We start from the raw sequence: 72,089 nt of genomic DNA on the forward strand, positions 1-72,089 counted from the left end.
AAGGCTCAGGATTTCTCCACAAAGATCATGGGGAATACTAGGGAAGCGACTAAATATATTTGTTTTAAATATACTATATATTGAATCACAGATATAAAACGTATGCTTGTATTTCTCTAGATTTCCCAATATTTCTATTTCTAATCTCTGCCCTCAATTCATTTCACGCCGCCCATGAATTCCATGATCACCACCCAATCCCAGGTATATTCGTCCGTCCCCTTTCAGCCGCAATGTCTCACGACACGTGGGTAAACGTCAGCTGCCCGCCCAAGGTTTTAACCGCCGTAGGTAGGTCGAGCACCTACCCCTCCCACCACTCATTAATCAAACACCACTTGCCGTCATCCCACCCAAAGTTGCTTCTATGCCCTAGCATCAACTCCCTAAGTCTCGACCTCTCCTTCCATTCGACCGTTTCCGGTGAGTTAATAATTTTTTAAACTGTCTTACAGCCTGGGACGCCTCAATTAATTCTAATGGTCGGAAGTCATTTATTTCTTTTTCTTTCGTGAGGTTATGATCATATGCGCTGAGGAGAGAAATGTTCCGAAGTCCTTATAATGGAAATAGGTAAACACATTCCTAGAAGAATATTAACAAAATAAAGCATATAATCGTATTGAATGTATGGACCTAAAAACTCCCTAATAAGTCTAATATGAACTGAAGCATGTTTTAAATATCAGAGTGGAATTGACAACATCATTTTAGTGCCGTGAGGGAGTGGGGGAATTTTAGACCGCAATTAAAAAAGAAATAATTAAGAATCACCTTATAAACTGACACAATTAATACATACTTGTATGCCTGAAAAACTGCTTGCTCTATAACTCAGGAGTCTGTAGCTAAAACGTTTTCAAGAAAATTAATAGCAAGATATGCTCGAGCAACTTTTATAGTGCAAACAGTTCATCACCAAAACGCATGACTCAATGGAACCTTATCTCTAGAATTCTGTTGTACATCAAAACTGCTAACAATGATGGAAAGCAGCCGGAAACAATATGAAACGTAAAAGGTTAATAAATATAGAATAAATGTAGCTGTAGAAAAAATACCAAAAATATTACACTCTCGCGTAAACACGTGGCTGCCGAGTTATCGCGGATTTAACAAGACTCATCAGCATACTTTCATCAAGTATTTTGGTTTCTATCGAAAGTTTTCATCAACCAATTTCCCAATTATGAGGCCACACTAGCAGAGATTTTATCGATAGACGATTCTCACACTCAATTTGGGGACACTAGGTCGAGTGCATCTCCAACAGGGACCTCTGTCCCTTTGACCCCTTTCGTGGGGTCTTCCTTCAGTGCGCGTGTCCTGCGAACTTGAGAGCGACGCTCGATTTAGGAGCGCGTCCCGGCACGCGACCTCGCACGCGGACGGGTCAGGCATTCGATACTTCCGGTCGCTCAGCACTTCCGTGTAGCCATACGACGCCCACTGACGCCCACATTTATCAATAGACTTTGTGAGGCTCACTGTGCAGAATGGGAAGAAACGAAAGCTTCGCAGAAAGATTTATCATTTTATCCCGAGTGAGACTCGCCCACAAGTCAACAAGGAGACAAATTCCATAGACCCTAATGCGAATAAAGGTTCACACCATTATATTTTTCCAATAGAGGAGTCAGCAGATATGATAAATATTGAGGTATAATTCACTGAATAACTTTGTTTTTATAATTTTTCAAAATTTGTTAAGCTCTGGTATCTTGCTACGAGAAGTTCGGGGTATGAAGTATTTTGAAGAGTATCTTGGCACTATGTTTTGCAGCTACTATCTAGGCTGCTCTCTTTTCATTCTAACTTTAACATTTTAAAATTAAATATTTAACCAACTGTAGGCTGTCTCTAAGTTGCCGACTGCGAACTGAATGGGTATTACAAGATGCCTACCCGAAGCATTCTAAAGCTAATGGCTCGAATTGCATCTGCGAAGAAGGTAGGATTTTTCGATAGTGATCAATCAACTAAACGATAGTCCATCGCATGGAAATCTGTTGTAGTGTCACTTATGTATTCTTGAGAATGGATACCTCCTCATAAATTAATAAAAACTCACTCTTGACCACTGTACCGTGGGTGGCGTATGCAAAATTGTGTGTCAAGGTAATTGATAGTAAAAATATCAAATTGAGAATATAATTTTGCAATAGTTTTAACTCAATTAACGAAATTTTTGTTCAAGTTATTATTGTTCAAGGTATTCAGATGAAAAACGGGTTTAAGGGCCTAGAGAAAGGGTGTTCTGCGCCTTTGTGGATTGTAACAGAATCAGTAATATTCATATAAATATTTTAACTTCGCCAAATGCAAATTTTACATTCCGTCAGCAGCTGGGTGGGTGATTCTTGAGTTCTTATGTTTTCAAGAAAATTCCAGAAGGATTATATTCCTAATCTCTTTTGATTATTTGATAAATGCTTTTAATATACTAAAAAATGTTCAAACCCATCAGAATTACCTATCCTCACGTATCAGAGGATGATGGAAAACATTTTTTTTCATAATTTTCAGTTTTCCACCACTTTTTAATCGAGTAAAAAATTACATATCTGCCATGAAAGTAAACCATTAATAGCACGCTCACGCTGATAGAGCGTTGCGCCACTACTCATTTTCTCTACATTGAATTACATATTTAAGGTATCATTGTACCACCTGTTTAAATAACTTCTACTGCTATGAAGAGGAATTAGATTGCATCAGATTACACTTCCTTTAGTTTCCGCATAATGAAGAAGTTCCACGTAATTTATAAGGAGGAGTCCACGTATTTCTAAAAGAAATGCTATAATCGAAGCAAATGTTCATCGTCCAAAATTATGTGAAGCAATTAAGGTGAAGAACCTATGGGATTTTATTATTCACGGTACAATTTTTAAATATTAAGAAAAAATGAGGTCCATCGATGGTGGAAAATGAAACCGTGGAACAAGTCAGGATTAAGTGAGTAACATCTTTGCGTTAGCTCTTGATATCACCACTACTACCGTGGTACTATCGCTTTTGGATATTTAATTTCACCATAACCTCCACCCATGGTGCCATTTTCAGTGGACTGAGAACCGTCAACTCACGGCTCCGATCTGCAGCCTGTAACTTCATGCAATTCCATTATAACTGCCATCCCCTCCTCCCTTTCGGCTCTGGAGCATGTCCCCAAAGTGCATCCATACGACTTCCGGCCACGTTCCCAATCGCCGTTACCCACAACCCCCATAGTGCCAGGCACGCACACACACGCATATAATAACCCACCCACCATCAACCCTCTCACCCCTGTCCCCATCGCCCTTTCTCCCCTTCTAATTCACTGCTCCTCTCCCAAGTCATGCCCCCCCACACTCACTTCAATCTCCCACACACCCTCGTGCGGCATTTGTCCCTACCCAGCCTCCCACAGCTATCCTCGAAACTCCACTCTAACCCTAGCAATTCCGCATCTCCTTATCCTCTCTGGAGTTGAGGTACCAAGTGAGTCGTCCATTTGAACAGCAACGGTGCTTTTCGTCAAACTCCGCCTATCTGGCTACACTTCCTGTTCTCCAAACTCCTCTCACTTCCATGCATTTACTTCACTTCAGATTATTTAATTCAATTCTTCTGATTGATTGAAATAGGCGGTGCCTTTTAAGAAACTTTTCCTCAATTTGCAGGAAAGTCGCAATGAATTTTCACCTCCGGGGGCTCCGCATGGCTTTCAGCATTCTGTGACCGATGCGGGAGAGGGTGAAATAGTATCAACGCGTTTAATCGGTAATTTGAATGGCTCGTATATGTTTCGAAACAAAAATTTCAGAAATTCAAGGAATACCATTGAAATAATTTTGATTGACTGGTACAAAATGACAAAATCTATATTATATTATATTTTATTTTAGCATTGATTGAGAAGTTAGTCATGAGACTTCTTAATCAAGAAAGCTAAGCAATAACCATGTTCTGAATTAACGCCTCTGTGCATTGTAAGACTCCATAATAATATTGAAACTGTTTTGGTGATTATGTTTAATTTAAGAAGCGACAGGAATCGTTAAACATTTAAAATTTTACTTTTTCCTCATTTTCTATTGTTTCTGTCACAGGTATACATCCATTTTTGTAAAAGTGAAATAAACGGGCAATAAATCAAAATTTCAAGAAGGTTAACTATTTGGCTTAAACATTCGCATAAAATTATTGCATAAGTATCATTAGCTGAACATATAATCTTATTTGCAATTAAAAAGAATTTATGATGAAAATAAAATTAACTCTATAAGATGTAACGCGTCTTATTATTTAAGTACTTAGTAATTCTGATATATTCGACGAAATAATGAGCTCCTCTCGTGTCTCCGGCTAAAGATCATGATTAGGTATGGAGAAAAACAGCAGCTCGGAAGAATTCAATATTTTTACATCAGCAAGGTCAAACCACCGCCATTATATGACACTGCATACCGAAAAATAGAAATGATTTCTGTCATGATCCCCTGCTCCAATTTTGGGTTGTAGAGTGTGCACTGCATTCGACTAAAGTAGCCAAGTCATCGCCTTCCTTTCCAATTCTGCGTTTGAAAGTTTCATCTGCTCTACCCGCCAGCCCCAACAACACTAGCCGACCCTTTCGAACGTACCCTCTCGACCGTACCCCAAGGGACACGGTCTCTGGATCCCATTGTCGACAAAACACCCCTTCGACCCCCCTACTGAACCGCCTAGCTTCCAACCATGAACCCATCCCCACTCAACTGCCATTTAACGTTACCCTTCCCAGTCGCATCTCCATTCCAAAATACCCTTCTCCCTTTCACTCGCTAGCCAAGCGGTGTGCTTCAGTGAGTAAGCTGGTGAGTGTGGCTGATTGGAGAAGGAGGTGCGCGTGCGAATGATTTTCGACCCGGGGACCCTAGGGTTTGGTCATATATCCCCAGGGGTCGTGTCCTGAGGCATTGCAGAAGGCTCTCAATCCTGTTTTGGCATGATATAATTATAGATCTGAGATATTAGTTTCATTGGTATTTTTTTACGTAGTCAACTTACTAGTCCATGAAGAATTTTGCTCACGATTCTGATTGTATTTATATGCTATTCTGATAATAGCTATGAAACATAAAATAACTAAATGGCACTAAAACAATTCTTTCTAATGTAATAACAATATCCCATACACGTAATCAAATATAATATAGTACATATCTTTGAACAAATTTAGTTCTCCGCCCACCAAATCATGACTTGAGAAGGAAGAATGTCATCGAAGAAGTGAAAACGAATTGAGGGGTTTCAGATGAGGTGAAATAAATTAGAACGACCTGAATATTAGGTTAAGAAACGGTAGTTTTCATTGTTTCAACAAGTGCCTGAGAGGACTTTATAATTTTCGTGGGGTTTGCGAATCAAAGCCGATAATAATATATATACCTAATACCATATAGCAAAATTTAATACCTATATCAAATATCTAATGTAAAAATAGGAGAACGTCAAAAACCATCTTATAATTCTTGTGAAGAGGATAGCTGTGTACCGAGTCGTCATTTGAACCAAAGTGTTCGATGTAACTTTTTACATTCTCTTCGAATGAAAATCTTTTTCAAAAAAGTTCAATAAAAAGGAATATTTACGATACACACACGAATTGAATGAATTATTGTAGCATCTCTAACCCATAATCCTAGCTAAATTTTCACGCCAAACCTACAGAAGTCGTGTTTTTCAGTTCATATCTGTTTCCATTGACCATCTCTTTTGTGTCTTCACTGCTGCCACTCCGTGGTAGCAGCCCCCTGAGCGAGTCAGGAACGAAGGGGAGACCCAATACTAAGGTGTGGCGACGCGAACACTATAAAATGCAAATGACACTCTTGTGATTTCGTATTCCCATCGTCTCCCTGAACCATGAATCACTTCAATTGGATTTCAAAAGACCTTTTCGATAAACATCGGCCTTTGTGAGATCCAAAAGCAACATGCTCATCTGAATGAGAGGAATGAACTCGCTGGTAGCACACTTGCGGGTCCTTCCCATTGTAGCGAAGCTGGCGGTAAAATGCGTGGTTAGGGAACGTTAATTTGAAATGGTTTGAGGGTAGAATAATCCGATCAGTTAAATTTATTATCCCTGCGGCGTGAGGGTCACTAGGGGAAGCTGCCAATCTTCCTTGGGTAAGCTTCTGTTTTGGGTCCAGGGCTTTGGGTGGCGTGAATGAAATAGAGCAACTGAGCCGTAGGTGTATCATTGGACAGTAAGTGTGACGCCGAGGGAAAAAATTAGCGAGTAGGTGGTAGGATATGAATAAATGTTTTGGAGGTTACAATAATGCATTGAATATATAATCAAAAGTGAACCCACGAAATCGAACTCGACCTGCTCAGTTTCTGAAAAATATACACGCATTTTTCAAACTGTCCAAATGTTTTCGCTCTGCACTATAGCTCAATAGTCCACTTCCTCTCTTTGTAACCAGTTTCTATATAATTTAAACATCGCCCACCAACAACATATCTTTTCCGAACCCATCTGTCACATAACAATTCCTCTGTGTAAGGATCTCACTTCAGCTATTCTTTTTCAAACGTAATCATATATTTTGTAGGATTGTAATCCAAAACATCACCTATCTAAGATATCTGAATTTCTCCCATATGTTGCCTCATTTCTAATTATTGCTTCACAAATCATTACCACACCGTTCCTTAGTCATCTTCCTTTCATCTGAGCACATCCCTTATCTCTAGCGTGTTTCTCCTGTTTGTGGCCCTCGTAATATACGTTATACATTGAGAGGAAATCACGATATTACTTGTCATCAAATTGGGAAAACGTTACAAGAAGTACGCTTTTTAGACTAACGCGAATTCTGAAAACTGTACTTTAAAACGTTGAACGAGATTCTTATGTAAATAAATTGCTAGTTACAGAAAAATTTCGGGGAAAGTACCCCCAAGAGACCAATAGAGAGTAATTTTAGGCGGTACACTTATCAGGGAATCAGGGAGTTAGCATTAGAAAGGACGATAAAAATAGGAGGCTGAACTCAAACGTGAAATTCAGATAATATTTGATGATTCTGTAACACAAGGGGCAGAAGACTATAAGTTTTCAACACAAAATTCCCATAATAAATACAAAGCATACATTTGCCGAAAGAGGTAATGAGTCAAGCGCCAACTTTAGAGTGTGTCAGAAATAATGCCACGAACTTCAAAAAAGATTAGATTTTACTAAAGTTGATATATACTGTATATAACATTCATAACATTCTAGACGAAAATTAGGCAAATAGAAACAAGGTGACCTGCATAATACATTTAACAAGAATAATGCATTTGTGCAGAGACAACGATTAACCAAAGAGAGAAATTAAATCCATATGTAAATACTCTTGTTTTGAGTTAGCATATAAAGAATAAGTTAACGTACATGCTTGACAAAAGAAACCTCAGCCCAAACTCATCCAGGATTTTCAGAAAAGGATTCCACGTATATAACCGCGATTGACTCTATTTCACCTTCCTGAAAAGTATCCTTCTAATGTTTATTTTCATTTTGGTTTTTCATTATATCCTCTAGCGTAAAATATCATTTACTCTTTCACTGAATTCCTTGAAAGGTGACTTGTGACTCGAGCAAATGTCAAGGAAATACCGAAATACACAAAACAATCGAACGCTAAGCCTCTCGGGGGAAAGAATGAGATTTACTTGGCATGCTAAATAAAGTCTGAGGTAACAAGCTCTTAGGGATTGGTCGAAATCTCCAGATTTTGGAACCGATCCAAACATTAGGGATTTCGGCAATGGAAAGGCGAGTCGAGGGAAGGGGGGTAGTAGCGAAAAAGAAATCCTTTTTGAGGGGTCGAGAGGATCACTACGGGAACACGGGGACAAACGAAGCAGAGAGGGTGGGTCAAAAGACTAAAAGGTGGACAGGAAGACTATGGAGTTGGAACTAGGTTTAAAAAATACATAAACAGAATAAGGGCGGAAATGGATGGTCTCCGTAAATTCCACAAATGAAGGTGGAAAAACCGAGAGGAAAACGGCCGGGAGGTATGCGTCGGGTGGGATATGTACGACGACGGCCAAAGGCAAATATATAAATAAAGAATTAGCCGTTAGAAATTCCGGGTTCCTGGATTTAAATGTACAGCGAGTCCGCCGGGTTGCGTGTCTCCCGGGATAATCCAATAAGCATTGGCTGGAGGGAAGAAAGAATGGGAGGATTTGGGCGAAAGGTCAAGCGGGAGGGACAGGGGAAGACATGAAGCGGAATTAAAATGTGGTGCAGGACAACCGTGGAGAAAAACGGACGATAAATATCCACTGGTCTCCCGAGAGAGCGGAAATTGCGCCGTCTAGCGGCACCGCTTCAGCATTCAAAACGCATTTCCAGGCTGAGATTAAAACGACCCACCGTGTCCCGAATGGACAAAGTTCCTATTTGTTTCTCCTTTTCAATTGTCACTGCCTGAATCACACGTGATTCAAGGGAGGAGAACATGTACACTCCATAAACAGTAGTAGAATTTAAAAATATACTTAGAATATGAGTAGAATATATGTACGCACTATAGGTGCATATGCGATAGAATGCGAGCGCTTCAATACTAATATTTGACACCAAAGGAGGTAAATTCTTTCATTATTTGCTACATTATTCGCATTTATTCCATCGGATTGCATTCTGATGTAAGGAACACTGATTCTGATATTAATTGTTAAGCATTAGTGGCTTAATAATTGTGCACTTTTGATTGATTATAAAGTGAAAACTAGTCAAACACTGGTTCTTGGCAGAGTATAGGAATCAGGAGTACGCCAATTTATCAATTTCAAAGTATTTCAAATAAAACTCTAAGAGACTTGAAACAAGGTTTTGCCAACGATGCTGGAGTAGACAATGTTATCCTTTTATTAGCTATTGGATCAAATTTTGTGCTCCTATTCCTAAAGCAGGGCAGTGGTGGCTAATTTTAAACAAAGCTAGTAATTTTGCCGTAAACAGATTAAAAAATGCAGTAATTAAAAATTCAATTGGAGCAAGCCCTAGGGGACTTTCAAAAGATGCTCACAAGGGTGGACCCAGAGGTGAGGTAGTTGGTGAAACTAAGAGAAAGAGACGTGGGGGCGGAGAGGGATGAGGGAACGTGGAATGAGGGTCAGTGGACGGATTGGGATGGAGGACGCATTTGAATTTCTATTAGGGCCAGGATTAAATAAAGAGTCATTCCTCAACCACCCTCTGTTTGCACATCTCTCCCCTCCAAACGCCCCCCTCATTGTGTCTCTCCCTTTATTCCTCTCTTCGCCTTCGCCCTTAACCCCAACTCCCCCTTTGCCTCATCTCTTGCGTGCAGAGCTATAGACCAACGCCCAAGGAGAGATCACCGATAGAGAGGAAAAGTTTTATGTGTGTTACAAAAATTTCCATTTTCTCTGGAGAAGTATTGATCCTACCACCTAAAACTGTAGTTATATTTTATACACTTTTTTACATCAGTGGTCATGCAAATAGGCTCATAGCATATGAATATGATTGGATAATATTAATCTACGAATAAAATATTAATTTTACTTTCCAAACTGAAAAATATGATTACAGAAAGAATTTAAGGAAAACTAGAGAAAATAAGTTTACCGTTTCTTTTCCTTTGCAGACAAGTCTCATAATCTAAGACATATGCCCTACCCAATGCGAGTGAAGTTGCACAGATATTCTTGGTGGTTATTTTTTCACGATTCAATAAAACTGATCCAAAAAATTTGTACATTACCAATTGTGGTAAAACTATTGCATGATAAAGATGAAAACTTTGGCTCAAAGGGAGAGACCTCATGAATGAATGTTTTTTACATAATTTTGAGTTTATTTCATGCACACCTTTTTTATTATTATCACTAACAAAGCGCTAATAAAACGGAGAGTATGTTTTAAATAAACACAAAAGTAAGAAAAAATATATATATACATAGAAATATATATATATATATATATATATATATATATATATATGTATGCATGTAAATATATATATACATATATATATACATATATATATATATACATATACATATATATATATACATATATATATATATATATATATATATATATAACTTAGGAACATTTTTACACAAACTGAATAAGAAAGAATAGAATAAAAATTACCAAGAGTTTGATTTTTGTATCCAAAATTTAACTCATACAAATTGCATTTGAAGAGGTTTTCTATAGATATCATTGTGAATTAGTGCATTTTTCAATATACAATTATGCTTACTTCATCATTTCTATTATCAGAAAAAAACATGCATTCTCATTCTCAGGCTTTTTCTTGTTTTCTTGCATAGCGAACATAGCCGTAAGGAAAAGAGCTCGAAGAAAATTCATTATGAAGAAATGCAGTATCATTTGCCCATGAGGTTCTTCAACAAAATTCTGCGGCCGTTTAAACGAGCATAAAAAATGAGAGGAAGGGAGAGCAGAAAGGGTGGTGCTACTGTAGTGCCAATGGTCTAAAAAAAGAGAGGTGAAGAATACAGGGTAGAGGTCTCCAAGGGGAATAAGGGGCGAATTCAAAAGGAACAGAAGAAGACCGAGACGGGGGATTTAATTGAGCCGTTAGGGAGCGTACAAGGAAAACGCGGAGTCACCGAATTAATTTAATTTGCGTCGGCAGTACCCTTCTCCATCTCCATATCCCCGCGATCCCCTTCCGGTAGTTGGGTGCTATGGGAGGGGCGAATTGGGTGACATGAAAGGGTGGTATTCGAGGGGAGGAGAAGGAGTAAGGCGAGAAAGGCAGGAACGACAGTGCGAAAGGATGGATACAGAAGGTAGTGGCAGTGAGGAGCATGCAGCAAGCAGGGCTACAAAAACCTAAGACTTCAACTCGTGGGACGAGATTTAACAACAGTAATCCTTAGAGAAGAAATATTCTCTTTTAATTTCTTTCAATAATTGTGAAGCCACATAAAACTAGGAAAGTTCATCGGCTAATGGTTTAAAGATAACCAAAGGGAATTGACTGATGGGTCAGAATTCTCCAAGAGGAAGTTCCGTCATTTCACGTTGTGACGAAAGAAAAATAAAGCCCAAAAGCTGAAATATACTTCTACAAAAAAAATATTCTTATTAGAGTCTGTATATCTCACTTAGAAGCTGATAGAGGCAATGGACCGAAAACTATTACTATTTGTAGATAGGAACAAGAGGAAGCAAAATATTATTATGAATTACGAGGGCTAACCTAATGAGCTAAAGCAAAATTAAGTTCAATGAGAGAAGAGAATCGAAGAAGCATGAATTCAATCATTTAATTTAATATCTAGATATAAAGTATAGTGTTTGTTCCACTTTCACATGGAGTCATTCTTGGGAGCTGCTTCAAAATTTTATTCTGTAGTTCCCGATTTCTCCGTTTCACTTGGATTGAAAAAGAATTAAGCTTATATTTTTACAATAGGCAAATTCCTACTGGAAAATGAACTTTAAGTTTTCCCTTCTCATATCATTGAATAGTTCCACCATATCATATGCATTACTTTAACCTATATAACGACTTTTTGTCATGAAGCGACTGACCTCATTATTATATAATACACGTTATTCGCTATGCGTGTGATATGTTCATCTAACTATTTGGATGTGTACTGCAGGGTTAAGATTTTCAATATTCTTATTTCTCAAAGCTTTATGCCATGCCTCTGGGGTAGTGCCTTAAAATGTAAATGGTAATGACTTTTAATGTAAATTTATATTTTATAAATGCATCGATGCTATCAGCTTAATACTTATTTAGCTTAAAATGCATTATTTTGGGGTTAAGTTTTATAATATTTAGTATGTTCTTGATTCATAATTTGCGCAAATATTACTCTTTCATCTGTCCATCAAAAATCAGTTCCCACGGTCGTCATGTGCTCCAAAGAGTAAGTAGGGGTTTTGCTTTCGAGTAGCCACGTAAGACTTCTGGATACCCTGTAGCATGGTCCTTCGATGCAAACCCAGAACACAGCACTCACCCATGAGAACTGCATTCAATTTTGAATACCTCCAGGATTAGATCGATGTTTCTCAGCCTATGTCCCTTATTATCGAATATCACTATTTTTCTAAACTCAATTCAGAGTCGGCCTGCACCACTTCCCTTTGGGTGTTTATTCGGAGATTTTCCAGCATTCGTGGCAGCATACCCATCGAAGGGCTGGTTTTTGCGGAGAGAGATGGTTTGATTGATGGTACAGATCCACTCTAGTGAATGCTATAATACTGTCAACGATTTTAGCCTTTTTTAAGGTGTTCGACAGTTATTGTTGCGAGGAAGATAAAATTTCTCGCATGAGGTTTATACTGCGCCATACATAGTGCCACATGCCTGATAAGGCGTTTAGACAATTGACATTGGACTTTGTGATAAAAGTTGAACACAAAATATCACACGAGAAGCCATTGATACCCCAATGCAAACATTTGAAATGGTAGTATAAGAATTTTATTTCCAACTACAACGCATATAAATCTACCAAAATTAATGGTGTGACTGTTTTAATGACACGATATAACCACGATTCCAGAAAAGCAGTCAAAGGAAGAGTTGGTTGACAAATGATGGACGATGTAAAAAATTAACAATGAAGCGTCACGCCAATTGATCTCCCCATCACTTGCAACCGAGAACCCACATCTGCAATCGGAGATCCTATGGAGATTAGAATAGAAGAATGAAGCATAGACTGAAGTAAAAACAAGCGATCACCAGTTTTCGACTTGGTCTCCATTCCCGTAATCCTCCACTATTTTTCCATTCCATGCACTCCCCTTCCTCCTTCATATCCCAGGTCACCTCCCCTCAACCCCCCGACCGAAACTGCTGATTATTATTTGCATCGCTAATCTGATTCCCAGAGGTTGAAATATCGTGTGGATCATTGTCGTATTGCTGGCGATGGAAAGGAGACGTAGGGAGACGGGTGAGAAGGGGTGGGAAACGGGGGAAATGAGGGGCAGGAATTGGAAAATAATAGTCCCATGGAAGCCCAATGCAGAGAGTGTGCTTGAATGTAAGGGGTTTGCTCACATGGGGTGCGGTGATAAAAATGGCACATGTCTCGCCTATGGATAAAAAGTAAGTCTCAAAGTAGGAGGAGGAGTTATTGATGGAAAGAACCAAATGTGCTCATATCGAAGGGGACGTCCACTCCCGCAGTATTTGTTATTAGTATTGGGTTTATTAATTCTAGGAACAACTTTCTTTATTTCCAATTATGCAATACAGAGAAGAATATTTTTCCAAAAAGAATCGACTCGAAAATTGACGCTTTTTGGTTCCTCGTAAGCACGTTAACACCATATTCCCAGTATAATTGTCTATTTTCTTAGTATGTGTGTTTTCTATAGCGAATGCTGAAGTACTGACAGGAAAAAAATCCAAACATGAAAGTAGCTCCAATTGGACAATGGATACATGTAGACCCGGCAGTAGGCAGGTGACGAAAAACTATTCAGCGGTATTAGGCACGTTAAGTCTGAATCCTGATGACGAATTATGTATTATTAATTGTAAGCATGATTTGTGTTAAAAAAATATATTTTGGATAAAATTTGTATTACTTAAAATACCATAGATATTAGAGAGATATTAGTTGGTAACTGATATAGTTCATAAAAAGTCCCTTCTCTTGGGCGAGTCAAGTTCAAAATGTTTGTTATTCGTGTATATGTTTGTGTGTATATATATATATATATATATATATATATATATATATATATATATATATATATATATATATATATATATATATACAGGTTCGCACCCAAAAGTGGTAGGACTGATTTTCTCTGGCGCGAACGGAGCGGTGGAGGGGGGTCTGCCTGGCAGGGTAAGGTGGAGGGGACTCTTAGCAACAGACCGACACCAACCTCAGTCGCCTGCGGGCTGTCGTTGAGTGAGGACACCGTGTTTAGTGAAGCAAGTTTTTTGTCCGCGTCGAAAAACAAAATGAATCTGAATTTAGAGCAACGTTATTCCGTGAAGTTTTGTGCGAAACTCGGGAAGACGGAAACTGAGACCCTCGATATGATCAAGCAGGCTTATGGGGACACTACCTTAAGCCGTTCCACAGTATTTGAGTGGCACAAGTTGTTTAAAGATGGTAGGGAGCTCGTTGAAGACGACCATCGCTCCGGACGGCCGTCGACGGCAAGAACCGACACGAATGTGGACAGAGTGAGGACACTGCTGAACACAGACCGACGCTTAACCAGTGAAGAAATTGCAGACCAGTTGTATCTGTCTGCATCTAACGTCGAACGCATTATTTCACAGGATTTGGCCATGCGCAAGGTGTGCGTCAAGATGGTGCCGAAAATTCTGAGTGTCGACCAACAGACAACGGCCAAATACGGCGTTGCCACGTTGCCGCACCCGCCCTATTCTCCCGATCTGGCACCGCCGGACTTCTTCTTCTTCCCCCTGATGAAAAGACAGCTCAAGGGACGACGTTTTGACTCGATAAAGGCCGTTCAAGAGGCTTCGACGAGGGTCATCAACGGCATCTCCAAAGAAAATTTCCAGCGGGCGTACGGGGAATGGGAGCAACGTTATACTGAGTGTGTAGCAGCTCAAGGAGCATACTTTGAAGATTATTAAGTCTTGTAAATTCTTGTAAAAAAATCAGTCCTACCACTTTTGGGTGCGAACCTTTATATATATATATATATATATATATATATATATATATATATATATATATATATATATGATTTCCACATTTTTCGGGCTGCGTCCGCGTATGTCGTTTAAATCCACAACAGTTTCGCCAGCTATCCTGCTGGCGTCCTCAGGTCAAGGATAAAAAGAAGCTTGTCCCGTCTTATATAGAGAAAATCCGGCGCCAATACCGGGAAATTTCTTGGCCAATCAGGGAACGTCCTCATATTTGCGCAGAATAATTCTTTTCCACGCACTGTGGAGTGGATATCCATCCTCTCTGTTAAAATTTTCTGGCCTTTTAACGATTTCAATGGCCTCTCTGATTATTCTCTGGAAGTATTTTTCTTCTTTCGCTATTATTTTATTTTGTTGTTTTATTGTTCGACGACGCTAAAATAATAGCGAAAGAAGAAAAATACTTCCAGAGAATAATCAGAGAGGCCATTGAAATCGTTAAAAGGCCAGAAAATTTTAACAGAGAGGATGGATATCCACTCCACAGTGCGTGGAAAAGAATTATTCCGCGCAAATATGAAGACGTTCCCTGATTGGCCAAGAAATTTCCCGGTATTGGCGCCGGATTTTCTCTATATAAGACGGGACAACAAGCTTCTTTTTTATCCTTGACCTGAGGACGCCAGCAGGATAGCTGGCGAAACTGTGGTGGATTGAAACGACATACGCGGACGCAGCCCGAAAAATGTGGAAATCACCTACTCATCGCCGCGGAAACCTGCGAACGAACATATATATGTATATATATATATATATACATATATATACATATATATATATATACATATATATATACATATATATATATACATACATATATATATACATATATATATATATATATATATATATATATATATATATATATATATGAGACGAAATTATTATTTCTGCCCTTTAATCTATATTTACAGCTCAAATATTCACTTGTATCTATCATTTAAAAAGTCACACTCTGAAAGGAAAAATACCTAACTATCAAAATAATCGAACTACGAGTATCTAAATCTATGAAGCAAAACAAAAGCAAAGCATAGTTTATTTTAAGATGGAAGGAGTCACCCCGAAGAGGTTGAATGAACTCCATATGAGTTCAATTAATGATCTAATTTTTACTCAATTAAATGCCAAACAATATGTACAAGAGGACTCAAGATTTTTTTTAACTAGTTCGTGCAGAATATTCAAGTATATACATGTATAATTGGTTCAGAAATTATTTTTCTCCTCACTCGCTTTAGTTTTAAAAGCTAAACTAAAATAATAACAAATTGTCGCCAGAAAACAATATGTTGTCGGCCTGCAGAGGAAAACACATTTGATTCAGTCGGCCATACAATCAGTGCTTTTCAGCATCGGTACTTTTACTTAATATACACAATTTTTTGGATACGTTATTTTAAACTGGCATGGAACAACCTTATTTATTAAATGTCAATTTGTGCGTAAGCGCAAGTTTAACAAAGTAGGGAATTGAGAACTGAAAGGAATTGTAGCGAGGAAGTGAATTTAAGAAACTGGTAGATATAAGGTAAAACAATAGCGAGGAAGAGTAGCTGATAAGCCATGCTCTGCAAGAAGGGACGGCTTGGATGAGGATAGGGAGGACGGGAATTAGGTGACGGAGGCGTTTTTGCTACAAAAGGAAACAAGCATTTAGCGTTACATTGCCGTCAGTTTTAATTGGGATTTACGCGCCGTACGGGGACATAAAGCATGTCTAACTCTCTTCTCTCTCTCTGTCTCCCTCTCTCTTTGGCCTCAAGAGACCCGCCTCTCGAAGTTCTCCAACCCCGTATTCTTCTCGGCATCTCCCGCCCTCGTCCCGGTCGCCCCCGCCCACACCCCCGCCCTGCATCTCCCGACGGTGCAGCTCCGAACCCTTCCTCTCTCCACCCCCACACGGACACACCGCTCCAAACCCACCCCCAGCCCGGGCAACCCCTTCTCCCGTTCCCATCCTCCTTCACTCTCTCTCTTTCCTACTTCCATACTCGTCCTCCCGTCCACCGTCGTGCTCATCCTTTGATTCTCCGCCTCATATCCTTCCTTCCTCCTCTCCAGCCTCATTCTTCACGTCCCCCCTGTCCTTTCTCGCCGAGCCTACTTTGTTTGTCTCCAAACAGATTCCAAACCTGTTTTCGCCACCTACATTCATGGTTAGAGTATATTCAGGTGAGGGCGGGAATGTGGTGAATACTTCTTCCCACTCAATATTCTAGGAGGGTAAATCGGCTGAAAAAAAATCCATCGCCAGACAACATGGGTGGATGCTAATTGAACTTCTCTATTTCGTACAAAAATTAAAAATATGTATTCTACTTCCCCAAAATGGCTTTTGGGGTTCAATCATAGAGGCAAAAACCACTCTCTGTAGAAATCTCGTTGATTCTTTGCATGAAGCATAAAAATGTTCCATAGAATAAAGATACCGTCAGTATATAGAGTTTCAAACTAATATTATTCCGCAAAGAATGTATTTTATTTTCGCGAGTGGATTCCGCATTGGTTCGTCTCGTAGTTTGGGAGTATTTCGTGGTTTGCGGTTAGAGGGGAAATCATATTTCTTCGTTCATCCCGTGTAGCTGTGAGCATCTTCTTCACACCTGAACACGCTCGCCGAGAAGAGCGTTAAGCCACCAAACGATCGCATAGCAAAACTCGGTTAATAGCTGATTGCTTGGTAATCATAATTACCTATTCATTAACCATGACACACATCATCGGATTTTGCATCATAAGGAGTTTTCTGCATTATTAGAAGAAACTTATCCTGATACTACGTCCTCCATTGGAGTTTATAATATTCAATAGAGATATAGGGTAGAGCATCCTAAAACCACAAATATTTGGAATACCACGAATATTCATTGAATTCTTTATGTTTGAAGTAACTTGGACTTGCTTGCCTGTTTAGGAAGAATTAGCATTCAAACAACTTTCGTCACAACAAAATACCCAATTTGCCTCTCCCTTAATTAATAATAACGTGAAAAACTGCGAAAGAAAAATTTTGATTGCCTACATAAATTATGCCTATAATTGTGGCACTAATATCGTACCTTAAATTATTCAAATCATTAAATAAAAGAGCCAAACCATCCCAAACAATTGATTTAAAATATAATAAAAATTTCTTATCTTTTTGATTCAATACATTTCATAAATACTAAATGAATACGCTTAAAATTTTTAAATAAACGGACAAAAATATCATTGGGTAGGTCGTTACCAAATTTGGTTTTCAATATTTCTCTGCATATAAATTCTTCCTTGTCAGAAAAAGGTACAAAAGACTAAAATTACCTTTCTAAGTGTTACGTTCAATATCTGTTCTAGAGACTAGGCTTCAACATCATTAATGAAATTCAAATACAACAGGGCACTTTTTATGCATAATTTATTGCCAAGATGCAATCTAAGTCAGCGAAAGTTAAGTTTTCGAAGTAAGATAATATTCACGGCACACTTACACTTGAGTGAATGTTTTACTCTGAAGTAGAATGTTATGTACCATATGTATACATCTGGAATTAACTTAATCGTGACCCTATCATCTAAATATCACGCGGTAAGATCAATTTACTCATTGAAAAGTAATTTTGAAAAGCAACAAAAGGCAGAAATTTATTTATTTAATGTTTAAGGAAAGAAATCATCGATTGTACAAATTTTTATTCAAGATATTTGTTGAAGATTAAAATTGAGGGGTAACCGGATAAACTACACATAGAAAAGTGATCAAATGACTGCGAAATATCGTGATGGAATTATTGGCGACAATTCAACGAATTATGATCGAAAGACAACCCGTTTCAATTTAAAATTATAATAAAAAATATGTATCAAAAATCAATCCATGGACTACTAACTGTACGCAATAATATAAAAATCAGCAAAATCATGAAAGTAATCTGGTATTTCGTTCTGAACGATATTTAAGCTCTAGTCTTGTCAAAATCAGCCACGACTTTCTTCGAAGGCTCATGGACCACAGTTTACTCGTGGGTTACCTCCCATAAGCGAAATTTCTGCCCTCCTCCCTGCGTCTCGTACTCCTTTTTATCCTCGCGCTATCCTTCATCATCTACAACCTCTCAATCCCCTCTCTCGATCTCATCAATGTCAAGCCAGCTCGCCGCATTCCTGCCCCGAGTCTCGCCACCACAGAAGACGTTCCACCTTCCCTCATCCCCAAATTCACTCCCCTTATCCTCCATTCCCGCGCGTGTGTATACACCAGTGTCCAACCCCTTCCTCTCCCCTCCTCCACTCCTCTCTCAACCCCATCTCCTCTCGCCGTTCTGTGTCCACAGCGAAAGCGCCGACAGGTAATTGGGAGACATTCCTATAGGTCCTTTCAGTTCGGATGCTTAGCAAGCTGTCGGCGATTCCGAAAGGAAACACGCATTAAAAAAAACTGAAACAAAATGTGGTCGAAATTCCCCTCCGAGGTATTTCCCTTTCTCCACACCCCCCTTACTCCACGCCGCTACGTGTTCCTCCTGAACGTCGCTGGGCCGGTCCGTTCTCGCCGGCCATCCCGTACGCCGAACCCTTTCTTCCCCACTCCTCTGCTCACCTGGACTCTAGAATCAACCAACTCCGAATAGAAACAAAAAGAAATGTATATCTCAAGAGTTGAGTCCCCTTACCGTGCTCCCACCACTCCTAACCATTCACCACTCCTACCACAATATAGGAGACCCTTTCCTCCTGACCCCTTCCTCACTCACCTGAAGTCAAACCCGAGGAGAAAAAAGCTGATTTGGAGGGTCTTTGCAACAAACTGGTATGGATTTTTTTTGCCCACTCCTTCCCCCTCCCTATAAGATTACGGCCCACGGTTATTTCTTCTACTTTTCTCTTTTTTTCGTATTCTTCTTCTTACATCATAAAGTGTCCTCCTCTCTGAATCAAAGATCTTGTCGATCGCGTCCAAAAAGAGTCGCTCTCGTTCCACTGATAATAAAAATAAAGTAGAGAAACAGCAACCCACTCAATATTCTCCTTCTAACCCCTCCCTTTCTGAGCATTCAAGCAGAAGTTTTGCTATTTACTTGATCGCGATTACCTTCCCCGATTAATTCCCGCGAAGAAGACGAATTCGGAATGAGCATCTGCTTAGAGCTGAGGAAAGGAGACTAACGGCAAAGTCATCATACGCATTAAACATACTTCAGGACAGTTGAGGAACTTCTCAACGGTGAATTTAATTCGTTCATATCAATAAATATGATAATTCCGTCCCCACCTGTGTCAGTTACTCACCGCCAACACTCAACAGCAAAAAATACTTGCTATCCGAACTGTACAACTGTTTCGAAGATGTTCCACATGAATGACAATTGTTCCACAAATATCTAATCCAAGTCTGAGTTAAAATATTACCATCAGATTAATTCCTCTGAGAGTAAAATCGTCAAAGAAAATTTGTAAAAATGGCAAATTGCTGCAAATTAGAATTTTATTTCGACTATAGGAAGGGGCAAAATGATATCTTAAATCTATCTGTTCTACACTTAATCCCCCAATGTAATTAGTATGATCTCTCCTACCGTAGTACGGTGGGGGTAATAATACATTTTCAACATCACTGCTGAAGGGACCACCTTCCAATTTATGCAAGAGCTTCTATCTGTAATTTAACCTTCGCTCCGTTAATGATTCCCAGCCTAGCTGCTCTAATATTTTGAATACGCTACGAAGTTTATCATAACAACGTTTAACAAATCCAGCTCCCCTACGCTGCTCACGATCCAGTTCGGCAATTAACCCAAATTCTAGAGGATCCCATATACTTACAGCATATTTTAAATAAGGCCTAACCAGCGACAGATAACATTTTTCTTTGACCTTTTCATCACATTTACCAAGTGCTCTTCCAATAAATTGTAATTGTTTGTTAGCCTATCCACATATTCCCCGTATGTGTTTCACCCAGGGGAGATAGCGAGTAAAGGTAGCGCTTAGGTATTTAATTGAGTCTACACATTCCATTTTGGTCTTCCCAATGCAGTTGGCGTTCAGGTGGGGATTCCTCTTTTTCCAAAAATCTATCACTTCGCACTTTTTTAAGTTTAATTTTAATTTCCAAGTGTCGCATGAAGGTTTTCTAACAAAGCTGCTGTGTCCTCAGGATCACGGATATCACGGTAAACTACTGCATTGTCGGCAAATGAACGTATTTTCCAAGTGACAGCGGATTAAATGTGGTTAACATAAAGTAGGAATAAAATAGGTCCTATGACACTTCCCTGGGGAGCACCTGAACTCACTTCTACTGCATTTGAGCTAACTCCACCCATCACTATCCTTTGAACCCGAGCATTCAAAAAGTCTTAAATCCAACCCCGGATATTTTTATCTATGCCATATGCTTCTAGATTTACAAGTATTTTGCTATGAGGTGCTTTGTTGAAGGCTTTCTTAAAATCTAGAAAAATTGCGTCCACTGGAACATTTTTCTCCCCCGAAATAATATCTTGCACAAAAAGCGCAAGTTGTGTCTCGCAGGATCTACCTTTTCGGAAACCGTGCTGATTTTTCATTAAAAACTTCTGATTATCGAGGTGTCTCAAGATTGAACTAGCAACTTCATGTTCCAAACATTTCACCAAATGGATGTGAGGGAAATAGTTCTGAAATTACTCTGTTCCTCCTTGTGTCCGTTTTTGAATATTGGTGTTAAGTTAGCCGTTTTTCAATCTCTGGTAACCTTGTGATCTACCAGCGACTTCTTAAACATTATTTCTAGATAAGGCACAATTTCCGAAGCTAGATGCTTAAATATACGAGCGGGCATTTCATCGGGGCCTGAGGATTTATTAGGGTTCACATTTTTCAGCAAACGTTCTCTTCAATTATATGAGATTTCAATTTTGGCCATCGGTTGACCGGCACGATTTGGTAAGCTATCGGTAGTTCTGTGAGATATTAGTAAAGACGCTTTGAAAGAAGACTTTAATAATTTAGCCTTTTCCAAACTGCTGGTTACTCTTTCGCCTTTATCGTTTTTGACTGAATTGACAGTGTAATTATTTCCTTGAAATTCTCTGACGTATGACCAAATCTGGTACAGAATACACGTGACGAGTTTTACATCTCTGAGTAATCACCCCCGGAAGAGCGAGTTTGGTCCTACATTCAGAAAATTATTTGGACACAAGCATTTAAACATTCTAACATTGAAATCACGCAAATGACTAAAAGGCTGATTTTAGATAAACCGAAACTGATGCATGTTATAAATATAGGAAGGCATTTCTCTGAGGAAAATAAAATTATTTTCGGTTACAGATAGTATAATAAGCAGGGAGAACATTAAATTCCACTATAAAAGTATAGCAATGCAACGATTGCAAATTTTAAGAAGTATTCGCCTTGAATGGGATTCGAAATGGATCCCTTGATGTCCGGCTTTGGCCATTTAAGCTGCGAGGCCACCTATTATACCCCGAAAGTTTAGGAACTTTAAAGGAAGAAGATTTTGTGACGAAAATCCGTACACATAATGTCACAAGCATCCGCAGTCGTGCGCATTGCACCAGAGTCCACGAGGTTAATGGCAACGTTTGAACACGAAGCTGTTTCGCGGATATACGGGTGCATTAGCGGACGACTCCGTTAAAAGTGACTGTTACGGCATCATCCACAGTTTCTTTGAAGACAGTTCAGAATATAAGAGGGATCCTGTCTCGAAGCAGTTACTTTCGATACATTTTTAACTCCTCTATCGGGGAAAAAATAATTTACAAACCTCGTTTTTAGATTGTAGCAAATAAGCAAGCTCTTTAAAAAATATATACGAGAAAGTAGTCATTACGTTATTTTTTACACAATCTATGGGTACAGATCATCCTGATTGGGAAAAATATCAGAACATCGCGCATAGGGAGGCACTGGTGCAACATTAATAATAAGTTTATTCGCGACCCAAGACGCAAAATATTAAGTCATATAGATATTTAAAACTATTTTCAAGACAGAGACATTTTCAATTCTGTATATTAATGCCCAACACATCTGAATTATGAAGGTTCTTCATCGGTCGCTAAAATATTGAATTGTTTGAAGCTGTGTATCTTATAAATAATTGCATGACCTTAAATTAAACCAAGTATATTTGAATTCAATCATGCATAAACCTAGATCAACTAATTAGATTGAAAATGTCAGCTTTTTTAAATTTATAGTAGGTCCGATTCTCACCTTCTCCATAAATGAGGTAATAAAATCAGCGTCCGCCCATCTAACTTAATTATTATCTATACATTAGACTGCAGCATCGGTGTTTTTCAAGACACTCATGAAGCATTCGGTAAAAAATTACGGAGTTGTGCAAATTAAGATACAAGTAGAAAAGATACGTATACAACCGTTAGAAAGAAAAATGTCGAAGGGTCTGATAAGTACAGATTCCGCATTATCTCAAGTATTGTCCGTGAACACAGCGAGTAGAGCATGACATCCTGTCTCGCCTTAGATCATTGAATATCTTCTCTATCATTTCAACTATTAGCATTTAAGTCATTCCAAAAATTCCAAATTAGACATAAGACATATGCCCGATTCTAAATTTTGAAAAACTCAACACTTAAATAACTCATCGAAAATTAGGTAAAATAAGTTTTCCACTTTATTAGTGAAATTTTGGTTATTAAAGTAATCTATACTCATTACCTCATTAGAACTTATAAATTATCATCTAATATAAAATTCTAATGATATTGAGTTTGTCCCTCGCATTCATCAAACGCTTTTCCAAGAAGTGATCCTCAACTCGGGAATGTGCTATGATTATAGATTAAAGTTTAAAACTTTAATGTTGCCAAGCCTATTTATATTCTGGACTAATGGTTTGGTAAAAATAAACATGAATACTCCGAAGTATGTTTAAAGTTATTCAGCTAAGTAAACGATGATTTCAATGGTGCAAAATCCCAGTGTTCATTTATCCGACAGAAAAAAATACGTTCCTAAAAAAATTCATGCCAAAAAGTTTATAATATCTAGTAAGTGGAAATTATAACGAAAATAAGCACATGGACCTAACTAATTGCTCTTTTAATCCCCAGCGCGGGTCTCTTAAGGAGATTGATTGAGGCGGCGGATGTAAGACAAAGGGAGATGGCACGATCAGAAGATGAGGAGGTGGAGTGGGAGCCGGCCGGGAAGTTTAGAAGGACAGAGGAATAAGAAGGTAGAGGGAGCAGTAGGGCGCAAAAGCGATCGGGGTGGAAAGGGTGAAATACCGCGGTTAAGCGGAAGAGGTAAAGACAGATCGCGCCCCTCAAAGCATGTGAAGGCCTCTCTCTCCCGAAGTTGAGGAAGGAGGGATGGTGGGGAGAGGACTGAAAGACAGGAGAGGGGGGTGATGTCGGAGGGAGGAATAGAGGGAGCGAGGGAAAGAACAGCAAAGGTCTTTCATTAAGATCCGCCGACTGTTTGCCTGCGCCGCCCTGCCGATCGCTTTTTGTTTTTCCATCCCCTTCTCCACTTCAATGGCATTCCTATAACCCTTTCATCGCCTGAATTTATTTCCCCCTCTCCGGTTTATCTCTCTCCTTCTCTTCCCTACTTCTGTGCTCCGTCTCTTGCGACTTTTCTTGCGCCTTCTATTCCGCTCTGACCCGCGCGTATTCACGGCAGCAGCGACACAGCCTCCATTCCATCTTGCCTGCCCAAGCCTCTACGCATTGCTTCTACAAATGCCTAACAGTTTTTGTGTTATTTAAGTTGGAATTATTTTACAACTTGTGATTACAATAGAGAATTGAGTGGCATTACTGAACGTTACCACACATTTCCTTGTATTCCCATCGGTTAATAATAAATAATAAAATAAATCACAAGAAATATTTCTCAATTTCATAGGACAACACTTTGGCCAGAGAGAATATGTTTAAATACAATTATAATGAATTTATAACAGGTTGAGTACACCCCCTGGGTATTTGAAAGAACAAAATGAGATATAAGAGGAAGAGGACTACAGATAGAAAATAGAATCATATCGTGGGTAACCAGTCGTGTGCAAATGTATGTCAGAGAGCCCGCCGAATATGTTCACATTATTATTTGGATATTTTTTACAACGTGAGGGAATGATGTCTCTCCTTTGATCACTCAATGGATTTTCTTTCGTAGCCCTTAAGCAAGATCGAATACTTGGTCGAGAATTATATTATAATACACAACAGACACATTCATTTACCTTTATGATCAATGTTTGTAACCATAGCCCATTTTTAATTTTCGATTCCAATTTCAGTCTCATTTATTTCTCAAAAAAATAAGGAGAATGCTTAAACCGCACATAGTAGTAAGCTATACTAAGGTAAGCAATATTTCATTGATAACATTCCAAAACTCTGTTTTACCCTTCCAATCGTCAGCTTGTCTAAACAAAATATTTTAAATTTATTGACTTTTCAGATACTTCTCAATTTTCCATAGGCATACGACCTTTTAAGAGATTACAATGTAATCAGTCATATTTCATCGCATTTTATAAGAATTGCTAAAATAATTTTCCAAATTTTTCAATACCATGGAATAATATCATTATAGAAGATAGTTTTTACCACTTTATAGACTAGTGAAAGGCCAAGCCAGACTATTACTCGCCAACAATGCTATAACAAGAAATATGAGACAGTAACATATGAATACAGTTTTATAAATGTGCATACAAGGGATTAAATTTTAATGTAATTTTGTAATCATGGCCGACACTATGGGTGGGAGCAATAGTAATAATTAATTTGGAATTTCAACAATATGTATTTAACCTCATCTTCAACAAACTTCACTAGATAAATTAGGATATTTTGCAAGAGTACAGAAATTGAAAATAGAAAGATATGAAATATTTCCTTAGCAATTAAAAATTATGCAATATATAATAAAATGGAAATTCGAAGCATATTAGGCAAAAAAATTGGGTTGATAAAAGCAAATTACACCGGAAGTATATGCCATGCATTGTGAATTAAGACTAAATGCGGGAACAACGTAATAAAACGTAATGAAAAACCAAGCTGATAAGTTATGAAGACGCAGAAGACATTAAAGATACTTTTGCTAAAAGTTTATAGGCTTATATTCCACCTTTCCACTTAACGTAAGCTATCATACCTAAATTATTGAATATGCTCAACAATAAAGAGAAAAATAATTAAATAATTTTTGGCTGAAATTAGCTATATTTATTTGTGCAATTACTGTTTTTTCCCATTCACTCCAGATTTCAATATGCCGATCGGCATTCAGCTCTTCAGTGACAAGACAATACTTAAAATAATAGAAATATTACACCACACGGTCGAATTTGATTTTTCGCGGGAGTATAATAAATATGTCCTATATAAAAAATAAGACCGCAGTTTATTAATTTATTTTAATTTTTGGCATTAATTTTGAACTTAATAATAAAAATATCAATTGCTATCATAAAAAGAGCAAGAAAAATATAACTTATGGACATAAAATAATAAGAGAATATTACTATATTGCATTTAAAGGTATTTAAGTGGCGTGGAGAAACTTCACATTGTAGAATGAATAGCAACCGGCATCGGTGGAAAATAAGAGAAACAAAATATATTCAATTTTGATGAAAGTATAAACTTCCAGCTTCGCAGCAAAATAGAGCGTAACGGCAGAGCATTTCAGTGGGAAATCGGTGTCATTCCCTCACAGCGAACGCCGGCATATTCCACTTCCTCCCATTCCTGCCAGCTAATTAACACCCTTTATAAGACGGGGAGAGAGAAAACTCCCTGGAACGGCCTGGCCTTATCAGCGCAGCGAGACTTATAAGGCCTGGCTTAACGTCTGTAGACGGCGTCACCACTGTCAATCAACCCCTGTCCCCTCCTACAGCATCGGCTTACTCGCGGTCCGCCCCACAACTCACCCCCGCAGCATCCGCGCCGCTGCTCCCCTTACCCAATGACCACGTACATGCTCTATCCCACTTCCCCATCTTTTTTTTAACCAGAGACACAAAGCATACAAGACATATACCAGCATATTCAAGAGTATATAATACGATGGTGGTCCCATAAGTACCCGGCCTGACCTAGAGATGGCGGTAGTTGTTTGAAAAACATCATTACATTAGAAATTATGCAATCTATAAAGCATACTATATATTTCCAGTTAAAACACGCCAAGTTGTTTAGTATTTGTTTGGCAGCCATCAATAGTGACCGCTTTCGGTGAATTTGTGAAAATGGAGAAAATTGGTTATCGTTATGTGACACAATGCTTTTATTTGAAAGGCCTCAGCCCAGCCAATATAGAAGCTGAACTGGATTCTGCTCTGGGTGAGTCTGCTCCTTCGTATACAATAGTAAAATATTTGGTAGCAGAGTTTAAACGAGGCCGTACGAGCTGTCAAGACGAGCATCGCATTGGTCGACCAAATGAGGTGACGACTCCAGAAACGGTGAAGAAAATCCACAAAGTGTTACTGGATGATCGTCGACTGAAAGTGCGCGAGCTGGCAGACATAGTAGACATTTCAAAAAGTACGGTACATCGCATTAAACTGAAAATTTGGACATGAGAAAGCTGTGTGCAAGATGGGTGCCATATTTGCTCACACTCGAGCAAAACAATTGTCGTGAAGATGTTTCAATTGAGTGTTAAGCTAAGTTTCACAGCAGCAAAGCAGAATTTTTGCGTCGTTTCATAACCATGGATGAAACATGGGTCTATTACTTCACACCCGAGACGAAAAAACAATCAAAACAATGGATTCAAAAGGGAGAGCCGGCTCCAGAGAAGGTGAAGATCGTTTCATCTGCAGGCAAGGTCATAGAGTCTGTTTTTTGGGATGCGCGTGAGATAATTTTCATTAACTATCCTGAAAAAGTAAAAACTTTCAACAGCGAGTGTTATGCGAACTTATTGCAATGTTTGAGCAATGACGTCAAGCAAAAGCGGGCGCATTTGGCATAGAAGAAAGTGTTGTTTCATCAAGACAATGCACCAGCTCAGAAACCCGTTATTGCAATGGCCAAAATTCATTAATTAAAGTTTGAATTGCTGCCTCATATACCCTATTCGCCAGATTTATCCCCCTCGGATTATTTTCTGCTTGCAAATTTGAAAAAATGGCTCGGTGGTCAAAGATTTTCCGACCGTGAAGAAGCGATGGCGGCAGTTAATAGCTATTTTGAAGAACAAGACAGTTTTTATTAAATTAAGGGTATCGCACTCATTTAACATCGCTCGAAAAAGTGTATAGAGCTGAAAGAAGATTATGTTGAAAAATAAATACATTTTTTTCCAAAATTTTTGTTTTTTCTTTGTTGGGTCGGGTGCTTCTGGGACCGCCTTCGTATACAGGACATGTGACATGAGTAAATAATTTATAAAAATATATGCAGATACGAGTTAACGTATATTATTGATAGTCTACTGTTTATGGTACATTTTCCCTGTTAAATCCTCTCAAATCTGAGGTCATACTTCATTAGTACTAAATTATGATACGAATTCACACCTTCTTTGGGAAAAGTACGAATTAATCACGCTGTTCGGAGATCTGTGCCTAAACATTGTGCAGTTTAAGTGATATGTGATATTAATGAATTTTTGGAAATATTAGTGTACGTCTATTGACGTATTTCAAGTGTTTGTTATGATTAAATCTTGTCTCCAGCAGAACTTTATTGCTTCCTCCTCATGGTAATTAATTTTTCCTAATTTTCAATTCGCAATCTTACTACCATCCCTTCCTTCGCCTACCGTCATGTTCCAAACGCCCATTGTTCTCAAAAGTTTCCTTCCAGGAACACTTGTAATATTTCTTCTAACAGATCGTAAATCCTGTCCAATTCTTCCTTCATATGTTTGTTTGGTGAAATGAAGACATGAATATTGACTAAGATCGTTGGATCAGCTTTTATTCCTACAAAAATGATATTCTATTCCTCGCTTGCTCTATGTTTATAACGCTTCTTCTTACATTTTTGTTCTCTACTATTGCCAGCTCTTCCAGCCTATCTTTCCCTCCACTTTATTTTGCTCTAAATTATCACTCCAAGAATCCCAACTATCTAACCATCTCTCCTCGTACAGCGCTAAAATATTTATATTTCATATCTCCATCATCCACATTATATTTTATAATTGCTCTGTCTATTGTACTAACATCATAAGTAATTATTCTAACTAGTCCCCTCCTCTTCTTTGTCTTCTAAGCTGCTTCTGTCGATTTCGTTCTCCCTTCGTGAGACGACGACGACTGAAACCTAGCCTCTTCCGCAGCTATGCACAATACTCTGCTCACTGGCTGAGTCCCGCAGTTGAAAGGCTAATACTCAAGATTTAATGCCGTCATTGTTTAGTGGGGTTATTAATTGAAGTGGTTGCCCGTTGTCTTTTAAAAAGTGTTTTTAATTTGACACCAACACTCAAATGCCCATCGCTAAGCTGGGGTAAGACTCCTCAATAAGGTAGGGACGCTGTTCGAAATACCTTCCGTTTGGCTCTTACCATTTGAACTAACTGGAGTGGGTAGACTGAAGTAACTCGCAGTATGGAGAAGATAGAGACTGGCAGTGTGATTAAGTTCCTTTATTTGAAAGGTTACAGTACCCAAAAAATCAACACTAAAATGATGGAAGTTTATGGATATGAAGGCCCCTCCGATGGAACTGTAGTGAGGGGAAACAAATTATCAAACTGACCACATACTTTCACAGACGATACAAAAAGTGGAAGACTATACTCACTACAATACTCATAAATATCTACTCATTAGTATTTCCCAATTCACTCTATTGAACGTTTTTTCGAAATCTACGAAACAGGCAAATACCTCCTGGTTGTGCTCTATATTCCTCTCGATTAATAATGCCATTACTGCCATGGCATCACGCGTACCTCTCCCCTTCCTAAACCCAAACTGATCATCCCCTAAGTAATCATTTTCCCTACTCTCTATCCTTTTGTTTAAGATCCTATGAACAACTTTAGCTGCGTGGGATATCAGTGTGTGTATATATATATATATATATATATATATATATATATATATATATATATATATATATATATATATATATATATATATACATATACATATATATATATACACATACATATACGAGGGTCATCCGGAAAGTAGTACCCGTTCGTGAAATAAAGACACAAAAGTAAATATTAACAAACATAAAAAATTTTATTTGAAAGAGGATACTTTAAACTACTTCTCAACATAATCTCCAAGCAAATTAAGGCATTTGTCATAACGTGTGACAAGTTTCTGTATTCCTGCTGCATAGTCCTTCGCCGCCAGCTCATTGAGATACGCGAGGGACCCATCTTGCACAAATTTTTGCATAATGCAGATGGTGTTTAACAATTTCATGAACAATTGTTCGAGAAACATTGGGAAAATGCTCACAGATGTCATCAATTGTGACGCGCCGATCGTTCCTCACGAATTCGTCAACTGAGCTCACCAGTTGGTCTGTAATGACAGACGGTCTCTCCGAACGCTCATCGTCGTGTGTGTTCCCCCTCCCCATGTTGAAGTTGCGACACCACCGCCGAACAGACGACTCGTCCATTACATTGTCTCCATACACCTCCTTTAATTGGCGATGAATATCACATGGGCGAACGTTTCTTGCATTGAGGAATTTAATCACTGCCCTCACTTCACAACTGGCGGCGTTCTCAATTTTTTTAAACATTGTAAACAATCACAGAAACAACACAGGCAATGCTAGCGTCACGCAACTTGGCTCAGAGAAGGCAGACAAGCCACTGAAGCTATCTGACCTCGTCCAGCGGCTACTCGCGTCGTCAGCACTTCATGCGGCACGAACGGGTACTACTTTCCGGATGACCCTCGTATATATACATATATATATACATATACATATATATATATATACACATACATATATATACATATACATATATATATATATATATACTAATATATATATATATACATACATATATATAATATGTGTATATACTAATATATATATACATACATATATATAATATGTGTATATACTAATATATATATACATACATATATATAATATGTGTATATACTCGTATATGTATACAAGTGTAAAAAATATTATTATATATATTTATACTTTTATATACATTCCCAATTGATATAGATATTAAGTAAAGTGATGGAAAAAGTTAAAGATAAACAAAGAATTGGTGGGGAAGGTGGGCCGATGCCCTTCCAATGAAACTATCGGAGAAACTTAATTAACGCTTGAATCCGCGGTGATTTATGCAACCAAGTGCCCCGATCATATATATATATATATATATATACATATATATAATATGTAAGGATCGGGGCATAGGAAGGCACTCTGGCACCCTGTGTGTATATATATATATATATATATATATATATATATATATATATATATATATATATATATATATATATATATATATATATATATATATATATATATATATATATATATATATATATACTACCTTGATCAAAAATTTCCCGGAATTTATTCAGAAAATTAAAAATACAAGTTTATTCATCTAAATCTATATTGTCCCCTTCAAAGTAATCCCCATCGACTGCAACACACTTATGCCAGCGCTTGATCCAATCCTCGAAACATTTTTTATATTCGGTTTTCGGTATGTCCATCAGTGCTTCCTGCGATTTTTCCATTACTTCCTCTCGGCTGCTAAAACGCGTTCCCCGTAATGGTTTTTTAACTCGATTGAACAGAAAGAAGTCACAGGGAGCCAAATCAGGTGAATTCGGTGGCTGTTGGATGGTATTTGTTGCATTTTTCGTCAAAAAAATTACGAATAATGATAGCACTGTGCGACGGTGCGTTATCATGGTGCAAAATCCACGAGTTTTCTGCCCACATTTCTGGTCTCTTTCGGCGAATTGCTTCACGCAAACGTCTCATAACGCCCAAATAATACTCTTTGTTTACTGTCTGGCCTTCTGGCAAAAATTCATGATGCACTACACCGTTGTAATCCATGAAAACCGTCAGCATTGCCTTCTTTTTTGACTGAAAACGACGTGGTTTTTTTGGTCTCGGCTCATTTGGTGAACGCCATTCACTTGCCTGATGTCTGGATTGCGTGTCGTACTCATAAACCCACGTCTCGTCTCCAGTAATGATCCTTTTGATGAATGTGGGATCGGATTCAGCCTCGCAAATCATGTCTTTTGCGACGTCAACACGGTCTCTTTTTTGCATGAAATTGAGGTCTTTTGGAAACACGGTCTTGAGGGCTACACGACGGAAACCCAAATCATTAACCACAATGTCTTGGGCGGATCCATAGGCAATGTTCAAGTCCTCCGCTATTTCTCTGATGGTTAATTTGCGGTTATTGACCAACATTTCTTTTACTTTATCAATTTTTTCACCGACTTTCGATGTCGATGGTCTGCCACTGCGTTCATCATCTTCGATTGACTCACGACCACTTCTGAACCGCTCGTGCCACTGGTAAACGACCGTTTTTTTTAGAGAATCGTTGCCGAAACACTTTTCCAACATTTCCAACGTCCGTGCGCCACTAAATCCGTTTTTTACGCAAAATTTAATACAAGTTCGTTGTTGCAAATTTAAATCCATTTCTGAAATTGTAAAAAATCGCCAACACACACAGAGATAGATGTACTCTTGGCTACGTAACTTTTGCAAATGTCAAGTTATGACACTAAGATTTAAAGGGAATATCAACAACAGATGTACCAATTTAACAAAAAAAACAGAACTCAAATCGGAACGATGGGAGCGGCACACGGTGGTTATTCCGGGAACTTTTTGATCAAGGTAGTATATATATATATATATATATATATACTACCTTACCTATATATATAAAAGCACAGAGTGCCTTGCCCGGGAATCGAACCCGGGCCCCTCCGGTCAGCAGTCCAGCGCTCTACCCCCTGGGCTACCACGACCCGCTAAATGTATATATATGTATATATATATATATATATATATATATATATATATATATATATATATATATATATATATATGTATATAATGTATACATACATACATATATATATATATATATATATATATATATATATTTATATATAATTATATGTATACATATATATGTATATATACATTTTATATATATACAGGTATATACATTTATATACATATATATATATATACACATATCATATTCATATATATATCATATATTTTTATAACATAATGCTTAAAATATATTTGCTATTCATTTTTTGGTTGATTTGTGCTATTTTTAAAGACAACGAGTCTAAGAAGAAATGGTGTCCGCCCAGCTAAGTAAAAGAGTCACGACCTCAAAGACAAAGGAGAGAGGGGGACGCAAAATTGTGAGGAAAGGAGGAGTGACTGAGGATGAGACCGTGGAGAGGGAGAAGGTGGGGTGGCTTCGGAGATGGGTTTTTTGGGTGGAGTAGCCACGCCGCCCGTGAGACGTGTGGGATGATGGGAGGGCGAGGGGAAGAGGCTGAGCCGGTTGGCCGGGCGGGCTAGAGTGAAGGTGGTGTGTGTCGACGCTGGGCGGCTGTGGCGTTGAGGGGGCCGCCGACGAGACCGCGAGGTCGCCGCCGTTGCTCGGAGCAGTGCCTCATTAAGGTCCTGGAGCGCCTCCCCTGCCCACCCCTCTCTCCCTCTCCCCAAGCCCCTCACTTCCTCTCTATAAGACCCGAGCCGCCGCCAAGTGGGCGCGAGAAGAAAAACAGGATCCGAAGGGGTGGGTGGTCCAGAGGGAGAAAGGGACTGACAAGGAGGGATGCTGGGAAAGGTAAGAAGGGCGAGGAGTGAAAGGGAGGGATGGATAGGCAAAAGGCGGCAGAGGCTTTGAGATTAAAAGGCTCTCGGGTATGTATTAGAGGAGAGTGGATCAACTTCGTGGATTGTCTAAATGGTTCTCAGGGTCAATTTGTATTACTCGGAGCAGAGGTACGTATACGTCTTTCTTGCATATGAGTTTATCGTTTATTTTTAAAATCTGCCTATGTATAAGAATGAGATCCAACTGAATATTTTCTCTGTATGGACATCATGAAATTATCTCCTAAAAAAGCCTGTTTACATGCGCTTATGACAGGATTTACAGTTTTAATTCAGTGTATTTATTTCCCAATATAAACTCCAAGGGATTAAGGTTATAGATGTTTCCTGGCCTAAAGGATGCAAAGTTGATCCACAGGGTTTGCAAATATTTTAAGAGAGCCCACAGCCTATGTTCATACTTTTAATTGACTGCTTCAATTACAAACATCTACGCTACCAATGGGATGTTGACTTGAGGCCTTCTTGACTGATTGGTTGAGAGAGACCTTATTTTCATGCCGGGCTAGACCCAAAAATTTGTTATCCCTGCTTTGCTAATCCGCCTATGGTGTGTGCGCACGACTTTAGACCTTTTAATTCTTCCATAACATAAATGGTACGCCCTTATATACTATTTTATGCCTATGAAATAATCTTTACGCCGACGTGTTCTCAAACAATCAAATAAATAACCATGGTACATTTGATTAACACATGATCGTAATGAGCGGATCTGCTGTTTTCTCCACAAACTAACGCTTAAAATGAAATGAATGCCTGTATAAATTTACTAATAGTTTTACTAAGGCAATAAAAGTAATGGTACTGAGAGGGTTCACTGAGGAAAAGCAGAAGTACGTGTTATCATGACCGTTACAGAAGTGGATTGCTAGCGACCTGATACATTTGAGAGAACAAAATAGAATGATTTTCTTTATGCCAAACAGTATGAAGAGTAATATGACAATTGACCGACCTCAAAAATGTTAGGCAAGATGGAGATTGCACATGCAAAAGGAAAACTTTGACTGTCGGGCCAAGAATACAATAATAAAATTGCAGCAACGCCGAACAATTGTAATGCGGTAAAATTTTCCCATCACGCTCTCCCTCCTTCATTGAGATAAACCTCATGATTCCCACCTTCATTCTCTTTCATCACCCTTCTTGCGCCCCCACCGTCTCTCTTCACCTTTCTCTACCCGCAAGCGTCCTCCCTTTTGACTCGCTCTCCAGCCGCGCACACCAACTGGCGGCCCAAGAACACTCCCAAACAACGCCGAACTACGTCCCATCATCGCTTTCTCTCCCCTCCCGCCACTCATACTCGTACTTCGTTCGCCTCCTACATATCTCAGCCTGGTACTCACACTCCACTTTCTCCCTCCTCGGCACCCCATCCCTCCACCTTGAATACTCGCGATATCCCACACTCACTCCCTCGCACTCCATAAAGGGAGACCTGGGCACTGCATGGACCACCCAGAGTCTCGGCGGAGGCAGCGAAGACGGAGAGCTGCCTCAACTGGCGACCCCTCTCGACCCCGTCCTCCCTATTTATTCCCTACCCCTCTCTCTTACTCTCTCTCTCACTCTCATTCTCTCGGGGGAGATATTATACCTTTTCCTTTCGGAAACTCACTACACTGCTTGCAGTCGTCGCCTCTCCCTTCTTTCCATATGCACCTTCGCCATGCGTGGACTGCCACTCTGCCAGTTGATCTCCACCCACTAAACTACCCATTCATTTCACGTTCCCGCATCTTACGACCCCGCCAACTCTCATTTCTTCCGCCCATGCCCTCGTTGAGAGCTGAAAGTGAAACGCCCGAAGACAAAGGGTTGGCTGACTATGGTACACTTATCCGGGTAATTTTGCGGGATAGATAATTACCGAATGCTGAACTTGTTCAGTAAAAGGTGGTCGTTTCTGCGTTACTTGGGAAGAGTGCATGTCAAAATGTTTTGAAAGTGTAGAATTTATTCTCTTGGCGGTATAAACGCTCACCTATAGATACATATTTTATATGATAGGATTTTTTTAAAGACTTTTATAGGGAAGTTTCTTTAAAATGAGTAATATCGGAGAATAAAAATCACTTAGGACATAATATTGTAATATATATTGTTACATTAATAGGTTTCATGTTCATTTCATTTTTCACTGAGCAAAAAGGTATATTTAAGTTTCTTCAGGCGAGGCCTGTCAGCGGGACCTATTTATCTGAATTTTTTTCTATGGAATTGATAGTAATAAATTTAATTAATGATAATTATACATAAAAATAAGGTTAAAATGAAATATTTTTGATGATCTTCCATTCCAAAATATAACAAATATTTAAATACATATTATCAGCAGCAGCAGCGGTAATCAATCCCAATATGGCCTACATCTCTCATTATATCCTGCCATATATCACGATTATGTCATTCAAGTATCACTGAGAACTCTTAATCATTATATAACTCATGAAGGAGCCTATCGTAAGAAATCGAGACAGGGTCAGATCCAGAAGCTATGCACCAGTTTAACAGATTTAATCTTTTGCCATTATTTATAGAAATTTATAATAGAAATCAGCATCGCCAAGAACGACAAATTATTCCTATTTTTTATTTCACGACTATTTGGTAACATACAGCTACATTAAATTGTTATATAGTCGAAAATTTACTCACGAAAACTAAAAAAATCTTCAATAAAGAACATGTATACGAGTGTATTTGCGGAACTCGGACCTAAAGAGTGCCCAGAGAAAAAGAGATTCGTTGCGAGACGATGGCAAACTATGCCGATGATGACGACCATAACGAGGGATGGATAATGACTCTTCTTTAGCTGCACCATTAGATAGGAGGATGCGCTGTTGGGTTCAAGCAGTGAGGCCGTCAGAAAATGGGACCACCAAGGGGGAGAGAAAAGAGGGATGCGGAGAGAAAGCTGGGGAAAGGAGAGGCAGTCGGTGAAAGGGCAAAGGAGTAAGGTGGAAGGCAGGAGCGGCATGGGTCAAAGAGGAGGAGAAGATATGTCGAGGGCGTGCATAGAGATCGGACGACAGGTAAAATATGAGGACGAAACTAATGGAACAGGGATATACACATATCTACGCAAAATAGAGAATAAGATGGAGAAAAAAATTAGTGAGAAATGAGAAATACTAATTGCTAGATAAAATAATTAATCTAATGCATTTCCTACTGAATTAATAGAAAAATATTGAAATAAGTTTAGGATATATTCAAATAAACAAGGTTAATATTGAAAAATATGCATCGACATATGCATTTGTAATTATGAACTTTGAAAGAAATAAATCATGGTAGTAATAAGTAGAATGCCTTATCGGAACGTAGGATGAGCATCAGAGATTATATCATAGCATAACCAATCATTTGAGGCCAAAATTCAAAGTTAAATTGTTTAAAGAATTGGTCACATGATTATTCCAATATTTTCCAATGATACGCCATATTGTTTAACACAGGAAAACACAGGAAACTTACTACCTTGGGACGATTAAATTCCATTATCTCTATATTATTACGGAATATCAATCCGAGAATCCGTTTGCATCAGCTTTTCAAAATAATCCTTGCCAATCCTCTTCATTCCCTCACAGCTCCTTGCGCTGGCAATCCCTTACAGGGTTTCAATTAATCACTCAAGCTACCTCAATTAATTAAATTAACAGTACAGAAAAATGTTATTCTCAAAATCAACTGTATTTTCATCGTCTTTTAAACAAACCGCATGCAATAAAATTTTCCATTCGTCAAAAAATAATCAATATATAGGCATCATATACGTACGTGAAAAACTAGGGGTTAAGAAGATGACGGACAACGAGGAGATTGAGGGCCAAAAATAAGAGATGAGCTTGGGTAGAAGATATAAAGAAAATAAGGACTTGTTGAAAAGAATGCTTAGTCCAGAAAGAAAGGTTTTTCCTGAAGATAGCTAGCAACGGGTGTAATTTCCCTGTCGTGATCATAGTGGCACGCGCGGATAATTATCTTAAGGTAGAAAATCATTCCGTCTACTCCGTGTCACGGCTCTCATCCGATGGGAATGAAAAAAAACCAGCCGAATGAGGAAAAGATCTTTGTGCCAAAACTTGATCACATCCAGAAAACCCGAAATGATAGGAACACTCATGCTCCCAAAGTGTCCAATTATGTGTAGCGGTTTGGAAAAATTACCAACAACGGAAATTGTTCGTTAATGTAGCATAACCGTCGTTTTTATCTGCAATGGAGAACCAGAGTTATTTTAAGTATTGATGTTGAGACGTCATTCGCAGTCGTTTGATGGATTATGTGCACCAAGGTACATAATTATAGGTTTGTAGCTTGAAACAATTTAGGCGATGAATTTTAACACACACACGCCCGTTAATGTTTCAATCCACATCTCTTAGAAAGTAAATTCAAATTGGTGTTGTTATGGCAATGGTTGGGATGGCAAATCTTATGATTTCATCATTTTATTAGCATAATAATTACGTTTTAAGAATGCATCGAAAGATTTTCCGGAAACTTCATGCAGCATTCCAAAATTTCATAGAGCAATTACCCTTCAGCTACTAGCGGTCCCCCGACCATTTTCCCAATCTATCCGTATCTTGCATGGGGATTATTGAGAAGCATCAATCTTTATTTAGCTAGTTAAAAACATTACCTATGCTTGATTAAAAATATTGACGCTTTTCTAAGGGTTTTGGCTCCTAACATTCATGCCATTTCATGAACTCGAAAAGCAACGAGGTCGAGTTTCTTTGGAAAGTTCGAAGTTGGACATTGATGATTATTACTACCTAACCTGAAAGATACTCTAATGGCTTATATTTAATTAGACAATGCGATAATTCAATTTAAAAACCATCGTTGACGAGGGAATGGAAATTCGGTTTAAATAATGGTGTATTTTAATCCGCAGAATGGTGCGTCTGATCCGCTGACTTGCACTCAGACAAAAATGTTTATGAATTGCTGGTTCCCATGATTCAATATCTACAACATTTTAGAAGAAGAGATTTCTAAGGCTCGATATGGAAATATCAAGCTTGTTTTATCAGGAGAAAGGCTATAGCAGGAATAAATGACGAAAAATTTAAATAAGGTTAATAATGATTGAAATGAATATTTCATAAATGTCATTCAGAATTATTAAATAACTCTCATTAGGTTTCACTAATGGCTTTCACGTATGGTGCTTATCAATAGTGAAATTACTTACGATTAACCGACTCTCTGGTAATTCTGGCAGAGCATTTCTTCACTGTGCCGATGATGCGACATGATTAACATTGTCATCATTTAATATCACACGATAGGCTAATGAGTGAAAGCCATTACTTTACTTAAATTTATTGATGAAAAGTATAGTTTTATTAATGCATTTCACATCATTGCATACTCCATCTTTCAATAACTATATACCCTTTAACTCCGTTATCATTTTAAGAGACAGTTTACATTCTATTAACTTAGTTTAATCGCATTAAAGTTATTCGAAAATTGGTACAAAAATATTGATTCCTTCCAATTATCAATTCATGTTCACAAATTACTTATTGATATTCACAATTTTTTGATAAATCATTATATTATTCGGTAGAAAGAGATTTAATTGATAATAAGATTAGTAGTAGACTCACATCTTACGTTAGGTTATTAATGGACCCTGACAGTACACACAATTTTACTCTTAAGCCCTAACTAACCGCTCAAGGTATATTTTGAATGGACACAGACTGAAGACGACTTCCTCTCTGAGCCTCGCTCATCAAGACACAACCAAATACCCTACACTACAATAAACTCTTCTTCGATTTCGAAAACTTTCAATATCCCTTCATACTGTTCAACATGCTAATCATTTACATTCCACTAACTCGCTGGCTTAACTTCCTCCCCTCTCGTAGTCTCCAGCACTCCATCGCTAATCGAAATGCTCTGCATTCACCTTCCCTGCCTCCTTTCTACCTCTCCTACCCACTTCTTTGTTTGTTTTTCTTTCCATGCATTTTACTTTTCCTATCCTCTTCCATATCCGCATCCCAAAATCCTCCAATTTACTTCTTTCATCTTGTTTCAACGATCACGGTTCCGCACCGTGAAAAACTAGGCTCCACATCAAGGTTTCATAAATCTTTTTTTAACATCCTTACTCAACGCACCTGTCATAGTTCACTCCTTCCTCCTTGCGATGGCTTCGTCCGCTAACGCAATTCTTCCTCTCATACTCGAGTATGTATTTACTACTTTGTACATATTGGTTCAAACTACCACAATATACATAACGGTCGTTATAATATGTATTTATTAGTTATTAAGTCTCTATTCACAATAATGAAACAACGACAAGATTACACGATATCACCCATTAATACAATTTATATTCGAAAATTTCCATTTTAATATCATCAGCAAGTCTGCCGTTATGCAAAGAAACTGAATTACTTGGTTTCCGGTGGCATTAGAAGTATTAGGGGGAAAAATCCCGATTGAGTATAAGATACTGTGAAATTTTTGTGGGTCGTTTTGAATTATGATGCCTTGTAAAAATATGGCTGTATATCTAAGGTAGGATATTACCTATTGAATTTCTTGATTAGTTGGCCCACATTTAGGTACTGTAAAGATGAAATATATGGAGAATAATTTCAAAAGTTATTTCAAAATGGTCTTGATACCAAATAGATAAAGATAATTAAATCTGATTCTTAGGTACTCAATATGAGGAATGCTAATAATATAACTTGCCAATGCATTATATATTAATATTTAAAAATTCATTACCTCCAGAAAACACAACGCGATAACAAAAAACTTTATGTAATATCGCATGTCATTTTGACTTGTACGTAATTATTCCAGCCATGGGTAGATAGTTATAATAATCCTGAAGTCATAAATTTCAAGTCCAGAGATATGAGAATGGGGGAAAATCGGAATATATGGATTAAATTCTTGCAAATGTCTATGCCAACAATTTCATAATTAGAGTTGCGGGGGGGGGATTGGCTTTGCAGCTTAACTGAAACACTAGGCATTTATGTGAAAAACTTTTTTATTTCAGGACCTAAGTTTCGATGGAGGTAAGTATCATTAAATCTTCAGATAATCATATCCACCATCAGTTACATGCATACTTAAAGCACACAATCGGAAGAAATTAGGTGTATTGTCGAAAGAGTGAAATATTAAATGGCTAAAGATATTTTCTTCGCTGAAATGATCTAGGCACCATGTCACGTTAAAATTTTGAAAAATACTTTTGTGTACTATGGCGATGTATATTTCACCAGGTACCCTTATGGGCAATTGTCATGTTAATAAGTCTCAGTCACTTCATAATAAACAAGGATTTGGAAGAGCGAAACAGAGGGAAGCCGTTGGAAATGGATAAGGAAATAGGATTTGCTAATTGAAGAACTTCAGAAAATCAAATTATATTAAAATGGTGAACCAAAAATTCCTATTGAAATTATATACGCATGAGTCACTAAGGATGGATTCAAACCTATCATTGGAATAGAAAGGTAGGGGAAGGTAAAATAGGAAATGGCATCAAGAATCGCGATAAGAAGCGAAGATAATAGATTCAAACACTCGTTTTAATTCGAAACAAAAGCTTATTTAAAAAGAAAACTATCAGTTTGCAAAACAGAGTTTACTCCTCAAATAAGAAAAGAAAAAATGTTGAGGAATTAGCGAATAAAGAGCATAAGATTTATTATCAGGAGTCGCTTGGTGCAAGGGTTCGATCATCACGAAGAAGTGAATTCACTAGGTAGACTTCCACACTTAAATTATTCTAGCGACCAAGGCTTCTACACCGAGTGCCATTTTCTAGGGCTAGCTAATAAAAATGTGACCCTGATATAATTCCGAAAATCTAGTAAAAACCAGACAGTGGTAAGATGTTGAAAATAAAATTCATCACCGACCTCTATGCTTCCTCATTAAACTTAATGAAGTTCACGAATGAAACTGTCTCGAATAAAATATTTGGTGGCCAATACATCAATCAATCTATTTATTAAAAGATAAAATACTAGAGGATAAAAATGTAGACCGAAGACCGTTGAATTTTTTATTTTGTCCCCATTCATCTAGATATATTTCGAGTATTAAGCTCGTAATTTAGTGCATAGAATTTCGCAGATTCTAATAGAATAGCCTCCCAAAATGGGGGCATTTCCAGAAAACACGTGCCCTTTGGAGATAATAAAAAAATGAATACCGCACGTAATCCGTGAGATGACAATAAGGGCATGGAAAAGGCACATACGACCGTCTGTTTGAGAGAGCTTCAATCCACGGGCATCGACGAATGAGTGTCCTTTTCCCCGTATTTCATCCCCCGTCCCCTCCACTTCGACGGGGGTGATCGGAGGACGAAAAAGGGGAGGGGGCGTGGCCGACACAAGTGTGTTGACGATACAGAAGCTTGGAATGTTTAGGGCAGGAAGGAAAGAGTATTGTCCGACCCCTAGCTGAGCAAACAAGAGAGCGTTACAACCCAGATTCGGAGACAGAAAATTGCGAGGGGGGTTTCCAATGGATACGGGTCGAGTTGTACCTTCGCTCGTATTTGGACTGCGATCGGATTTTCCCATCCCTCCTCACCCCCCTCTATTCCAACCCCCAACCCCTACTCCTAACCTCCCGTGACCCTTCCCTTCTCCCAGACCCGAGAATGGAGGCCTTTTCATGTTTATTTTCCCCATTTTCCATTCACTAGCAATCGCATTAGGGGGAGGAATAACCGTTACATGACATTCCGACGCCTTGGAGTACCAGAGAACATACTGTTGCTATGATTCAGAAACCATAAAATAAAATTACAGAACCAGCATTTGTCCTTCAACTATGCACAAGTAGATAAATTCCAACATTATGGCACCACAAAATGACCATTGAAGACCATTAAAGATAGAACGGCTTAGAAAAAGTGGCGTCACGTGATGAATCCTTGAACTCCCACTACTCATTTTAAATCTACAAGAAATGAGGCCCGGTTTTTTTAAAGCAATCGTTAAAAGAGTAAACCGCAGATGGTTTTTTAGGTGGCAGGTTGTAACGAAGAAGATAATAGATTTATCATTTGCAAAAAAACGTCTAATTTTTTACACCAGTGCAGCTGGATACCTTCATTACGAATGGTGAAACTAAGAGAACTGCTCCTTGCTGCAGTAGCAAGAGGAAATATTGATTTTCCAAAAAGGTATAAACATAGTTTCCATCAAGCTCTTTACATTTTCTTTATATTTTCCGGGCATTTTTTCCGCTAAAAATCATGTTCTCGATATTTTCAATAGCATTGGAGTAAATTTTAAGTTAGACCATACAATTTTGATGTTTAACCATATTTTGTGCCATTTTTTACCCGCATAAATCAGTTTAACCAGTCAAACCTCAAATTTTTGGGACTTTTGGATAAATTTAAATTTTTCTTCTTGAGAATTAAAAATTTAATAATTAATACATGATATTATACGATACTATTATTAATTGGTACTCAGCGTTTAAGGTAGTTTTTCTGTGTCCTTTAAATTTTCCCAGCGACCCTCTTCCCACCACCATGCCTAATACACCTTGGGTATCTTCTTTTCTGTTCTTTGTAACTTTTCCATCCTTCTCCAGCATCGCACTTCAAGATTCTCTAACCTACACCTATCAATTTGCTTCAACGACCAAGTTTTCACGCCGATCAAAATCACGTTCCATATCAAAGTTCATAGGATGATACCATCAATATTTAGGAACACCACGGTAATTTTGCTCTAAATGCCTTATGGCACAATTGGAACAACAAATTGAGAGAGAATCGAACGGCATCGTCCATCCGTATACTTTCAAAAATATATATTGGAAAAGTTGATGTTGATAATAAATATGGATTGGCAATATAAGCCGAATTTCAGCTGTTTCTCGAAATATGATAGAAATTGTGTACATTATAGCCCAGAGAAACCTGTGATTCGTGCAGACAATCTAAACGCCATTCTCCCCGTTCATTTAAAAAAATCACGTAGTGCCATTACACCGGAGCGTTTTCGGAATACTAAGATGTATCCAAATATCTCACTGGATGAGTGGACCAGGGAGAAAAAAACGGTGGATTAAGGAAAAATATTTCATCCATATCGGCAGTTTCAAATATTTGCAGCAGTTAAAAAAATATATACAGTACTAAAATTCAAAATCAACATGTACGGTATTGATTTTTGAAAATGCGGAATGTTTTCTTTTATGTGATAAATATACCAAAAATATTTTTCACTCTTTTTTTCGTAACGGACAGCTCTATCTCAAATACACCAACAGGTGCACAGGATATTCTCAAGACACCCTCATAATACCATCCCAAGAGTCTCATCAGCCAGTCTCTGCAGTTAGTTAATTTAAGTCAAAAATATTTCTCTAATTTTGAAGTAAAAACCGAAGAAATAGCTCATTCCTTAAATTAAGGTTTCAAAATAATATAATGAGAGTAAAAGGCGAGTTTATCGTTGTACGGGCGGAGAGCAAGGGGAATATGATGAAGAAACATTCGCCAAATGGAGAATTTTACCACCATTCCTCGATTTCGGGCCCGTTAAGTTGCCGAAGAGTTTTTTATTTGCTCATAAACATGGACTGCAAAACACCTATCGAAACGTGCTCCCATTTGGGGATCAACTCTTGTGGTAATATTTTTCGTTCATAGATTAAAAACAGACGTCATAATTGTCATTCAACGTTTTGATGGCACAAGTAGGATTCAAAGTTACTCCTGACCCAACCTTGAAGAGATTTTACGCAATTATCGCTGGCCACTACCAAAGGTCACCAGCAAGCATAATTAACGCTTTATTATGAGTTTTATTATTAATCAACAAAAACGTATATTGAACGAATTATTGGGCTGTACCCCATGCAGTAAGCGATCGAAAATTTACATAAGAATGGTGTTCAAATTAAGGTTAAAAATAACTCACTGAATCTTGTTTTAAAATATGTAGCGTTAAAAAAGTTAATAGATGGTGTAAAAACCATTCTGTCACGTAGTTGAGCAGAAAAGAGAAAAAAATTGAAATATTTTTTAAAACATCCGCACTCTACTCTGTATTTTGGCTGTTAAATTTGCCCTAATTTTACCCCGACGTTCCTAGTTATTCAGTAGCTGATACTTATTACCATAATAGTTCTCTTTAGAATATTTTTATCTTTATAACACCAAAGGAACAGTAACTATTGAAATTCTTCGGTAAATAAGTTGTCGATTAAGGCATTGTCACCAGCACGATTCGGAAACTGTACTTTCACACCACTTTATAAGAACTGTACTTTACCTGTATATAGGATCGATGCGTATTCATTCCTAATAGTTTCTTGAATCTCAATTCAAACATTCCTGCTTCATAAATGCGTAAAATACTTTTGCAATGGCTTATATTTATTGATTCTTTTCATTTGATCCTGAATGCACAATTGCTCTTTCTGTCCTGATTTATTAGTCTGTCTTTCAAAAATACGTATAATCCTGGACTTAAAAATAAGAACAAATTGTTATCTAGAATTCGGGGAAGATAGCTCTTGTTCTACACTATCTCTGGACGATACATTTAAATACTTACGTCTAAAAATACTAATAGACATTTCCATTTCTCTCCTGAGATACCCAAACAAATCAAAACAGAAAACTTGTCACCTGCATACCATTTGATCGAGACAAGGATCCCAACCACTTTAAACAGGTTATTTGAACGAACTTAGTTTCGGTTTACATAGGCATGTGTATAGCCTCTGCTAGGTCGAAGCACTGATGTCAAATGAAAACATTCCAGCGACATCTTTGTACATTAATAACAAGGAAACGATAGGGAAGAAGGTGGAATATGGTGATATTGGATTTGTGACAGCTTGGTAGGAGGAAGAGATAACATATCCCCATTCTCGATTGGTGGATCCCCATTTTCGATTCGAAGGGAAACGGATTTCTATTCCTACGTCTAGAATCTTATATTAGTTCGTGAGGTCACACCGGCTCCCCCTCTGTCAGTTGACAGATTTATAGGTTTCCTCTAGAGGGCTAACATTCTGGTAGAGATACTCTGACGACATAACTTATTACTTGTTGGCTCTTCCTGTCAATAATGTCCAATTTTTTCTGAGAATATAATACAAAGCTAAAAAACTGCAGAGAGAATGAAAAAGAACGCGTGAAAATATTAATGATATGTAACAAATTACTTTTAGGCACCCTAAACCCTAGATAATTCCGATTACAACAAATACCATACATTTAAAACCTCACCTAATCAGAAAAAGTAAGAGACATATTTAAATAGTCCTAGCTAAATATTGCACGTTTTTAGTCTGTGGATTGCATTCATAAGAAATTTAAAAACGTAATTCATATACAGGTATTCTTGATACAGGTATCCTGTATTCTTCAGATTTTCCTTTTGTATGTAGGTACACTTATATTTAAAGTAGCTTTCCTTCGCATTAATCTTAAAAATATTGAGCAAAAGAAATATTGAAATATATTGTCCTTATTTTGCGAAAGAGTTACCTCTTTTCTAGTATGCCGTTGAAAAGAGCAACAGTAGGAAAACTCACTTATTTATTAAACTATCCTTTCATGAACTTCCTCTCTGAGAAAAACTCACAGATTGTCACATAATCCCCCATTCCTTTCAATTTAACCTTTTACTATGAATTTAAGATCAATTAATTCATTTTTAATTATTTCAGCTGTCCGTATTTCGAATTAATCATGTAGCGAAGAAGATATAGCATTTCCTCTGTAGAACACGTAGTATTCTTAATATCCGAATGTTTTATTAAAATTAATAAAGATATTCAAATATTTCCAATTACATTCTAACACACATGAACATCAGAAATATAAGAAATACCAATTAAAGCCAATTTTTTTTAAGGAACTGCAATAGGAAACTTTCAAAGATTTACGAAAAAGCCCAATTGAAAACATATGTAATTCGAGTGAGTACTGAACGTACATGAAATTTCAATGTGATGGGAAAACTGAAAGAGAAAAACTAAGGTACTGTTCCATTAGGAGAGAATATAGGTTCTGATACAAAGGGGAGAGTAACATTTTACACGGCAGTCCGCTTAGGAGGCGTGGGGCATCGGGTGTTTATTAGCCTTTGCCGTAATTATAGGTAATTATGACGTATATTACACTTCCAACAGTTGTTGCCTCAAATTTTACGACACTTAAATGTGATCACATCACCCTATTGCTATTCTTGATATTTGGCCATTGTTTCGTATCATGATTCTTCTCATACTTTCATAGCCAAAATTCATGGTGCTCAACTAAATGTATAATGTGGAACATGCAGTAAAAAAATGGCTTTGGCCTTGAAATTTTTCCTAAAACCGATTACTAAACACTAATTATATTGAAGAGTATTCCTTGAAAAAATCGAAGACTATATACCTACAATTGCGAATTACTGTCCTCGTATGTATATGTTTTTTTCAAAAAATAAGGTAATACATAATTTCCCATAACCTTTGGTTGAAGGAGGCTGGTAGATTTCATTCAGTTACGCACATTAACGGAATTGACATAGCCCCCACGGAGGAGCCGAAATTCAATTTTAACGTTATTTAAAAAAAATGTTCGGCATGTTCGTTGTGACCAAGAATTTTTGTTCGGAAAAGATTATTGAATTAAATGTTAAATATTTTATACTCAATCTGAAAAGGTACACTACAAGTTTCTCGATTTTGTGCATGGTAAATTGCAACGCAGAGCTCTCTCCACGGAATAATGCTCAAATGACCAAAAGGTTATGTGAATTGGCAATTTCCTCTACCGTAAACATGATAACGAAACGATTGCATCATCCTTTACGACCAAATCCCTGAACACAATGGTGCAATGGGTAGCGTGTGGAAGGAAGGAGAATATTTGGTTCAGAGTGACGGGGGCACGGTCAACAGCAATAAATCCCGAGGGAAGCCACTTTGAGAGCACATGGGCTTTCGGCGAATATGATTTCTCGGCCAGTCTTACACCAACACCCACATCTCTCTACATCACTCACAGCCACGCAAGGACTAGGCGTGAATTCAGAAATTTTCTGAGCGAATGTAATTGTATCTAAGTGAAGGAAATTAAAATGGACTCCAAGTTAAACCTAAAACTCTATAGCATTAAAAATGTTAGCAAATACCCTCTACTTTGCCTTTAGAGTGCGGAATTTTTCCAGGTCATTACACGTTAGCTGTGCAGCAAATATATTTTCAACGGGTCTTTTAAAACACTAGTTACTATATGTTCACCGTATAGTTAAAGTTACTATATGTTCACCGAAAATTAGTAAAAATAACTAATAACGTCCTGAACATGTACATGCACTTCATCATTAATAATGTTATTTTTCATCTTTAAAAAAATGATAACTAAGAAACGAAATATCAGAGAATAATTTTTCGTTTAAGGGATAGATAGCGATCCAAATTACGTTTCTTTTAAGACAATGAGTTGAACGGGTTTACTGACTTGAATCATCATCCACGGAGCTTGATTCGTCCACTTTACCTATCTGAATGAAATCCATTCCAAGTTAAATAAACTGCAGATTGTACCAACAGATGACATTGTGAAGTATGTTAGGTACCTCGTTGTTTGAATATTTTAGTCCTTCTAGTTACAAGTCATATTTTACTGATTTTGAAATTTGCTGTGATCATTCCAAAGGAATAAAAGAAACATGACTATTAACAATGCATATTATTTTAGTTTTCACATTTTACTCTTATCAACGAGTATTTTATGACACCTGGCAAAATATATTCTCAAAATGAGATACAGTAGAAAACAATAGACACAACAAGAAAATAGAAGGCAAGTTGTCCCCAAGAATACTTCCTTTCCCAAACCCGAATACTCACATTGATGATTCAACTTTCTACGATCGCGCCGTAAATAATGAAAAACAATCTGACATCAAGTAATAAAACCCTACGATACCAATGAACAAAAGTAAGGTCAAAAGTTAATATGAGCATATATTATTATGAAAAAATTCCTTCATATTTACGCATCTAGCATTTCCTAGTTAATTAATTTGCAATTTTAGTATTCAACCTGTATAATATTCCGTAAAACAGTTTTCCCTGAGCCTTTTAAAATAATAACTCAATCAATAATAGCATCCTATTCTCTTTGAGTCACTTCAAGACATGACGACATTTTTCATATTTCAACGTTGTTATAAAAGTTACCGTACAAATTGTAATTCATAAACAATTGTATTTCATATGTCGGTGAAACGTCGGATACTGCCTGATAATGGTATCGTACTAAATTTTGAATATTGTAGGTGAGATTCAGACTCGTCCAATGAGTAAAATTATGAGTCGATGGGGAAGGGAAACAATAAATTAAAACTGAAGCATTTGGTTGTGTATCAAAATTGCTATAAGTCTATTAATATGGAATTGAATTCAAAAAACTGTACAAAAAGTACCTAACCAATTATTTTTTCATTGACTGATGCTGTTGGAGTGAAATATTACGGAGTCAATCATAAACTACTACATTTAGCCATATTCATCCCATTTTCTCCTGACATTAAAGCATGAAAAGTGGCTACAGGTGGGCAATTCAGAAAATCAGAAGTTTTCGTAGAAAGATACCAATTTAATTTTCCACTTGGTACATCTGATGCTATATTTTAGTCTAAATAAGTCGTTGAGTGTAGTTATTTTAGAAGAATGTACATGTACGGTCGTACCTCAAAAATGCTAATGATATCGGCAATAATTCCTTCATTTCTTACGCTGATATGAGAGAAGTTGGCTGCGCTAATGATAAACATAAAATTTTTTCCAGTCAACGGAGATCTTAAAGATATTTCATGCAGTTTGGATAAAAATAACCATAAAATGAACTGAAAACAAATAATTGTTTCGGATGCTCCTTTCCGATAAAATAAATATTTTCTCCGCTGTGGGATTTGGCGGCTTACCCTTCCTACGGTGGGGATTCCTCCCTCCCCTTCCCCAATCCTGGCCATTCTTCTTTCCCACAATCACCTTGCAACCCGTTCCGTTCAACCAAAGAATTTCCTCCCACAAACTCCCTCCGGCCATCATCTCACCATTTTTTTTCGTCCGAGTCCACCCCTTTTGCTTCGTTTTTTTTCCATTTGACGGAGGGAACAATCCTAACCTCCCTCCCCCGCACTTAGATGACACCGCGCGTTTTCTTCCCCCACCCCTTTACCCTCCATACTGCTCCTCTCTCATTTAACTCTCATCCCCACCCCACCCCCGATCTCTCCTTGGCCACCCGTGCACACCATATCCGACCCTTCTCCCTTCCTCCCCACCCACGATGTCCCTCCTCATTTCCCTGCCATTGGAGGCAGGGGGTACTGGGGCGTTGTCTTTCGAAGGGCCCCAAGGACCGGAAGGAGGGAATTACATTCTGCGCCCGGAATGGAGTCCCTGCCCTTCTCGTTCCGCGCTCCCTTTCGCTTTCTCTTCCCCCGACGGCCCCAGCGTGTGCGTGGAACGACTCCCGGCCAGCCCTCTCGGTCGCCGGGAGTTGTTACCGCGCCGGGTGCCATCTTGGATTCGGATTACGCCTGCCCACCCGCCGTCATAGGGACGAAGATGCACGAACGCGAAAAGTTTGTGACGGATGATTGTTTTCCGCGTGCAGACTGCCGGACGTTCCCCTGTGCGCAATTCATAAGCGGATCCCTTGACATTGTCGATTATTTCTTCTAGAGGGACTTCATTAAACTGGAGTTAGGCCCGAAATTACTTTGCAGACTTCGAATTTTCCCCCGCGACTTAAAGCATTAATCATATACCTGTATGTATTACGATGTTTTTTGTAAACTTTAGAAGATAAAAGATTTTTGTAGACACACTAATTAATAATATAAATGATTTAGGTAAAATTTGATAACATATATTTGCACCATCCATCTGCTTTCGATAATAATGATACTGATGGTACCCTGGACTAGGATTTAGCCAAGGGTTCCTTAAATCCACTTTTTTAATATTGAGTGTTTTTGAGCAGAAATAATATCATGATACTATTTGATATGCAAAAAAAATTATTATTATTATTTGTAAAAATAGAGAATGCATTAATCCACGGGAATATAAATAGGAAGTGTTATATAGTTATATATAAATTGGAAGTGTTATATAATAATAGAGAAGAAACCGATGTCAATAAAATGAAAGAATGAACGTCAGACAGACGTTATAACTACTTTAAGTACATTATAATAGCAAGGCTGTCAAATAAAAAGCTATACCTTTCCATACCCACCAACACCATTAAATCTTTAAGATATTTTCAGTGTTGGTCAGACATTAGTCCCATTTAAATGCCAAAGTTACCTTTAGTAACAATTCAATAGAAGTTTTTCATGGTTTTTGTAGACAAATATAAGTTAAAAACAAAATCGATTTTTTTTACCTAAACTTCATTGTAAAATAGAATTCCGCAGTTATCAATAGAAAAAACTGCTAACAACTAACCACGGTGTGATTGAAATTTCTCAACCTATTTAAAACGGGCTGAGGGTAAAAATAACAGCTAGTCATCTACGTGTAAACTCGCCAAGGGCATTCCAAACCAAGATATCAGATTCCAGAAACACAGTTTCCCATTAGTAACCTTCATATGATCGTGCATTTCACCTTCATAAACTTACAGACAAATATTAGGGAGTCGAATGCTTGATTTCGCCTGAGGTGTGGACACATAGTATCCACTCTCACAACCACCAAAAATGTGGAAAGGGGAAAATACATGTAAAAAGAAAGTAATTTTTAATACGCCCAACACAAAAAATTGTAAATACTTTTAATGGGAAAAAATTATAACAAGGGCATTTTGGATATGGATTCGCAATAAACGCTCAATCTATATATGTACGTAATAACAAGATTTAAAATGGTTTGTGATTCATGGAGGATATACATAGGTGGAGGAAAACTCCGACAGCAAATTGTAGACCGGGATTTATATCGTACTTCACCTCGGAGATAATTCTCCCATAAAAATCATTATATCGCTGAAAGTTATATGGATTTACGTCTTTGGTTATTCGTGAAACTACTGAGAATAAGGTAATTGTAATACATTTCCCCGACATACAGGCCCTGTAGAACCTGTAGAACCACCCTCTTTGGCTATTGTATGAGTAATTGTTACTCGGTGGATTTTTGAGGCCATATGACTAATGCTCGCATATTGATTATCAGCGATTAGTTTCTCATGAAAACCTCCCTATTGCATCAATTCCTGTAGATTTCGTGATAATAACTGTAATTGGTTCGTTGTCACTCTTCCTGCAGTAGTGCTGGGTGTCCTAATAGTGAGGGAAAAAATAAAAGAGGAGAAATGAATTGTAAGTCTCCTCTCGCGCATGCCCAAAATGAACTTCCTCAACTTCAAGAAATCAGAAGCTGACTATTGACAGTTTAACAAGGTGAATCGGTGTTCCGGAAATATTCATTCATCACCGACCCCAGGAAGCACGAACGGGAGGCCTGGCGACGCTACCACATTGTTGAGAAACATTTTTGTTTTCGCTTTAGGCTCCGGGTGATTTTTTTAATCACCTACAATGAATAAGAATATAAATTGAGGCTGGCAGGCTAATTATCCCAGTCGTAACTCTTCAAGGGCACATAAAACAAAGTTCTCGAAAGGAAAACTCACAGAATTAAAAATAATAAATAAAGAAGGAGGAGGAAAGCCGTCCCCTTCCCTCTCCCTTTTATTTCCCTCCATCTCGTTCATCCAACCTCAATCCCCTTCCTTCTCCACCCACCCAAAACCTTTCAAGTAACCACGCCCCACACCACCACACTCTTTAACCTGGATAGGCAGGAATAATAAAAAACGGGAAGGATGCAGGAACGAGGGATACCCGCAACTTTTAAACAACGAGACTTACCCCGCAAACTAATTTAACTCATTTCACTTCTTCAATTCCTTCAAACGGTTGCAACGGGTGGTTTTGTAACTCAGACCTCAAGCTAATTCTAATTATTCCTTGGATGAACGTAAGGTATTCGCTGATAAACTCCCACGGTGGGTGTTGAACGGTGCGCACTCGCTGTATTCGATTGTCAAATCGAATTTTTTGCTGAGTATGAAGAAGGGTCGTCAAAATCGGGAACATTATAAACAACCATTTTCGGTTTACTTCATCATTCCAGCTTTTTCATTAATGTTTTCATATAAAAATCCTGTACATATTGGCATATAGTAGAGGTCTTCTAACGCTTAAAACTTCCGAATCCGTCGTCTTCACTTCGGATAGGCACTCGATCAATTTTAATTCCTTTCTCTGATTTTTTTTCTGATTTCCCTTCACGCTTGCACCACTATTACGCCCGTCTTTCACATTAACATAAGTATATCAACTTTCATTTCTCAGAATGAATTAAAAAAATTAGTGTCTCACTTGTTTCCCCCGTAGTGTTCATTAATTTTTAAATAATTTTATAGATGAATTTAAAATAGTTTCCCAAAAAAATTATTCATATTTTTCTATTTCTGATGTATGATGTGCACGCCAAATTAGATTTAGGTCATGATATTCAATGCTTCCTTGTTTTCATGCTTTATTACTGTAAAAGTATTTTCATTTTACCACTGTAGGTATGTTGGCTCAATGGCATTCAAAAATTGTCTAATTTCGGAAAATAATGATAATATAAATTTGAAGGATATGGAAATGTGACCGCAATAAAAACGTTTTACTTATTTATTGTGATCCATCCCATCATTTCCAAATAATTAACCTGCGCATCTAATTCCAGTCAAGAATCCACTGTGCCGCTCATTATGTCATTCTTTTTCTCTCTCTAATTACCTTTGTTAACCTTACGGTAATTCGGGATGATAGCGATTGACTGCCTTGGTTCACCGCAGAGCGGAAAAGAACGAAGAAAATTAAAAACTCGTCGAGAAAAATGATTTTTCGAGCGCGGTGGAAGCACGTTTCTCCTCTCAAATCCTCCCCTCTGAAACCCCACCACTGCTTGTACACTGCTTCTCGTTATTACAATAACCCGAAGGCGCCCCGTGGATCGTTGAGTTCGCTCCAATGTGCCTCGCCTTCCTTCCCTTGTCCTTTCCATTCACCGGAGTCGCTCGTTTTTCGAGGCCTTGACGAGCAGAGAAAACTCCGCTGAGATGAAAAAATAGTTCTGGTGCTTTGATTAGCATCATCGCTAACACGCTTATACCACTCAACGGGCTGGCTTACATTGTCTTTCCTTGCTGCTTTGCCACGTGACCCGGGAGGCTGACATGAGTTGAAATCCCGTTTCAAAGAAAACCATTCTGCCTTTCCCAGTCCATTGCCTTCTGCTTCACTCGCTCCTTATTTTTAACCCTTTGATTCGCTCCCTAATTAAGCCTTTATCCACTCCTTCTCTGCCTCTCTCATCTTTGCCATTTGCTCCTGCTCTACGTCTGTTACTCTAGTTTAATAAATCACAACTCATATCTCGCCTTTTATATTGAGTACATATTCCAGTTTACCCAAGTACGCCACGTTCCCTCCCCTCGTTTCATTACTAACGCGGAGGCTATTTTAATTCGAGCCTCAATTATTTTTCCCTCTTTTGCTTTCCTTTCCCACTTTCCACCTTTTATTTCTTAATCTTACTTTACATCCGCGTTTTCAATGTTTCTCCACCACGACCTCTCCATTTTCCTTGCACGCTCCTCTTACACCCATCGCCTTCTCTGCTTGCCACTCTCCCAACCCATCCCCTCCTCTTTATATATCATATCCGAACTCCACCCTTCAGCCACCCTTCCTTTCTAGAGTAATGAGGCTGCACCTCCGCCACAATACAGAGTGAAATGAGTAGCTTCCTGCCCCTGGGTTCTAACGACGGCGACGAGTCATGGCGTCTTGTCGCCGTGGTGATTAACCGCGTCCCAGACAGGAATCGCTGACTGAGCAGCCAGGCGATGAGTAGAAATTCACCGTTGGACACATCGCATACACTTTCCATCACATGCATATGCCGCATACGCATAAAAACATCACGCCATGCCATTTACATTTTCCGATCGTATTCGACGATGTCCTTCGTGTTCGATCAGAATGGACATTTTTGCATTCGATTAGCATGATACATTTTGGATGGTAACTTTTTCAATTACGAAAAAGGAAACTTAAAGCGCCGTAATTTTTACATAACTCGGCATCATGATGAACTGTAACGGAATCAAAACCAAGCTACGTAGATGATCTAAGTACAACCGCGAATGAAATATACCATGGAATTGATTAAATGACGATAAATCCCAGGGCGATTTGATTCTAAGTATATTTATTCATTCGCGCAGGTATTATTGATGACATTTTCTTTAGGGAAAGAAGGGATGAAGCACATTGTAGTAAGTACTTATGACTGAAGAAACTCAAATTTCTCTCTCCGATATTCTAACCAATTTATATAAATTAGAGTGAACAAATGACAACATGTCATCTCGTCTCTTTATAATGCTGAACATCTCGAAGGGTCTCAGAATTCATCAGTTTAAAAAGTTCGTGAATTAATTATTGTTTCACCACAATTATGATCACTGGGTAATGTTTACCCATTATTACGAATTAATTTTTACTGCACGTGCCACCTTACACGAAATATTCCTTCAACATTATTTAAATTTTAATTACGGGACAATAAATATTCACATTTCATATTTATGCCAAAAAATCTCAAATCTATCCGGAAAGAATGGTTTTTTTTAATACACTTTTCAAAATGAATAATGAAGGTCAAGTACTAAACTACTCTCGAATGTTTCCAAATATATTGTGTATATATATTTATATTCCTTCCAACCATAAAGTATTAACCGGAATAAACACCCAAGGAGAAAAACAATCGGGGATTTTTGTAAAATAAACAATAACCGTGCGTGGGTTTCAAACTCCATCCTCCCCTCATTTGGCCAGCGATTCGGAAAACAAATTCGCGAAACTCCCTTTTGTCAACCACCTCCCTCCAAAAGCCTCCTCCTCCCGCCCCAATCGAAAAAAAATCATCCATACTGTTAAGAGAGGGCTTCCTCCTCTTCCCTCCCGCCAAATCCCCCACACCACCACCACTACTCGACCCCTTCCCCAACACGATCCCCGGCAATTCAGCAGCCCACCCACTCCACTTCCCACCCCCGTTCGCCCCCCTCACTTCCTTCCCCCTCGTCACCGACTAACCCACCCCTCACCCCCCTTCCCAATGGTTCCTTTGTTCTATCATCACTCGCGCCGAAAAAGAGGAGTGGACGGGGAAAAGGAGGAGAGTATGGGTCGAAGGGGGAGTGGAAGATTGGGAGGGAGGGCAAATTCACATGCGGATGGAGGGAGGGAGAGAGAGGGAGAGATATGGAAAGAGATTGAGAGAATGAGGGAGAGAGAGAGGGCATTATGCCCCGCCCACAAACTCAGTCACGCTCCAATGAGAGAGGCACAGAGCGGAAGGAGTGGAGAGGAGGGGGAGAGAGGGAGGGGGGCAGGCGGAGAGGGGGGCGGAGATGCGAGGGAGGAGGGAGAGATCTTGTTGTACGAGGGAGAAGGCTGGGGAGGGAGAGAGGCTGGAGGATGGACGAGCGATGCCGGGCGGAGGAGTTTGTCGGGGGAGTGGGTGGTAGAGGGGTGAGAGGGAAGGAGTGGGAGGTGGTGGAGATAGGATAAGAAGTCCCTGTCGCAGCACACGAGTGATCTCTCTCGGAGTGGCGTCACGATGGAGGATGCTGTGCTAAAAGCCTATTGCCGCGGTACTTGCGAAATATTCGAGGGTGGGTTCGGTCGCCTCGCAAGAGGTCGTGATGTATCCGTTTCATAACAGATTGGTTGGCCCGCACAGAAATTTTTACGTACACGTATTAGCTCAGATCAGTTTAGGACATTTTATCTTCGGACTATAGTATGCTTCATAGCTCGGTTTTTAAATTTTAAATAAGACAAATGTCAACGGTTTACTGGATTCGATCAGTTAGGCATTGAAAGTAATTTCAGTTAAACCTAGGAGGAATCACAAGGAAGCACGTGCACGTCTGAGATAAAAGGCCTTCTTCACCATAGAAAGGATAAAAGAAAAATTGGCAATCCAGAAAGTGTAATTTCATATAAAAGTGACCCATAAGACAACAATTTGGAGTTTAAAATGTAAACAGCCCTAATTCCGAGAGAGACTTTCGCCCTAAATTTATTTTTCCATGGCTTTCATAGAGGTAGCTTTTTCCTACTATGAACACTAGGTAGAATTTATTCGTCCGTCTCTCAGTAGTTCTGTCTTTCAAAGGTGTTAACTTAAGAACCAAAAAATTAAATTGAAATATCTCGACCTTTCTCTACACTTCAATATTGAGCTATCAACTCAATGCCAAAATACACAACCATTCTTAAGAGTAAGTTCAATGCTTAGAATTACAATTGAAACATGCGCTAATAGCGACTTACTTTACATTATTACGAAACGTTATTGCATTTTTTAAATTATCCTCAATCATATTTGGAATACGCCATTCCCGAAATAGAATTGAGCATGCTAATGTATCGCATTGAAATTTTATAGTATCGTGAAGTAAAGATACACGCTTGCAATGGTTTTGTTTTACATGTAGCAGATGGAATGAATTACCGACAAAAGAAAAAAGGGAGAAAACCTGGAAAAAGTAGGCAATGAAAAGAGGTGGGTTGGTCCGAAGCAAGTCAGTACACGTAAGAGAGGGTAAAAGAAGAGAGCAGAAAAAATGTAGGATAAACGTGTTCAGATAAGATTCGCGGAGTCTGGAGGTGCTTTCTTTGCAGTCCATCCGCAAGGGAGGGCGCGACCGGCGGCATTGTTCAGAGACCTTACCGCAAGGAAAGTTTTCCCTGCAGATGTTATGTAAACCAGTAGTGCGCCTCGAAAGCACCTGGAAAACACGACATAAAGATAGGCTACTAAATATTTCTAGGAGCTGGAAAATCCCTATTCAAATACGTTATACGTGAGAATTTGTTACCGATTTAACAATGCCACCATTTTCAACAGTATTAGCGGATAGATCATCTGATAGATCTCTATCTAAATACTAAAGATTAAATTTGAAAAATCATATTGCACCCAGGATAGGGCTATATCTAAAGGGACGAAATATCGATCAGATCCTCCACCTTATCTTTAAATAAATTCATAATTACTATTATTCATAAGCCCAAAAGTACGTTTGAAAACCTACCTGTTGTCTCACGAGCAAAATACAAGTAAGTATTTGTATTATCTACTGTAGGGTGTCTGCGGTCCCTGAATTATTGTAATTGATTTCAAACTCAACTAGGTCTTTAATTTTGCATAGGAAAATGGTTACCAAAATTCTCTTTGTTCATACATGAAAGTAGCTGCCCTTAAGAGGCTTTCTAGGCCCGCTAATGACCCTGGAAATGATTTCATAAACACGGCATCGAAGTAAAAAAATTTCTAAAGGTTTAACTGGTTTGGAATGAGTAAATATCAGCAAGATGCCAAGGGTCAAAAGAAAGTCTATGATAGTTAATATAGCCTCTGAAAGTAAGCTTTCTTATGACACGTGGGATGACTGGGGTCTGGACTAATTTTTCAGGGGTCGAAAATAGAGAATTGTAGTTGGAACCAGATGCCGGAAACGGGGGATGCAGGGGCGCTTATCTCTCAACTACCTAACCAATCAGTTTCTCTCAATAATTTTAAAAGAATGATAGGAGTGAAATATTTGAAAGTTTGAAATGGCATCAAGGTTGTAACAAGACTATTATAATCTTGATTCTCACAAAAATACGATAAAACGGATGATATGAATTGTACGATATGAACGTACGTCTCATTTGTGCGTGCTTGAAGTGTGCACGTGAAAAGAAATAGCTAGAGTGCCAGCTGAGATGAAGTCCTATATTAAAAACTAATGCAAGCTCATTAGAAAATTCAAACTACACGAGGTCGTATGGGAACAAATTTATGACCCACAACGCATGTTATTATCTATCTGAACGAAAAGCTTCGAAATCACCCCTGATTTTCTCTCAGTGACCCGTCTAAGAGCGCAAATTTTGTAGGAATTTTTCTTTCATCTTCTTTTCGTGATTGTACATTTTACGTTATGTGGACATAATAATGAACAGACAAGAGTAAAAAAATAAATAAATACTTCAATGAGTGTACGGAAAGAGAGCCCTAAGGAAGTTACTTACAAGATTATGAGTGAAACTAACTGGACACATTCTGAGGAAGGATAGTTTACTGAATACCGTATTAAAGGAAACATACGAGTAAGAGACAAGAAATACAATAGAGGGCTATGGGTGAATTACGACTGGTAGGTATTTGATGACGTCAGCTCAAAGAAATATGAAGGAATGAAATGATTGGCAGAGAACAGAAGAGTTTACAGAACTGCTACAAACCAATCTTCACATTGACAACCTAATGAGAAGTTTTAGTATGTTCTTCCTACTGAAGCATCTACCGTACACTGGGCCCAAGTATTGGGGAGGGTATCATTTACCTCTCGCAATATAAAAAATAAAAGAATGGACAGCAAGAAAGGCATGATCGAATAGAATATAATTGAAGGAACACTTCGGAACGGTGAACTGAATGAGCACTCTATTCACCAATCTAATGTCTAATTTTGAGTCCAAAATAAACTGGACAGCAGGCATTGCTAGTAACATGCTTTAACTTCAAATTCCTAGCAATTATTTTAATCACTTCTAAGAAATATTGCCCACACTACGACTTCGTGTTAAACGAATCGGTAGTTACTACGAAGGCTGTCAAGAAATGTGAAAGGGATTCCACGTTTTGAGAGCTCCTCTCCCGGATTCACATTAGGATGTTGATCCACCGCCAGAAGAACCGGAAAACCTCGGAATCACAAAAGAATTGGCAACTTAAAAAGTGCTCGATCAGTACTTCGATCAGAAAAATGGTTATAAACCTTGGAAAAATATATTTGGATAATTGTTTGTGCGCCTGTATGAGTTACATTTACTAAATAATTGGATTCCGAATGAAAATCCAGATAGAATCGATTTTCTTCTCTCGGGCTGAGAAATATTTTAAAGTAATTAAAAAAAATATTATAGTATTGACGACTAGAAGTTATAGTTTGTAAACAGGAAACACAGGCCTGTATGCAAAATTGTACTTGATATAAAACACAAACTCAGAAGTGCGTTCATTTAAGGCAGTGAGTAAACGACAACCATAGTAGCAGAAAAGAAACGATCAGAAGAATTGGAAATAGCATATCATAGGGGAATGGTAAATACCAAACGGACGTATCCAATACCACTCAGAACGGTTAAAAAAAGTGTCGGAGAAGAAATTAATCTAATGAAAACTAAAGGAAGAAGAGGGTATAACCTTATTGGAAACATTTTGAGACATGGTGGCCTGATGAAGACAACAGTCATCGAAGAAAAATAAACGGAAAGTACTGCGGAGGACGACCCCGGATGAGGTACATGAAACAAATGGTAAGACGTCAAAAAAGATATATGCAGACATAAAGGTGTTTCCCGAGGGAAGAATTGAGTGGTGAGCTGCGTCAACCCAACCTCGGAATTGATGACTAGTAATGATGATGCATGCAAAATAAGAGAGAAGTAAGTGAATAGTGACAATCTATTAAATAATACATAACCGCTAGAGTATGCTCCAACACAAAGAACTACCGTGAAAGAAAATTACAAATAGACAAACGAATCAAAACTAGCCAAATCGAAGCTGCTCCAAAAATTATAGCAATTACTCCGTTCAGTATTGAAGTAGTACAAATATTTTTCTTGTAAACTTAGAAATACCAGATGAGTTTTGTCATGATTTTGCACGTCTTACTTTTTACGAAAACATCGACCCTTGATTTCTGTATTTTTAACGAAAAGCTAGGGTACCAGATCCAAATTAATCCTCATTTCAAATATTTCTATCATATCGTGTTAAGTATCATTAAATCAATTTAATGCCTTTGACAGTGAAATAACTAATTTACGTCAATTAAAATATTCTAAATAATTTCAAAAGAATTAAATTAAAACTAAATAATTTCAATAAGTTTGGACAGAAAGATATATTGTAAAATTCTTATTATCACAGTGACTACATCATAAAATAATTGCAATTTTGTAGCATTCAATAGGTACGGCATTAAGATTGTCTACTCGTCAAGACTGCCAATTGTACAGGTGATTATTCATACCTCTTCAATTGCCATCTGACAACGCTGAAGAATGTCGTTGGCACGGCAATTCGAAACTTTTGAACAAAATACAGTGGTAATAGATCCTCATAGGTAATAGAACTTCTTAAGTTTGCGGGTAGTGTCAAGCATATATCGCCATAAGATCATTCTTGGGCTGGAATAGGATTGAGGACCTCACCATTTGATGAATATTACACTAAATAGCTGCCCCGTGATAAACTGGTATTCTTGTCTGTGATTCCAAAACGTTTATTTTGTGAAACCAAACAATAGATGCGTTTTAATTTCAAGTTAGAAAAAGGATCTAAGATTCTAAGAATGAGAAAGTTTTGTCATCTGATCTGGCTCAGTGATATTCACTAGACATTTTCGAATAACTAAAACAGGCAAAAGGTATAAGTATTTAGGCTAACAATTTTAAATTTTCAAAAACTTATCTGAATCAATATAGTCACAATTTATTTTCTGATTACGATTCTATGAGAAACTAACAAAGTTTTTGAGTTTCATCAAATCATGAAGCAGTCCACGGAATTACACCGGGCACAATTTCCTTGGTCTAGGTTAACACTTTCCAAGTTCATGTATGACAATATATGTATACCTATGCAATTCTCTTGCAACGCTGACCTCTGAACCCCATAAAGGTTAAGCCAGAGCAGCCCGAGATCAATTAACCCGCACTGTAATCAGAAAACTCCTGCGCGACCAGTAGGAGCATCTTCCAAAGAACGGAGTTTCTTCTGATGTCATTAAATTGCGGCCAGCTAACTCTGACACCACGTCTTTTTACCATTATCCCCATCTAATTAATACTGATCTATCTATGTGTTTGTTAAAGTTTGTAAGTTTTAGTACTTGAAGATGAAGTTGTTTTCATGGTTTTCAGTCAGCGGAACGAGTTGCGACTTAATATTTACCCCGCTTTACGATGATCGTTTATAGGAGTCTAATGACCACTTTTCTTAGTGAACACTTCTGTGGAAACGTTTTAGACAGAAACCTATTTACCTTTACGTGCAATAGGTACCTGCACTACTAAACCTAATCCCCGACTTTATAAATATATGTATTAGGATGGATGTTTATAAATAAATAAATATATATATATATATATATATATATATATATATATATATATATATATATATATATATAATTCAATTTTAAAAAGGGAGTCATCAATCGAAAGCCTGTCAAGAGAAAGTCAATCACGACGCGTAGAGTTTTATTAACTACAATAGAAATATTAGACCACATATCTATTCAAAGTTACATTTGCGGTCCTGAGTGTACTTTCCTCGCCATCTCACAAATATTAAAACACACTACATCAACCTCTGAATCATTCCAAACCAATTACACGTGAAGTGAGTTCGCTTTTAGAAAGTTTTACAAGGATAAGAATGAACTACGTACTATTCTTTTAAGATACTTGGCTATTTTTGTCCATTATACTATTCTCCTATCATTTTATTTCTCAGCAATAACAGACCAAAGGATTGCTTTGCCTAAAGAAACATCTTTCTATAATCGCTTTTTTATTTTTCTGGTTAGAGAAATCTGGGCTATCAGTTTGAGATATTTCCTCTAACCAATCCTCTCACAATAGTGTATATGACATATAACAGACCAATCACAAGTACTCTATTGAAAAAAATGCCATTCAGCACTCTGAAAAGAAAACATTTAGGCCAGTATTACAAGACAGAAAAATATTTTGAATGCTTTAATAATGCTTTCAATATTTCTACCTATGTCATGAATGGAAGAGAGCGCAGGGGAGAGAAATGAGGCTAGAGCAAACACTGAGGAAGTACAATGAGCAGACATATGCCTCTCGACCTAGAGCAAAAAAAACCCTTTACACTTTCGTTCCCGACCTGACATTTGGACGTGGCAGTGACATTTCATCCCCGCAGGACTTGACAGGGATCTTGATGACACTCATCCAGATCGGGATCGGTTCGGAGCATAACCCTTGGAGGAGGAGGAGGATGGCGACGACAACGACGTTGCAGGAAAATAAAAATAGAAGGTTTGAATAAGGGACGGGAGGGAGGAAGGACTGAGAGAGGGCAAGAGGGCGAATAATGGGAAAGGGGGGAGGGCTTGAAATGAGGAGAGAGAAGAGTTGGTGGTCACGGAGAAGGAGCAACAGTGGTGACATGACAAACGTCCTCGGGGGAGCGATGGTGACTTGTGTATGTGTGTAGGGTGGGTGGGAGCGGGAAGAGGAGCTTTTTGCAGGGAGAGGGATGTGGAGAGGTAACTGCTGCAGTGGGATTGGGTGACGGGTTGGGCCGAGCGGCGGAGGCCCTGGATGGTCGATGCGACGACAGTGGAAACCTCGCGGATGAAGAACGCGACGATCCCCCGCGCGGTTGGGTGGCGCTGGGACTCAACATAAGATGGTTGGAAGGGGTTGATGGGGGAAACAGAGCGGGGGACGACGTCGGAGGAAGGGGGAGACGTGAGGGGTGGAGGGAAGGAGATGGCCCTTGGAAAAGTGCGATGCGGAGAGGAAGAGACGCTCCCTCTCTCCAACCTCCCCCCCCTCGCCGAGTGTCTCATATTGTCACTGGTATTCGCCTCCATTGTGCTTTCATCCCCTTCGGTTTATCCTCATCTTCCCATCCCCTTCTGTGACTCTCCCAACCTCCGCAAGCGTTCCCTCGCGCCGACAGTCACCCTGACACTAAAAATGAAAGCATCCGTCCCCCCCTCCACTTTTTTGGACATTATTCATGCATGTTCTCCCAAAATCCATGATTATTTAATTTTCAATATTTTTGTTTGTAATCAAGGTCGTTTTTGCATTTGGATGCACAACAAAGACGAGTATCAAACTGTCTACCTTGTCTCGATTTCATTTTCTTTCTTAATAACTATTACATTTGTCAAACAAATTTTGGTAATCGAAAGACAATCATCGAAGGGATGGTAATATTCTCCAGGCACATACTTCTATAAGCGTCCTTGACAATGGACAAATCCCATTACAACTTTCAACCCTCAGTGTCTGATTTTTCTAGGTATCGTTAGCATTTTGAGCATGAAACAGTGTCGACTTGCATTAAACGAGACAAATTGAGAAATCTACTATATAATATTTGTAGCAGTAGATGAGTTGATTAGTGGTGGTATACTCAACGAAAAATTAGAGTGTGAATCCATGTAAAAATATGCACGATTGCACGCCATGCTCTTTTTACCAAAACAGTTACCTTCAAAAATAAAACAATCCTAATGCAACAGAATATGTAAGTAAAAATGTGAATACACAGCAAGTTTCTCAGCTATTAGCAAAAGGTTCAAAAGAGTAAAACGTTCGGAAAATAGTACTGAATTAGTCTTTCAAACTGAGGTCACTCCAAATATTAAATTCCCTAAAGTCAGAAATCACCCCCCCCCCCTCCCCGGGCCATCCTCAAGGTTGATGACCAGTAGAATATGGAAAATTCAATATAGTTACTTTGGCATACATGCTACTATTCTTTTTCCATCCGTAATCACTTCACAATCAAAATACCAGAACGAATTTGTTGTATCCAATGACTCCATTGTAAGCCGGATTCTATCTGGTATTTTAAGAAAATTGTCTTACCTAGTGGAGGAAGTTTTTTTTAAAATTGTTTCAATAAAATTAAAGATTTACCCTGAGAATTTGAATCACAACCGCGTTTCACTAAAGGAATATTAAAATATTCTAATGGCAGAAATAAATAAAAAAATAATATTTTCACAACTATGCATTATGAAAAAATTACAAAATTCTTCACAATCCCTTCGTTGATCAAATATTTACTTTGTCACATTCATAGTATCTTTAGTTATTAATCCTCAGATATTGTTGACCGAGTCGAATAAAAGAAAATGCGAGGCGAACGACAAATTTTGAATGTTTGGAATGATTTACTTGGAATAAATTTTCAAGTTGAAAGCGCGGTTATACTAAAAATTATCAACAGACTTACTAAGAATTATTTGAAAAACTGAAAGAAAAACTAAACTTGAAATGGAATGTGAGGAACGAATTAAACGAGCGACGATACAAAAGAAGAGAGCCGAAATATGACGAGAGGCTTGTCAGCACCGTAAAGCGAAGAGGACTGACGCTTACAACAAAAGAGCATGAATGCTATGCTGCTCCACTGGCGGGAGTGGCAGTTGCACCCGCCGCCACCGCCGCCGCTGGATGCGTTAGCGCAGGTGCGGTATGCGGGCGTCAGCCACTAGTGGAGCACGTGAATTCCCTCACCGTCAGCATCGTCTGGCAGGGGAGGTGTGGGAGGATTAGCCGGGGACGCTTCCAAGTAACGGCAAGAGCATACGGAATGTTGCTCAAGATTAAAACGAGAGAGGAAACTTGTAAGCGATCCACAACGTTTGGGGCATGTCATCATTTTCTCTATTTATGCAGGCACTACATGACATATTAGATTTGAAATAACTTTGGCATCGTAATGAAGTTAACGAGATTGACTGAGGTGGAATAAATTGATAGATGATAGCAAATATCTCAGGCGACGTCTAAGCAGGTGTTGTTACGGTACGACGCAAGAGCATTTAATTTTTATTACCATATAAATTCAATGACCAACAAGTTGATTAAAATTACTTTTCCGATGGCGAGACTTGTGACCATTACAGAATAATATTTACTCTAAGTGAACTCCGACTGCAATAATATTAGGTAATATTGGCGTATATAATGTATATTTAACCAGAATTAATCGAATCAAAAACATAAGTGAAACATACCAGGAAAACTTCTTTATTCATAAAAGGAGCGAATTATAGAAAGACTGGCAAGAAAAATAACAGAATATATAATGCCTAAATGCTATGCAGAACTGGAATATTTCTAAAGTAAATATTATTATATTCTTATGGTACAAGTAATGCTAAACGGACGAATGACAATGTAGTACAATATAGTTTAAGGTTATCCAGGGAAAGCTGTTCCCAGAAAATAAAGTGTTTCGATGAAGGTATTCTAACCAATTTTTTATTCCTTTTATAAAAAGAGAATTCGTGATTCCAAAGTCACAGCAAAACAATTACGGAATACATGTATCTATAACTATATATTTAATCCACATCCGCTTTAATGCCCAAAGGCTGAGCGAAGAGTTTTATTTCTACGTACTAGTTTCTACCCGAAATGCGATATCTCATTGCTGTGTATTGGGCAGTCGAACTGACATTTCCACAGCGATTCAGTATACATAACGTGTAGCATATTATAAGATAAAAGAAAGTGTTTCCCCTGTGAGAAGTGTAAATTTACAAGATCAAAGACAGTGAGATTACATGTACATGTAGGAGGGAAAACAGCGATACAGTAAAGTCCGATCTTAGGAACAATGATTTGAGAGAGAGAGAGAGACGGCGAAGGCGAGAAGGGACTGGGAAAATATGACAGAGATAAGCAGAGAGAGGGATAAAGGGGAGCGAGAGGAAGAGAGAACAGATATATAGACAAAAGAGGGCGGAAGGGCGCGTGGTCTGCGGCGGAAGTGGGCGCCCGGAGGTGGCGCTGGAGGCGGAGGGAGACAAAACAGCAGCGCGGCGCGCGTCAGCCAGCGGAAGAGGGGAGCAGGAGCGGGTTGGAGAGATGGGGAGAGGGGGGGTGCCTCGGCGGCGGTTAAAAATGATGGTGGGCATAAAGCATCGTGGTAAAGCCTCGCCCCGACTCAGACAAATCAAAAAGGCGTGACAGCACGAGGACTACTGCATCAAGCCACGCCTCTCCATCTTTGCGTCACAACCTCCTCCACCCCTCCACCACAATTCTCGACGTTTCCCTCTTCTCTTTGTATCCCTTCCCCTTTTCCTCTCTCTCTCTCTCTCTCTCTCTCTCTCTCTCACTCTCTCTCTCTTTCCCTCCTCCCCTTCACACTCCCCATGTCTATCGTTTCTTTTCTTACTTTCCGCCCCTTCCTTCATCTCCGCCGTCGCAAATCCTCCGAACATCAAGATCTTGAGTTAACGCCGCCTCCTCCCAAGCGTTTTCCCTTTCCCAGCTTTCCGACTCGTTTGCCAAATACGTTATGCATTTTTTTCTTCATGGGAAGATAAATTAGCGGATGGATTCTCTTTGTATGTTTTTATTCCCGAATATATGTAAGAAATTGAAATCCCTGATTTAGGAGGAATTTAGTATTCAATCAGTGATCATATGGCTTAGACGTTTTGCCGTACCATGAATTCAAAAATAAAAATTCTATTTCAGAGGCATATTTGGCTAAGATAGGAACATGTTCCTATCGTAGCAAAATATGCCTAGGAACATGTTGCTATCATAGCATAGGATGGAGGTTCTCGGTTCAATTCAAGTGATGGAAACAGTAGACAATTCTAATTTAAATCCAGGTGGTGGTATTTTTCTGGGTCCCAAAACATTATAGAAAGTAGCTAGGCTAGAGAAGGGAAGCACCTTCCATAAATCTGCCACTTCAACACATCTTAGAGCACCACTTCTATCTATGAACACCCAACCCTGGGGTGATAACTGTAATTATACTTATTAGTAGATTATTAAGTACCATAAAATAAAGGAAAGGGATAAAAATGTATATACCCCTATTCCCTCTTAGGGAATTTTTGTCAAAGCCTCTCATGCAAAATTAACTAATAATAAAGCTACAAGGATATTATGAATATATATTATCCGCACATCCCAAAGACCTTAAAAATTCTTAATTACATTACAAACAATGCATAACATGGGAGTAAAAATTAAATGCTTGAAATATGTGATAATTCATAGAGTTTAATGTAAACGTTGCACTATAGTATATCGATAACACTTACTCATTAAAGGTATTCGGTGCACGACGGTGCGGTAGCGTAGTAAGTAGATATTTCGGCCACTAACCCGGATTCATACCCATTTGATGCTTCCAAGGATCTTTAGCTATGCACATGCTTAGAGATTTACGGGTATCAGATCTTCCTAAGAACGTCAGGTGAAATCGAAAATAGACCTGACTTCGAATGGATTTCACCCTCCGTATGGATTACTACGAGGTGAGCTCTATCCTCCTCACATTTCAAAGCAACGTTTGGGTTGATTGCTGCGGCTTCTCACCTTGGAAAGAATTTGTCAAGCGTATAGCCGGAAAAATGGTGATGAAACTGAGTGAAACGCACTTTTTTTCCATACCGAACAATGGGTGAAACTTTTGAAACCAAATCATAGCATATCAATTCATTGAGTAGTAAAAAATGTTACAGAGAGCTACTACAAACTGTTCGACACGTAAAAATCAACATTAAAAGATCATAAATTCCCATATTCACCTTCAAATTACGACGCGAAAACCTTTGAATGCTCGAATACCCTAAGCCAGGCTAAAATGCAGCAAAAACTCTAATAATGCAAGCGTATTTGCAATAGAGAGAATAAGCTAAGTTCAGCAGTGCATCATCAGGTAAGATATTAGAGATACAATAAAAGAGGTGGAAACCGTTTGAAGCCGATCAAATTGCAACTCCTGGCGCTGCAACGAATCACCGAAGCCGGGTCGCAAGATCAGTGACCGAGCACTGCTATCGCGTTACGAACTGTACAGTGATAAAGCACACAAAAGAACCACGATAGCGTTCACAGAAAGCCAAATGAACAGTTTAAAGAAGGTATTTCCTCCCAAAGTGATCGCAAAACAAGATGAAAGGACAATTAAAATACATTTCTGTGTTAGAACTACTAGGTCCATTCAAAACGTTTCTGAACTTTTGGAAACTTCTCAAATAACTGCCTTCAACCAATTTTTTGATATCTTGTTATGTTCATTAGTTACGGCTGTTTATGTGAAGGGGTGTTCATGGAGTGCGGCGAAAAATTGGACCCTCGGAAATGAGCTCTTTGAAGGAGCAGCTTTGTTCTGTGAAATTCTGCAAATCTTTTACGAAAATATTTGAGTTGATTACCAAGGCCTATGATTGAGGATACTATGAAACGTACTATGTACTATGAGTGGCTTACCCGGTTCAAAATGGGGATGCAATCAGAAGAAAACGAACTCATTCCAGAAAACCATCAACGTCGACTGTTAGATAAACGTCTTTATATTGGCGAAATTGAGACCATAAGGTCCCTTCTTCCATTTAACCCTTCGTTAAATACGTAGAGGAAAGAGAAAGAGGAAATGCATGCATAAGGCGATATAAATAAGAAAGGAATGGTAGTCATATATACTCGTATAATAAAAGAAATAAGCACAAGGTGTACGAGTACATTTGTGGGAATAACCCACATAGCATTTTTGTGATGACGCCCACGTCAAGAAAGTTAACGATTTCGTTTATGCAAATCGACATTTGACGGCCAGGGAACTTGCAGAAGAGTGTAACATCTCGATTGCTTCGTGCTACGAAAAACTGTCTAAAAAACTTAGAATGCATGGAGTCGCCGCCAAATTCGTGCCTCGCCTGATAACAGCAGACCAGAAACAACTTCGAGTTCAAGTATGTCAGGAACTGTTTGATCGAGCTAGAGAGGATGAAACCTTCTTGTCCAGGATCATAAAAGGTGATGAGTCATGGGTTTATGGATATAGCTTCGAAACCAGAGTGCAACATTCACAATGGATTGGTGAAACAACCGCCGGACACAAAAAACCTCGACAAGTTCGTACGAATCCCAAGGTGATGACTGTTCTTTTCAATTCAAAGGAGGTTGTGCATCACAAATACCTAACTAAAGACCATACAGTCTACACGAAGTATTACCCGGGGTTATGATGCTCCTAAGAGAGAGAGAAAACAGCCCGAACTTTGAAGGAGCGGCGAGTGGTTTTTTTCACCACGACAACGCGCCGGCTCATTCAGCTCTTAGAACTCGTTAGTTTTTAGCTAAAGACAAGACCGCTGTGCTTCCTCACCCACCCTACTCACCAGACGTTTTGATTTTTCATATTCCCCCAAAATAAAAGCCCCGCTCAAAGGAAAAAGATTTTCCACCATTCCAGAGTAAATAGAATGGTATGAGGCGTCACTTAGTGGAAGCGATTCATATCTGAAAAGAAAATACTTTGTTCTTCCACATTTATTTTACTATGCACGACCAAGGTTGTGCCTAAGACCATATATGTAGAAGAATAAATTATTTTCTTTTCCGACGCCATTCGATGGAGGAGCTAATAAGCATTCCGGAAGAAGCGTTTCAGGACTTTTTCAAAAAGTGGAAACGCCGTTGACATAAGTGTATAAGTTGGGGAAGAGACTTCTTTGAAGGGCACCCCGACCAATAATTTCTCAGTGAAGTATTTTTCTTATAAATTAGTGCGAGAATTTGTTGAACAGACCTATTTTCCTGATACCACCTCTCACAACACCTTTCTGTTGAGTTAAGGGTTACTGTTTATATGTTCATGGCTAATTATCGAACGTTAGTAATATTAAAAAACAGGGCACTACCTGAATTGGTTATCTCGATGTATATTCACTCAAATGATATTCATTAAGATATATTTTTCTTTAAGAAAATAGTTTTGTTATGTGTTTTTCCTGCAATATTCTATTATCATATAAGGTTAAGGATAAGCTGGAGTGTTTATTTTGTTAACACATGGGCCCCACAAATTATCCATTTGCTATCATGCAAATACTGCGATAGGAAAACTCAACAAGAATATCCTTCCGAAATGAAAAAAAGTCAAATATGTTCAGTGTATTCTGTCAAAACATAAATTACTTTGAAAAAATATGATTTTAAGATTGATTTCAATTATTCAAAAAGGCATTTCAATGAAATCAGACTACGAAATAACCTCAGGAATTACAGAAACAGAGTGCAATAAACACAGTAGTAAATTCGACAATAATTACATGATTTCAGAATGCCCCGCATGATAAATGACAAAAATCAGGTTAAAGCGTAATAATTGTATAGACGTATGTACATGCAAAGGAACTGATTGAATATTGATAATTGCAATTAATTAAAAACTTGTTAAAAACAGAATGGCAAAGAAAGAATGCACGCAATAGTTCTAAATTCAAGGAAAGAGTAACGAACGCAGCACTGCCAAGATGAGCGACGTTGCCGTGAAAAAGGAAATGGGAAGATTGAAGCAACTTTTACCCATATAACTCTCTTGCCTTATGTGGTCAGAGATATAAAGGAGGAAAGAAAACTAAAAAAATCATTCTTTGTCAGAGGTTGTGAAAGAAACACATTAGGTGTTGGACCTCGACTGTCTCTCGTGTATTCTCCGAAGATTTACGGTGTATAATCTTTTCCATAAAAGATACCTTGGATAAAAGAGCTTTAAGTGCACCACAGCGTCCCTTGCAATCGGATGGAAGAGCCGCGTCCATTCCCATTCGGATAATGCGGTCATCTCACGAAGCTCCCAGTGCGTGAGTCCAAATAAATGACCCGTAGCAATCCCAACAATCATCTCTGCTACCATGGCAACCATCGCTCTCCTCCACCCTCGCATATAATGCTTCCCTCGAATACCCTATCCTATACTCCTCCCTCATTCCTATCGCCCCTCCCCACAAGAAAAACCACGGCTCTAATCCATCCAAGACACCCTCTATCCCGAAAATCCCCTCCCCATTCAGCCGAACTGCCTTTCTTATACACACTCCCAAGAATAAAAGAACGAAGAGCAACTCACTCTCATAGAGACCGCCCACCGTGACGTCACAACCGGATGCGCTCCACTATGCCCCCCGCCCGAAACTCAAGACATCTCCAGTCATTGACATCAATCATTCCTGCTTAGACGCGTTATATCAGTTGGCAAAACAAGGTAGGCGCCATCAGCGGAGATAACAATTTTCACTCCTCGAGCGGGAAGCGAACAGCTTGGTGACATTGCAAATTCCTTGCGTCAGTTTTGTTAAGAAATTGTAATAGTGTTTTTAATTGCAATCAAGAAGAAATAATGCAATTTAATCAATGAAGAGATGTAGGATTGGGACATTTTTCGCCTTCCTTAAATCGACGTGGATAATTATCGATCAGGTTTACTTGGCTTCAGTATCATCGAATTAGTTCAAATCAATCTGCTGTTATCCATAAAATGCTCTCTCTCTCTTTGTTTGCTTCTAACAGAACCGTTTGAATTTTGATCGCCCCTTCATGACTACCAAAGAGCTCAAGCAACGTCAGAAAAGGCCTACTGCTTTTCCCCCAACATCAACCGTAGATAGCCGCAGTCAAAGCCTACGCATAAATTCGCGTAATGAAACAGACCCTCTCGATTTAGCATCATT

Source organism: Hetaerina americana, unplaced genomic scaffold (assembly GCF_022747635.1).
Source record: "Hetaerina americana unplaced genomic scaffold, ioHetAmer1.1.p SCAF_5, whole genome shotgun sequence".
NCBI lineage: Eukaryota > Metazoa > Arthropoda > Insecta > Odonata > Calopterygidae > Hetaerina > Hetaerina americana.